The 72089-nt window shown below is 37.4% G+C and overlaps 1 protein-coding gene and 1 pseudogene across 1 annotated transcript; both read left to right on the top strand.

Annotated features, from left to right (window-relative positions):
- The first annotated feature begins 16955 nt into the window (after positions 1-16955).
- Positions 16956-17576, top strand: LOC114202023 (lymphocyte function-associated antigen 3 pseudogene; annotated as a pseudogene).
- A 9655-nt stretch (positions 17577-27231) lies between these two features.
- Positions 27232-32809, top strand: LOC114202033 (zinc finger X-linked protein ZXDB). The gene has a single exon (XM_028095006.2). It carries the CDS (start codon positions 27302-27304, stop codon positions 29729-29731), a length of 2430 nt encoding a protein of 809 aa, XP_027950807.1. The 5' UTR covers positions 27232-27301; the 3' UTR covers positions 29732-32809.
- The last annotated feature ends 39280 nt before the right edge of the window (positions 32810-72089 follow it).

The following is a 72089-nucleotide window of genomic DNA, read 5'->3' on the forward strand; positions in this document are numbered from 1 at the left end:
TTGCTTTTTATCCAGTGTAACACCTTATGTCTTTTGATTGGAGCATTTAGTCCATTTACATTCATAGTAACTATTGATAAATGTGTATTTATTGCCATTTTATTACTTGTTTTTTCACTGTTTGTGGATATTTTCTCTGATCCTTTCTAATCTTTTTCACTTTTGGATTTTCCTTTCCTCTCAAATCATCCCCTTTAATATTTTTTTCAAGGCTGATTTAGTTGTCTCTAAATTCCTTAGTTTTTGTTCTTCTGTGAACTGTTTATCTCACTTTCTATTCTGAATTATAACCTTGCTGGATAAAGTATTCTTGGCTGCAGATTTTTTTTCCCATTCAGCACATTGAATATATCATGCCACTTCCTTCTGACTTGTTGTTTCTCTGGAGAAATCTCCAGCTAGCCTATGGGTTTCTTGTTATAAATTTTGGATTTCTTTTTTCTTGCCACTTTTAAGATTTTTTTTCTTTATCACTATATTTTGCAAAATTAATTACAATGTATCTTGGTGTTGACATGCTTTTGTCAATTTTTGTGGGAATTCTCTGTGCCTCCTGGATTTAATGTCTGTTTCCTTCCCTAGCTATTATTTCATCAAAATGTTTGCCCTGTTTTCTGTCTTCTTCTTCTAGGACTCCTATAATACAAATATTAATATGTTTAATGGAGTCACTGAGTTCCCCTAATCTATTGTGTTGCATAATTCTTGTTTCTCTCTTTTGTTCAGCTTCATTACTTACCATTACTTTGTCTTCTACATCACTCATTCCTGTGCTTCTTCAAGCCAGCTGTTGATTGCACCAAGCCTTTTTTCAATTTCATTTATTCAACCCCTCATCTCTGATTGATTCTTTTTTATCTCTTTTACCTTTGTGGTGAGGACCTTGGTTATATCTTCTGTTCTCAAGTCCAGTGAGTATCCTTATGACTTTTGCTTTAAATTCTCCAGCAGGCATGTTACATTATCTGTTTTGCTTATATCTCTGGCTGTGGCCTTATCTTGTTCTTTCATTTGAGATAAATTCCTCTGTCTTCACATTTGTCTAAGTCTCTACCTTCTTTGTTTAGAAAAGCCAGTTATGTGTCCTACTCCTTCTTTCATCTGGCCTCTTCTCTCCCTTTAGTTGTGGTGTTTGTTCTTCCAGTCTTCAGGACAATTTCTGGGGTATTTGGGATGATTTGATAGTAATCTATTTGTGTTTGTGGGACGATGTGTGCCTAGTGTCTTCCAAGTTCACTGTCATCTTCCTCCACCTGAAACTATACCCATATTTAATACTTTTGTCCTTTAACATTTATATTAGAGAATAAGTAGTTAACAAATTACCATATAACTGTATTTGAATATGCTTAATTTACCCGAATGTTGTATATTTGCATATATTTTTGCATAACTTATTAGTGTATTTTTGTTTCAATTGGGAGAAATCCTTTCAGCATTTCATGTAAGGCAGGTTTAATGGTGATGAGTTTCCTCAGCTTTTGCTTGTTAGAGAAAGTCTTTATCTCCTCTTCATTTCTGAAGTACAAGATGGCTGAGTAAATGATTCTTGTTTAGCCATTTCTTTCTTTGAACACTTTGATTGTATTATTCTATTCCCTTTTGGCCTGTAAGGTCTCCGTGGAGAAATCTACTGATAATCTTATGGCTCTTTCCTTGTGTGAGAAAATTATTTTTCTGTGGCTTCTTTTTAAATTCTCTTTGCATTTGGAGGTTTATTTGAGGAAATTATAGCTGAAAACTTCCCTAGTCTGTGGAAGAAAACAGACATCCAGATCCAGGAGGTGCAGAGAACTCCCTTCAAAATCAAGAAAAAGCAGGCCAACACCAAGTTTTATTGTAGTTAAATTTGCAAAATGTGATAGAGACATAAAGAAAAAAATCACAAAAGCAGTAAGACAAAAGAAGTCCCTAACTTACCAGAGAGGACAAATAAGGGTATTTAGCAGATTTCTCTGCAGAAACTTTGCAGGCCAGAAAAAAGTGACAGAATGGGAATAATCTGCAGCCAAGAATAATCTATCCACAAAGTCTATCATTCAGAATAAAAGGAGAAATAAAGACTTCCCAAGACAAACAAAACCTAAAGGAGTTCATGACCAATAGACCAGCCCTGTAAGAAATATTAAAAGGGAAGATTTGAGTGGAAAACAAAATCCAAAAGTGACGAACACTAGAAAGGGACAGAGAAAATCTCCAGAAACAATGACAAACAAGTAATAAAGTGGCATTAAATTCATATCTATCAATAATTTCTCTGAATATAAATGGACAAAATGCCCCAATCAAAAGACATACAGTATCAGAATTAAAACAAAAACAAAAACAAGATCCATGTATATGTTGCCTACAAGAGACTCATTGTAGACCTAAGGATGACTACGGATTGACAGTAAGGGGATGGTGAACCAACCATTTATCATCCTAATGGACATCAAAAGAAAGGCAGTAGTAGCAATATGTATATCAGACAAACTAGATTTTAAAACAAGCCTGTAACAAGAGATGAAGAAGACTACTATAAGGGTATATCTTACAAGTAGATCTAACAACTTAAATATTTATGCCCCCAACATGGGAGCACCAAAAATATAAAACAATTAAGAACAAAGATAAAGAAACTCATTAACAATAATATAATAATAGTAGGGATCTTTCACACACCACTAACATCAGTGGACAGATGACCTAAGCAGAAAATCAAAAGGAAACAATGGTTTTGAATAACACACTGGACCAGATGGACTTAACAGATATATTTAGAACATTTCATCCTAAAGCAGCAGAATACACATTCTTTTCAAGTGCATGTGGGATGTTTTCCAGACTGATCACATACTAGGTCATAAATCAGTACTCCACAAGTAAAAGACTGAGATCATACCATACATATTTTATGATCACAATGCTATGAAACTTGAAGTCAACCACAAGAAAAAAATTTGGAAATACTACAGTAAACATGGAGGCAAAAGAACATTGTACTAAAGTATGAATGGAAATCAAAGAAGATACCAAAAAATACATGGAAATAAATGAAAATGAAAACATAATGGTCCAAAACCTCTGAGATGTAGCAAAAGAGGTCATAAGAGGGAGTTATATAGCAATACAGGCCTACCGCAAGAAGGAAGAAAAATCTCAAATACCAAACATAACCTCACACCGAAAGGAGCTAGAAAAAGAACAACAAATGAAGCCTAACCAGTAGAAGAAAGGAAATAATAAACATTAAAGCAGAAATAAATGATATAGACACTAAAAATAATAGAACAGATCAATGAAACCAGTTTGTTCTTTTAAAAAATTAATAAAATTGATAAACCCCTTGCCAGACTTATCAAAATGCAAACAGAAAGTACCCAAATAAATAAAATCACAAATGAAAGAGGAGCAATCCAAACCAACATCACAGAAATACAATTATAAAAGAATATTATGAAAAATTACATGCCAACAAGTTGGACAATCTGGAAGAAATGGATAAATTCCTAGAAATATATAAACTACCAAAACTGAAACAGGAAGAAAAAGAATATTTGAACAAACTGATAACCAGCAAGAAATAGAATCAGTAATCAAAAATCTCCCAAAAAACAAAAGTCCAGGGCCAGATGGCTTCCCAGGGGAATTCTCTCAGCCATTTAAAGGTCACTTTGCAACAGTGGTGAGAGTAGGAATCCCTGTCATGTCCCTGAACTTAAGAACAAAGTTCCCAGGGTAACACAAATCAAAACCACAATGAGATGGTATCTTACACTAGTTAGAATGTCTAAAATTAACAAGACAGGAAACAACAAGTGTTGGTGAGCATTTGGACAAAGGGCATATGGAGAACCCTTTTACACTGTTGGTGGGAATGAAAGCTAGCACAGCCACTCTGAAAAATAGTATGGAGTTTCCTCAAGAACTTAAAAATACAGCTACCTTATGACCCAGCAATTGCACTACTGGGTATTTACCCCAAAGATACAGATGTAGTAAAAGGAAGGGGCACCTGCACCCCAATGGTCATAGCAGCAATGTCCACGATATCCAAACTATGGAAGGAGCCAAGATGCCCTTCAACAGACAAATGGATAAAGAAGATGTGGTTTATATATACAATGGAATATTACTCAGCTACAGAAAGGATGAATTTACCATTTACACTGATATGGATGGAACTGGAGGGTAACTGGGAAACAAACTGAAAGTTGCAGAAGGGGAGGTAGGTGGGGGGATAGGATGACTGGGTGATGGGCATTAAGGAGGGCACATGATGTGGTGAGCACTGTGTGTTATACACAACTGACGAATCATTGAACACCGCATCTGAAACTAATGATGTGCTATAGCACATATAACATATGTGTTGGCTAATTGAATTTAAATTAAAAAAGAAAGAGTGGAGATGTCCTTCAACAGATGAATGGATAAAGAAGATGTGGTTCATATATACAATGGAATATTACTCAGCCATCAGAAAAGATGAATATCTACCACTTACATCAACATGGATGGAACTGGAGGGTATTATGTTAAGTGAAATAAGTCAATCAGAGAAAGCCAATTATCATATGGTTTTACTCATATGTGGAACATGAGGAACAGTGCAGAGGACCACAGGGAAGGGAAGGAAAACTGAATGGTAAGAAATCAGAGAAGGAGACAAACCATATGAGACTCTTGACTCCAGGAAACAAACTGAGGGTTGCAGAGGGGAGGTGGGTGGGGGAATGGGGTAACTGGGTGATGGGCATTAAGGAGGGCACGTGATGTGATGAGCACTGGGGGTTATATGCAACTAATGAATCATTGAACATTATATCAAAAACTAATGATGTACTTACTATACGTTGGCTAATTGAATTTAAATTTAAAAAACAGAAGAGCTAAATTAGGAAATTTTAAAAATATATCATTGACTAAACATTGATGGAAGAAAAATACATCTGAATGTATTTTGATATGAATAAGAAAAATCAGGGACTTGAAAGAAAGAAAGGCTGTAAATACTTTCCAGGTGAGAGGAAATTTTTCTAGCTAGGAAGTTTCTTCTTGATGCTAAACAATACTTACTTGGGGGGGGGGTGGCGATGATACAGGCAAAATGAAGTTGTCTTCCTTCTCTTCTTGTGTGGTTGTTGTCAGGATTTTGTTGTTGTTGTTGTTGTTCTGCTGTATTGCTATACCTTCCTAACTGCATTTTAGAAGTCTCCTGAGGCTGTTTTTGTTAGTGGAGAGCTACCCAATTGTTGATTTTTGTTGGGAGATGGGTAGACTTGGTTCTACATCACTATTTCCCTCTTATCTATGTTTTGTTCCAATCATTTTATAGTTCCAGCACTAACAGGTCTTTGATCCATTTTAAGTTGATTTTTGTACATTATTGTAAGGAAAATGTTTAACTTCATTCTTTGTACGTATTCAATTTTCCAAGCATAATTTGTTGAAAAGACTTTGTTCCCATTAAACGATTTTGATACTCTTATAAAATTTATTTGACTGCATATGTGAAGTTTTTTTTTTTCTGTTCTTTCTATTCCACTCTATTGGCCTGTCCTTACGCCAGTACCACAGGTTTTGATTATTGTGGCTTTGTAGTAAGTTTTTATATCTGGAAGCATGAATCCTCAAACTTTCTTTTCTTTTTGAAGTGTGTTTTGGCTATTTGGGATAGCTTGAAGATCCATGAATTTTAGAATGGATTTTTCTATTTACACACACATGCACACATGCACACACATACACACACATCATTGGAATTTGTTAGGGATATCATTGAATCTTAAGATGGGTTGGGGTTGAATTGACATCTTAACAATATTAAATCTTCCAATCCATGAACACAGGTTGTCTTTCCATTGATTTATGTCTTCTTTGTTTTCCTTCAGCAATGTTTTGTAGTTTTCAGTATTCAACTCTTCACCCAATTGGTTAAGTGTAATACCACCTCTTCTTTATCCATTCATCTGTTGATGGACATCTAGGCTCTTTCCATAGTTTGGATATTGTGGACATTGCTGCTATTAACTCTGGGGTACACGTGCCCCTTTGGATCACTACATTTGTATCTTTGGGGTAAATACCCAGTAGTACAAATGCTGGGGCATACAGTAGCTCTATTTTCAACTTTTTGAGGAACCTCCATACTGTTTTCCAGAGTGGCTGCAAAAGCTTCCATTCCCACCAACAGTGTAGGAGGGTTCCCTTTTCTCTGCATTCTCGCCAACATCTGTCATTTCCTGACTTGTTAATTTTAGCCGTTCTGACTGGTGTGAAGTGGTATCTCATTGAGGTTTTGATTTGGATTTCCCTGATGCCAAGCGATGTTGAGCACTTTTTCATGTGTCTATTGGCCATTTGGATTTCTTCTTTGCAGAAATATCTGTTCATGTCTTTTGCCCATTTCTTGATTGGATTATTTGTTTTTGGATGTTGAGTTTGATAAGTTCTGTATAGATTTTGGATACTAGCCTTTATCTGATATGTCATTTGCAAATATCTTTGCCCATTCTGTTGGGTGTCTTTTGGTTTTGTTGACTATTTCCTTTGCTGTGCAAAAGCTTTTTATCTTGATGAAGTCCCAATAGTTCATTTTTACCCTTGTTTTCCTTGCCTTTGGCAATGTTTCTAGGAAGAAGTTGCTGTGGCTGAGGTCGAAGAGGTTGCTCCCTGTGTTCTCCTTTAGGATTTTGATGGATTCCTGTCTCAATTGAGGTCTTTCATCCATTTTGAGACTATTTTTGTGTGTGGTGTAAGGAAATGGTCCAGTTTCATTCTTCTGCATGTGGCTGTCCAATTTTCCCAACACCATTTCTTGAAGAGACTGTCTTTTTTCCATTGGACATTCTTTCCTGCTTTGTCAAGGATTAGGTGACCATAGAGTTTGAGGGTCCATTTCTGGGCTCTCTATTTTGTTCCATTGATCTAAGTGTCTGTTTTTGTGCCAGTATCTCACTGTCTTGATGATTACAGCTTTGTAATAGAGCTTGAAGTCCAGAATTGTGATGCCACCAGCTTTGCTTTTCTTTCTCAAAATTTCTCTGGCTATTTGGGGTCTTTTCTGGTTCCATACAAATTTTAGGATTATTTGTTCCATTTCTTTGAAAAAAAGTTGGTGATATTTTGATAGGGATTGCATTAAATGTGTAGATTGCCTTAGATAGCATAGACATTTTCGCAGTATTTGTTCTTCCAATCCATGAGCATGGAAAGTTTTCCATTTCTTTGTGTCTTCCTCAATTTCTTTCATGAGTATTCCTAGTTTTCTGAGTACAGATTATTTGCCTCTTTGGTTAGATTTATTCCTAGGTATCTTACGGTTTTGTGTGCAATTGTATCACTAGTTTTTGATATAATGTGTAATGATTCATTAGTTGAATATAACACCCAATGCTTAACGTATCACGTGCCCTCCTTGATGCTGACCACCCAATTACCCCATCCCCCCACCCACATCCCTTTCCCCAACCCTCAGTTTGTTTCCTGGAGTCAAGAGTCTCATGGTTTGTTTCCCTCTCTGATATCTTTCCATTCAGTTTTCCCTCCCTTCCCCTATTGTCCCCTGCACTATTCCTTATGTTCCACATATGAGTGAAACCATAAGAGAATTATCTTTCTATGATTGACTTATTTAACTTAGCATAATACCCTCCAGTCCCATCCATGTTGATGTAAATGGTAGATATTCATCTTTTCTGATGGATGCGTAATATTCCATTGTATATATGAACCACATCTTCTTTATCCATTCATCTGTTGAAGGACTTCTTGGCTCCTTCCACAGTTTGCCTATTGTGGACATTGCTGCTATGAACATTGGAGTGAAGGTGCCCCTTCTTTTCACTACACCTCTATCTTTGGTGTAAATACCCAGTAATGCAGTTTCTGGGTCATAAGGTAGCTCTATTTTTAATATCCTGAGGAATCTCCACACTGTTTTCCAGGGTGGCTGTACTAGCTTGCATTCCCACCAACAGTGTAAGTGGGTTCCCCTGTCTCCACATCCTCACCAACTTTTGTTGTTCATATCTTGTTAATTTGGGCCATTCTAACTGGTGTAAGGTTGTATCTCATTATGGTTTTGATTTGTATTTCCCTGATGGGAAGTGATGTTGAGCATTTTTTCATGTGTCTATTGGCCATTTGTATGTCTTCTTTGGAGAAGTGTCTGTTCATGTCTTCTGCCCATTTCTTTTCTGGGTTATTTGTTTTTTGGGTGTTGTGTTTGATAAGTTCTTTATAGATTTGGATACCAACCCTTTATTTTATATGTCATTTGCAAATATCTTCTCCCATTCTGTGGGTTGGCCTTTTAGTTTTGTTGACTGTATCCTTTGCTGTGTAGAAGCTTTCTATCTTGATGAAGTCCCAAAAGTTCATTTTTGCTTTTGTTTCCTTTGCCTTTACAACGTGTCTTGCTAAAAGTTGCTTTGTCCAAGGTCGAAGAGATTGCTGCCTGTGTTCTCCTCTAAGATTTTGATGGTTTCCTTTCTCACATTTAGATCTTCCGTCCATTTTGAGTTTATCTTTGTGTATGGTGTAAGAGAATTGTCCAGTTTCATTCTTCTGCATGTGGCTTTCCAATTTCCCCAGCACCATTTATTGAAGAGACTGCCCTTTTTCTATTGGATATTCTTTCTTGCTTTGTTGAAGATTAGTTGACCATAGAGTTGAGGGTCTATTTCTGGTCTCTCTATTCTGTTCCATTGACCTATGTGTCTGTTTTTGTGCCACTACCATACTGTCTTGATGATCACAGCTTTATAATGTAGCTTGAATCAGGTATAGAATTCTCTTATAACTGTATTTGTTGGTGTTGGTTGTGATCTCTTTCATTCATGATTTTATCTACTTGGGTCCTTTCTCTTTTCTTTTTGATAAGTCTGGCTAGGGATTTATCAATTTTATTGTTTCAAAGATCCAGCTCTTAGTTTCATTCATCTGTTCTACTGGGCTTGTTTGTTTCTATATTGTTTCTTTCTTCTCAAATCTTTATTAATCCCCTTCTTCTACTGGCCTTAGGCCTTACTCTTCCATTTCTAGCTTTTTTAGGTGTTAGGTTGTATATTTGAGACTTTTCTTGCTTCTTGTGGTAGGACTGTATTGTAATTATGCTTCCTTCTTACATCTGCCTTTGCTGCATTCCAAAGATTTTGGACTTTTTTGGTTTCATTTTCATTTGATTCAGTATATTTGTTTCTATTTCTTCTTTAATTCCTGGTTAAACCATTCATTCTTTAATAGGATGGTCTTTAACCTCCATGTATTTTTATTCTTTCCAAATTTTTTCTCGTGTTTGACTTCAAGTTTCATAGCATTGTTATCTGAAATTATGCATAGTATGATCCTAATCTTTTTGTACTGCTTGAGCCCTGATTAGTGACACAGGATGTGGTCTATTCTGGGGAATCTTCCAAATGTACTGAAGAAGAATTTGTATTCTGCTGCTTTAGGATGAAATGTTCTGAATATATCTATTAAGTCCATCTGGCCCATTGTGTCACCCAAAGACATTGTTTCCTTGTTGATTTTCTGCTTAGATGATGGGTCCTTAATGTAAGCGGCATGTTAAAGTCCCCTACTATTACGATATTATGATCAATGTGTTCTTTTAATATCATTATTAATCGATTTATACATTTGGGTGATCCCACACTAGGTGCCTAAATATTTACAATTGGTAGATCTTTTTAATGGAGAGACCCCTTAATTATGATATAATGCCCTTCATCTCTTGTTACAATCTTTTATTTATTTTTATTTTTTTAATTTTTATTGTATTATATTATGTTAGTCACCATACAATACATCATTAGTTTTTGATGTAGTGTTCCATGATTCATTGTTTTCATATAACATCCAGTGCTCCATGCCATATGTGCCCTTCTTAATACCCATCACCGAGCTAACCCGTCCCCACAACCCCCTCCCCCTCAAACCCTCAGTGTGTTTCTCAGAGTCCATAGTCTCTCATGGTTCATCTCTCCCTCTGATTTTCCCCCTTCATTTTCCCCTTCTTTCTTCTAATGTCCTCCATGCTATTTCTTTATGTTCCATAAATAAGTGAAACCATATGATAATTTACTTTCTCTGCTTGACTTATTTCACTTAGCATAATCTCCTCCAGTCCCATCCATGTTGATGTAAAAGTTGGGTATTCATCCTTTCTGATGGCTAAGTAATATTCCATGGTGTATATGGACCACATCTTCTTTATCCATTCATCTGTTGAATATTATCATCAATGGGGATAAGCTGAGAGCCTTTCCCTTAAGATCAGGAACACTTCAAGAATGCCCACTCACACCACTATTGTTCAACATAGTACTAGAAGTCCTAGCAACAGCAATCAGACAACAGAAATAAATAAATGGTATTCAAATTGGCAAAGAAGTCAAACTCTCTCTTTTCGCAGATGACATGATACTTTATGTGGAAAACCCAAAAGACTCCACCCCCAGATTTCTAGAACTCATACAGCAATTCAGTAATGTGGCAGGATACAAAATCAATGCACAGAAATCAGTTGCTTTCTTATACACTAACAATGTAACTGTAGAAAGAGAAATTAGAGAAACGATTCCATTTACAATAGCACCAAAAGCCATAAGATACCTTGGAATAAACTTAACCAAAGAGGTAAAGGATCTATACTCTAGGAACTACAGAACAGTCATGAAAGAAATTGAAGAAGACACAAAAAGATGGAAAAACATTCCATGCTCATGGATCAGAAGAATAAATATTGTGAAAATGACTATGCTACCCAGAGCAATCTATACCTTCAATGCCATCCCGAACAGTCTTTGTTTTAAAATGTAGTTTGTCTGATATACGTATGTGTACTCTGGCTTTCTTTTGACATCTATTAGCATAAGAGGTGGTTCTGCATCCTTTCACTTTTTATCTGCATGTATCTTTAGGTCTAAAATGAATCTTTTATAGGCAGTATGTAGATGCATCTTGGGGTTTTTTGCTATTCTGATACCCTATGTCCTTTGATTGGAGCATTTAGTTCATTTACATTTAGAGTGATTATTGGAAGATATGAATTTAGTGCCATTGTGTTACTTGTAGTTTTGGTGTTTCTGGTGATGTTCTCTGGTCCTTTCTAGTCTTTGTTGCTTTTGTTCATTTTTTCTCCACTCAAAGTGTCCTCCTTAAAATATCTTGCAGGGGTGGCTTAGTGTTTCACAAACACCTTTAGTTTTTGTTTGTCTGGAAAACTCTTTATCTCTCCTTATTTTCTGAATGGTATCCTTGCTAGATAAAGAATTCGTGGCTGCATATTTTTTTTTTCATTTAATACATTGAATAAATCATGCTACTGTCTTCTGGCCTGCCAAGTTCCTGTGGAGAGCTCTGCTGCAAACTTGATTTGTCTTCCCTTTGTAGGGTAAGGACTTCCCCCCCGCCCTTGCTGCTTTGGGATTCTTTCCTTGTCTTTGTATTTAGTGAGTTTGATTTTTATATGCTTTGTCAATGGTTGGCCTTTGTTAAATTTAATGGGAGTTCTCTGTATTTCTTGGATTTTGATGTCTGTGTCCTTCCCCAGATTAAGGTTGTTTTCAGCTATAATTTGTTTGAATAAACCTTCGGCATCTTTTTCTCTCTCTTCATCTTCTGGGGCTCCTATGTTATGAATGTTATTCCATTTTAATAAGTGCTTAAGTTCCTTAAGTCGTCTTTCATGATCTATTACCTTTCTTTCACTCTTTAGCTTCATTATTTTCCATAATTTTATCTTCTGTATCACTGATTCACTCCTCTGCTTCGTCCATCCTCATTTTTATGGCAACCACATTGGATTGAATCTCAGTTATAGCCTTTTTAATTTTGGCCAGATATATTTTAGTTCTTTTATCTCTGTAGTAAGCGGTTCTCCCATTACCCAGTTACCCCATCCCCCCCACCTCTCTTCTGTAACCCTCAATCTGTTTCCTGGAGTCCAGAGTCTCCCATGGTTTTTCTCCCTCTTTGATTTCTTCCCAGTTTTCCCTTCCTTCCCCTGTGGTCCTCTGCACTATTCTTTCCATACCACTTATGAGTGAAAGCATATGATAATTGTCTTTCCCTGCTTGACTTATTTCACTTAGCATAATCTCCTCCAGTTCCATCCATGTTGAAGCAAATGGTGGGTATTCATCCTTTCTGATGGGTGAGTAATATTCAATTGTATATGTACCACATCTTCTTTTTTAAAAAGATTTTATTTATTTTACAGACAGAGAGACAGCGAGAGAAGGAACACAAGCAGGGGGATTAGGAGAGGGAGAAGCAGGCTTCCCACGGAGCAGGGAGCCTGGTGTGGGGCTCGATCCCAGGACACCAGGATCGTGACCTGAGCCAAAGGCAGACGCTTAACGACTGAGCCACCCAGGTGTCCCTGTACCACATCTTCTTTATCCATTTGTCTGTTGTAGGGCATCGTGTTTCCTTCCACAGTTTGGCTATTGTGGACATTGTTACTATGAACATTGGGGTGCATGTGCCCCTTCTCTTTACTCTATCTATATCTTTGCCTTATACGTTATGTTTACCAGAGAGATTATATAACAAACTCCTATTTTTTTAAAAAAAGAAAAGAAAAACAGGGGCGCCTGAGTGGCTCAGTCGTTAAGTGTCTGCCTTTGGCTCAGGTCATGATCCCGGGGTCCTGGGATTGAGCCCTGCATTGGGCTCCCTGCTCCATGGGAAGCCTGCTTCTCCCTCTCCCACTCCCCCTGCTTGTGTTCGCTCTTTCGCTGTTTCTTTCTTTGTCAAATAAATAAATATAATCTTTAAAAAAAAGAAAGAAAAACATTCTATTTTTAATTAAGCCCAACTTAACTTCAGTTGCAAAACAAACCTCTACTACTTTATAGCTCAATCCTCCCACACTTATATTATTAATATTTTATGACATTAGCATAGATTTATACTTTTTTTATGCATTTGTCTTTTAAATCTTGCAGATGATAAAAATTGGATATATATCAATTTCTTCCTCTTTCAGTATTGAGAGTTTATAGGTTTCTAGGAAGGCATTCATTTCATCAGGGTTGCTCAATTTATTGGCATATAGTTGTTGATAATAATTTCTAATAATTGTTTCTATTTCCTTGGTGTTAGTCGTGATCTTTCCCCTTTCATTCATAATTTTATTAATTTGGGTCCTTTCTCCTTTCTTTTGGATAAGTCTGGCCAGTGGTTTTTCCATCTTATCAATTCATTCAGAGAACTAGCTTCTAGTTTTCTTGATCTGATCTACTGGGTTTCTGGTTTCTAATTCATTGATCTCTGCTCTAATTTTAATTATTTCTCTTCTAATGCATGGCTTAGGAATCATTTGTTGCTTTTTCTCTAGTTCTTTAAGGTGGAAAGTTAGTTGGTGAATTCGGGATTTTTCTATTTTTTTGAGTGAGGTTTGGATGACTATGTATTTCCCCCTTATGACCACCTTTGCAGGATCCCATAGGTTTTGGACTGATGTGTTTCAGTTCTCATTGGTTTCCATGAATTGTTTAAGTTCTTTGATTTCCTGGTTGACCCAAACGTTCTTGAGCAGAGTGGTCTTTAACTTCAAGTGTTTGAATTTCTGCCAAATTTTTTCTTTTGCTTGAGTTCCAGTTGTAAAGCATTATGGTCTGAGAATATGCAGGAATAATCTCAATCTTTTGGTATCAGCTGAGACCTGATTTGTGACCCAGTATGTGGTCTATTCTAGAGAAAGTTCCATGTGCACTTGAAAAGAATTAGTATTCTGTTGTTTTAGGGTGGAATGTTCTTTATATATCTATGAGGTCCATCTGGTCCAGTGTGTTATTCAAAGCTCTTGTTTCTTTGTTGATTTTCTGCTTAGATGATCTGTCTATTGCTGTGAGTGGAGTACTGAGGTCTCCTACAATTAATGTATTGTTATCAATATGACTCTTTGTTTTGGTAAACAACTGGCTTATGTAGATGGTTGCTCCCATGTTGGGGGTGTAGATATTTACAATTGTTAGATCTTCTTTTTGGATAGACCCTTTAAGAATGATATAGTGTCCTTCTGTGTAGCCATCAGGGAAATCCAAATCAAAACCACATTGAGGTACCACCTACACCAGTTAGAATGGCAAAAATTGACAGGCAAGAAACAACGAATGTTGGAGAGGTTGTGAAGAAAGTGGAACCCTCTTACACTGTTGATAGGAATGCAAGTTGTTATAGCCACTTTGGAAAACAGTGCGGAGGTACCTCAAAAAATTAAAAATAGAGCTACCCTATGACACAGCAATTGCACTCCTGGGTATTTACCCCAAAGACACAGATGTAGTGAAAAGAAGAGCCATATGCACCCCAATGTTCATAGCAGCAATGTCCACAATAGCTAAACTGTGGAAAGAGCTGAGATGTTCTTCATCAGATGAATGGATAAAGAATATGTGGTCCATATATACAATAAAATATTACTCAGCCATCAGAAAGGATGAATACCCAACTTTTACATCAACATGGATGGGACTGGAGGAGATTATGCTAAGTGAAATAAGTCAAGCTGAGAAAGTCAATTATCATATTGTGTTACTTCTTTGTGGAACATAAGGAATAACATGGAGGATATTAGGAGAAGGAAGGGAAAAATGAAGGGGGAGGAATCAGTGGGAGAGATGAACCATGAGAGACTATGGACCCTGAGAAACACACTGAGGGTTTTGGAGGGGAGGGTGGTGGGGGGATGGGTTAGCCTGGTGATGGGTATTAAGGAGGGCACATGCTGCATGGAGCACTGGGTGTTATACGAAAACAATGAATCGTGGATCACTACATCAAAAACTAATGATGTATCGCATGGTAACTAACATAACATAATAAAATAAAATAAAATTTAAAAAATTGGATATATAAACCAAAATTACAAATTACTGTGTTTTTTTCAACTTTTACCAGAGATCTTTTTATCTTCACATAGTCATGAGCTATTCTCTAGAATCCCTTGATTTCAATCTAAAGGACTCCATTTAGCATTATTATGGAGCAGTTCTAGTGGTAGTAAAATCCCTTAGGTTTTGGTTATTTGGGAGTATCTATTTCTCCCACATTTTTTAAAAAAAGCTTTTATTTATTTATTTTAGAGAGAGAGAGAGAAAGAGAGAGCATGTGGAGGGACAGAGGGAGGAAGAGACAATCTCATGCAGACTCTGCACAAATTGCAGAGCCCAATGCAGGCCTTGATCACATGACCTTGAAATCACAACCCCAGCCAAAACCAAGAGTTTGATGCTCAGCCAACTGAGACACCCTGGCACCCCTCTCCCACACTTTTGAAGGACGGTTTTACTGAATACAGTTGACTTTTTTTTTTTTACAGTATTTTAATATATCATTCTACTGCCTTCTGGCCACCAAGTTTTATGCTGAAAAAGACACTGGCATTTTGGGGGGCTCCTGGTTGATTCAGTCAGTTAGGCATCTGACTCTCGATTATGGCTCAGGTCATGATCTAAGGGTCGTGAGATGGAGCCCTGGATCAGGCTCCACACTCAGCTTGGAGTCTGCTTGAGATTCTCTCTCTCCATCTCCCTCTGCCTTTCCCCCTATGATCTCTCTCTTTCTTAAATAAATAAATAAATTTTAAATACACTGACATTTTTATTAAAAATACCTCGTACATGATGAATTGCTTATGTATAGCTGTTTATGGGAATCTCTGCCTTTGGCTTTCAACAGTTTTTCAACATTTATTAATATTTCAACATTTATTATTATTACGAATACAATTTATCTTACTTGGAATTCAATGGTCTTCTTGGTATGTAGATGTCTTTCACACAAATTTTGGAATCTTTCAGCTACCACCCAGAAGGGGAAGAGGGAAAGGCAACTCTTGGGAGAGAGGGAATAGAAGAGGGGTTTACATATTTAAGTCATATGGCTCAACAGCTAGAGTTGGAGTCTCTGGGTCAGACAGGTCTGAAGGCAAGCGCTTTTTCATAGCCCCAGGATTTGTCTTAATTATGGATAACATATGTTGGATATATCCATCACCTTGGGATGGGGGCAATTAATTCCCTGAATGAGCTGGTATTTTTGATTTTTGTGTTATGTTGCAGTCAACATCAGTAGTGGGGACAGTTTGGTTTAAAGGACCACAAATTATAGGCCCTATGCTCTGCTTTCAATGAACAAATGGCATCTTTCTTACACCATTTCACTTAGTATTTTGCGTATTTAATCTAAGAAATTAAAATTTCATAAAACATGGCAGCCCAGTTTTGGAGAATTTATTTTTTAGTGTAAATTGGTTTGTTTAAAGCAAACATTTATGCCTCTTAAATTTTCCTTAAGTTTTTAAATAAAATTGTTCTAGACTCTCTGAAAACTCCACTTCATTGTAGGTGTTTTAAATTTATTGTTGTTTAAGGATGGAACATGTGATGAGCACTGGGTGTTACACACAACTAATGAATCGTTGAACACTACATCAAAAACTAATGATGTATTATATGTTGGTTAACTGAACATAATAAAAAATAAAATAAAAATAAATAAAAAATAAATTTATTGTTATTATTGTAAAGACTAAATAAAGTCTTCATGACCATTATTTGTCAAAAAGTCCACCAGCATGTAGGAAAACTTTTTTTGAAGCATTTCTGAAATATAGAGATGACATCATGGGAGAGCTACTAGAAGTAATAGAAATGATGTTAAATGAAGCAATTGGCTTATAAAAATTAGTGGAAGTACATGTGAAAAATAATACAAGTTTATCTATGTTTATTGTGGATTCATATGTATTTGTTAGAACAACTTTGGTGTTCTGGTTCATATTTGAATCTGTGTAATATAACTATCTTAAGTATATTAATAAATACCTTCAAAACTACACATATTGAGAGACCAAGATAGGGAATTATTGAATGATGGTAAAACAATTTTTATCCAGTATAATAATTTGTCATTTGCCTTTCAAATTTGACTTACAGGGACCCTTTAAGAAGATTATGTGGGAAAAAAAAATAAAGGTGAACGTCATAGAATGGGAAGAAAATTCTAAGGCCAAAACTTTCCCATCTTTTGTAGATAAGGTTCATTTAGATGACATCAGGCAACCTTACCTTTTTCAATCTAACATCATCAGATGAAGACGAGTATGAAATAGAATCTCCAAGCACTAAAGATAATATCAAGTTCATTCTGTAGGTGAATGAGCCTCTTCCATATCCAACACTAAATTGCACATTGACTGTTGAAGACCTTACAGTCCATTGCAAGATCCTGGAATCTAACAACAGAAATATAGAACTTATAAAGTACTCGTGGAATTTTCCTCAGTACTTCGTAAAAATAGCTCTGATTCATCTGAAGCATATATTAAGAAGGAAAATGATCTCTCACGGGAAATACAACCATTAGCAATCCATTATCCAAACAGACATCATCACTTGTTTTAGCAACCTGTGTCCCAGATGGTAATTCAGGGCAGTTTTATGATTACATCAGCAGTAATACTAGCAGGAATAGTAATTTTATTTTTGCTGCTTAGAAAAGGTTCTCTGAAATGTGGCAGAGAAACAGAACCAACTCCAGTTGACTGGTACTACAAGATGAAATCAAATGTATAGTAACTAAGTAGTTTAAATAATGAAATGAATGCCCTCTGGTTTACCATTCAAGTATTACATCATCTTTGAGGAAATTTTGGAATTCTAACCTAAAGTAGTCCTTCATCAGAAGGTATTTTTTGGAAGAAATATTAACTAACAACCAGCATTAATATCTGTTTTATCACTGTATATGACTAGCTGCTGTATATGACCAGTCTCTCAATTTTATTATAAATTTTATATTAGAGAGATGTAAACTTTTAAATATATAAATAAATGTAAATATAGGCATTTTTAAAAAGGTTCTAAAAAGTTCAACAAATAGTTGTGTGTGACTGGTTACTTTAAAAAATATTTATTTATTTATTTTAGAGAGAGTGTGTGTGCAGGAGGAGGGGCAGAAAAGAGAGAGAAAGAGAGAGAGAGAGAGAGAAACAGACTCCCCACCGAGCATGGAGACCAACGCCGGGCTCCATCTCACAACCCTGAGATCATGACCTAAGCTGAAATCAAGAGTTAGACAACCAACTGAGCCACCCAGGCACTCCATGACTGGTTACTTTCGTGTAAAAACAAAATGAAAACAAAAATAAGAAAGCTCTTTTGTGGGCTCTTGGGCCCCAAAATAGCATATAAGCCAGTTAAAAGGAAATAATGTTTGAAGGAGTATATGTGTTTATCAGGAGCATGAAAGAGACAAACACTCTAACAAATACTGGTTTTCCTGATGAATCAAAAAATCATCCATGTCACACAAGAGCAATATACCCAGGTTGGCTGGTAACTCTCTGAGAACAGGTTATCTAAACATGCATTGGTTGTGTCTATCCACTACAGTTAGGATTTGGAGATGTTGTTAGCATTTACTTTGGACAATACCTTTTTTGGCAACTGTGTGTCAAGAACTATGAAAGGTGTAAGTTTTTACCCTACTTGTAAGCTAACAATTTGATCTGGCAGTTTTATAGATGCTAGAAGAAGATACAAGACACCTGAGTCAGATATAAAAAGGATGGTTTATTACTCATGCCACAGCAGGCAGCATGAACTTCTTTGCAGTGGTTACCCTCAGTCCCCAAGTCCCATGCTAGTGATAAGAAGCACTGCAGATGTATGATATGCAGACGATAGGTTTGCATTACAATGTAGGAAACTCCATTATTTTAAATGGGCTTTTTAAATGGACTTTTAGCTCTATTCTTTATGTTCCACATATGAGTGAAACCATATGATAATTGTCTTCCTCTACCTGACTCATTTCACTTAGCATAATCCCCTCCAGTTCCATCCATGTTGATGCAAATGGTGAGTATTCATCCTTTCTGATGATTGAGCAATATTCCACCGGGTGATGGGTATTAAGGAGGGCATGTTTTGGGATGAGCACTGGGTGTTATATGCAGCTAATGAATCGTTGAGCACTACAACAAAAACTTATGATGTACTGTATGCTGGCTAACTGAACATAATATAAATAAATAAATAAACAAATAAACAAACATTTAGCAAACATCCTTAGAGTGCTATCTTTATGTTCCTGAATAGCACATAAATATACCCTCTGTCCCAGAGGGAAATACTATTATTTCTACTTTCTTCCAAGGCTGTTTTTTATACAATTAGCATTGAAAAATAGTTTGGAAAAAAAGCCGTTAATGTCTCTAATCAGAATTCAAGTAGAAATATGAGACCCATAAAGAATTGTCTCTGAACAATGAGAAGCTATTTCTAAGATTTATATGGAAATGCATAGGATTTATAACATCCAAAAGTATTTTGAAAAAGAATAACCATGCTGAAGGCCTTATACTGCTAGTTTCTAAGACTTATTATAAAGCAATAACATTGAAAAAAGTATAGCATTGGCATAAAGGTAGGCATATAGATCAATTTAGCAGAAGAGGGAATCCAGAAATAAATCCATAAGGATATAGTCAACTGATTGTCAACAAAGGTGCAAAGCTAATTCAGTGGAGGAAATACAGTGTTATCAGGGATAACCAATGGACAGCCATAAGTTAAAATAAATGGTTATCAATCCTTACTTTACACAATATACAGAATTAAGTATTAATTGATATTAGACTTAAATGTAAGAGCTAAGATTACAATATTTTTAGAAGAAAAAAATAGGACAAAATTTAAGTGAATGTGGATTTGGTAAAAGTATCTTAAATAGGTTGCTAAAAATATGAAGTATAATAGACAAAATCAATAAATTGGACTTCATCCAAATTAAAATACTTTGTTCTACTAAGGACACTATTAGAAAAATAAAAATTAAAACACAGAGCAGGTGAAAATATCTGTGGAACATGTAACCATCACAGGGCTTGTAATTTGAATATATAAAGAACCCTTAAAAATCAATATGTGGTGGGTGCCTGGGTGGCTCAGTTGGTTGGGCGACTGCCTTTGGCTCAGGTCATGATCCTGGGGTCCCGGGATCGAGTCCCGCATCGGGCTCCCTGCTCGGCGGGGAGTCTGCTTCTCCCTCTGACCCTATCCCCTCTCATGGGCTCTATCTCTCTCTCAATCTCTCTCTCAAATAAATAAATAAAATCTTTAAAAAAATCAATATGTGGTAAGCAAACAACACAATTATAATGGGCAAATATTAGAACAGACTCAAATAAGATAAATGGATGGCAATTAAGCACATGAAAAGATGCTCAACATTATACTTAGGAAAATGCTAGTTAAAACTAAAATGATATGCCACAAACACCTATTAGATTGGCTCAAATTAAAAAGACTGACAATACTAGGGCTCCATGACTACATGATGTGAATACATGGGGTTATGGATATTTGGAAACAGTTGTGCAATTTCTTAAAATGATAAACATATACTTACCATATCACTGCTCTTAAGCTTTTATCTAAAAGAAATGAAAACATATGTCCATACAAAGTCTTGCACATGACTATTCATAGCAGCTTTATTTGTAACAGTCAAAAACTGGAAACATCTAGTAGACAGTAAAAGCATTAATTTTTCTGACATGAACCATAGCAACATTTTTCTAGATATGTCTCCTGAGGCAAGAGAAACAAAACAAAAATAAACTATTGGGACTACATCAAAATAAAAGGCACAGCAAAGGAAACAACAAAATGAAAGACAACCTAATGAATGGGAGAAGATATGTGCAAATGATATATCTGATAAAGGGTTAGTATCAAAAATATACAAAGAATTTATATAACTGAACACCAAAAAAATCAAATAATCCAATTAAAAATGAGCAGAAGACATAAACAGACATTTCTCTAAAGAAGATACCCAGATGGCAAATAGATGCATGAAAAGATGCTCAACATCAGTGTGGAAAATGGTATGAAGGATTGTCTCAAAGTTAAAAATATAACTACCTGATGATCCAGCAATCACACTACTGGGCATTTACCCCAAGAACACAAAAACACTAATTCAAAGGGATACATGCATCCCTATGTTTACAGCAACATTATTTAAAATAGCCAAATTATGAAAGCAGCCCAAAGTGTCCTTCAAATGATGAATGGATAAATAAGATGTGATATATATATATATATATATATATAATGGAATATTATTCAGCCATAAAAAAGAATGAAATCTTGCCATTTGTAACAGCATGGATGGAGCTAGAGCGTATAATGCTAAGTGAAATAAGTCAGACAAAGACAAATACCTATGATTTCATTCATATGTAGAATTTAAGAAACAAAACAAAGGAGCAAAGGGGAAAAACAGAGAGAGAAAGACTTATCAAGAAAGAGACTTTAATTATAGAGGACAAACTGATGGTTACCACTGAGAAGGCTCTATGGGGATGGGTTAAATAAGTGATGGGGATTAAAGAGTGCACTTGTCCTAATGAGCACCAGGTAATATATGGAACTGTTGAATCACTATACTTTATATCTGAAACTTATCTAACCCTGTATATTAAATAACTAAAAACTTTTTTAAAAGTTTCAGATTTACATTTGTATCTCACCATTGCCAGAGTGGCAGTTAAGAGAGCTGGACCAGGCAGCAGTTCCAACCAGCATTTACAGGACAAACTCCCTGTTCATACACAGGTCCTCATGAACAAGGTCTCAGGGTGCCTGGAATAAGAAGTGAATTCAGTCATATGTGTGAAAAGAAAGCTGTGGGCTGATTTGTCTTGTGTGATTTCTGAGCCCAAGAGGTGAATATGCTTAACACACTGGTAGTATTAGGAAGAGAGTACAAGAGTACAGGAATGAGCAACATTTAAAGTATTTTTTTCCTGATTTAGTGTTATCTAATTCTATTAAATATAGGCACACAGAAAGAAAAAGCTTTTTTAAAAAATTAAAATGTCTCTCCTCAATATAAGTTACAAGTCAATCACTACAGAATGGATTGCTTACCACTTAAGAATGGTAAAAATATGTGCCATTTTCTCCCATCTATTTTGTCCACTTTAGAGCCTAAAACCAGTTGAGATAAGTACAATGAAACCACACATTATGAACAATGGTAAATATATACACTTTGTAAGTCTAACACAGGAATCTTCTGTCCTGCTTCTCCATGGACAGGGCTCTGTTGGGCATGATTTTAAAGATTTTATTTACTTGACAAAGAGAGAGAGTGAGAGCAAGCACAAGCATGGGGAGCAGCAAGCAGAGGGAGAGGGAGAAACAGACTCCCGGCTGAGCAAGGGCTCGATGTGGAACTTGATTCCAGGACTCTGGGATCATGACCTGAGCTAAAGGCAGACCCTTAACGACTGAGCCACCCAGGCGCCCCTGGGTATGATTTTAAATGAAATCCAAGCACCTTCTCTCCTTGTTTAGTTTAAGTGCAGCTACCAGAAATGCAGAGCAGCATTTAAGGTATAAAGTACTCTATTCTCAAGGCAATCTCACTATACGCCAAGGTTCTCCTTACAGGTGAAGCAGACAAGCCCGGGGTAGGACTAGAATGCAGGATTCACAGGCTCTCTGCCCTAGCCCCATGACAACCCCTTGTGCCAAAGCCTGGGTTTTGCAGCAAAGCTCACTTCAGGCCAGGGAAGCCTGGGTCCACCAAGAATCCTAAGCAATCTATTAGACCTCCTGAAATGGAGAGTCCTGCTGCTTTAATCATTAATTTACCAGAGAAATAACAGAATGATACTATTCCTTGGGTGAGCTAACAATAACCGTGGCAGGTAAGTTGCCTGCTATTCACACACACTAAGAATAGAAGTGAATCCCTTAAACTGATAAAGGACATGAAGCCAAATATTTTTTTTTAATTTTTAAAAGATTTTATTTATTTGAGATAGAGAGAATGAGACAGAGAGAGTGAGTATGAGCAGGGGGAGGGGCAGAGGGTGAAGGAGAAGCAGACTCCCCACTGAGCAGGGAGCCAGATGTAGGGCTTGATCTCAGGACCCTGAGATCATGACCTGAGCCAAAGGCAGACACTTAACAGACTGAGCCAGCCAGGCGCCCCTGAAGCCAATTATTAAAGTATTGCCTCTCTACTTTAAATTCACCCATCAAAACATGCTTTCTGATAATAGACACAATTTTTAAGTCTCTCTCCTTCAAAGTGACACAATGTTATATTTTCTCAGGAGAAGACACTGGAGGGACATTGAAGAAAGTGGCTCTCTTGTTATTTCTGGTTCTCAGAGGTGTGTGTGTGAGGATATCCTCACTGCTCTGCCCCAAGCATGAGCCAAGAACAACTCCTCATTGAATGTACAATCCTGGTATGGCCTGCTGATTGGCTTTCTATGACTTTCTTCACAGAGACATCTTGTGCTCCAAACCACCTGCCCACTGATTCTCTCTGCTTGCTTTCTTTACTGCTCCGCACCAGCCCCCTGCCCAACAGGTTTATCATCTGTAGTTCTGCCAGTGCTGTAGCCCTCCCAACACCAAAGCCCTTCTAATCCTGCGTGCAGGACATTTTTGGCTCCAGGCCTCCAACTCCACCAGCATCCTTATTCCTACTACATGCCCACACACTAACCACTAGTTGTCGCTTGTCTACACTGATGTGTTCCAAAGTGTTACTTCCTGCTCACCCTGCAACTGTAGCCCAGCTCTGGTTCTGCAAACCAGCTTTGTGCCCACAAACCAGCAAATTTCTCTGCCATCCAATAGGTTCTCCTATACTTTCTCCAGTGAGGTGTGAACTCCAGGCTTTGAGAGGGCCACCCCCACTCCAAATTTTTCTATCTTTGAGTACTCTCTCTCAGCCCCAGAATAACATACACGGTTTTCTCATATACTATATATTATACAATTGTCATAGTTTAACTTGATGTTAAACTTCCCCTGTCCACTGTACACTTTCTATCTCTTGACTGGACCAGTGTGCAATAGAACACAACGTCTACATGAAATGCCACTTTTAGAATTACTGAAACCTTTCTCTTTCAGAGCTGCATCAAATAAGGATGTCCACTATCACCTAGAGAGAGCAGGAAGGGGAGGGGGGGAAGGATAAAAAAATCATTTGAAAGGAAAAAAAAATAAAACTGGCATTATTTGCAGATGTTACGATTCTGTACATTAGATCGTTATAGGTATTTACAGACAAGTTACTAGAATCAACAAAAGAGTTTAGATGTTTATAGCATAAATAAATCAACATACAAACACTAACCATATTCTACTTACCAGGAAAAAAAATTAGAAAATGAAAAGTTCAAAGATGGTATTTGCAAAATATGAAGTATCAGGATAAAAATGTCCTCTTGTGGAAAACATACAAAATGTTATTGGAATATTAAATAAGTTATCTTATTAAAAAGAGAGAACAAAAAACAAACACTCAATATTGAAAAGACGTCAAATCTAAAAGTTTAACACAATCTTAATTAAAATCTCAAACAAGCTTTTGGTTGAAATTCTAATGAACTGATCATCTAAATGGAGTCAAAACAGGCTAAAAATAACAAAACACCTTCAAAGAACAAAGTAGAATGGACTGGCCTTATCCAAATAACAGGATTGACTTCATATCTGTAGCAATTAATACTGATATGTGGTATGTCAAATAAATAAAAAGAGCCATGGTATTTACTAGAGTGTATAGAAACTAGCCCATATATACATAGACACTTGATTTATGACACGTGTTGCTGTAAATAAGTTGGAAAAGAGCAGACTTATCAAGTGTGGTTTACTGAGAAAATCAGATATCCAAAGGGGGGGCAGGAAACCAGAACCCTACTCAACACCATACACAAACATCACTTACAGGTGGACTAAGACCCGTGAAAGGCAAAACCATAAATATTTTAGAAGACAATATAGGAAAGAGAAAATATTTTCATGACCTTAATGCAGGGACAGATTTCATAAAACAGGAAATCACTAACCATAGGAAAAGAATGGTAAATTTGACTGCATTATAATTAAGATCTGTTCACAAAGCACAGCATAAAGCACGTGAAAATACAAGCAACAGAGCAAGGGACTTTTTGGCCACACGTATAATGACCAATGCACTGGTATTTAAAACATATGAAGAACTCATTAAATCAGTAAGTACAACACTGAAAATAGAATAGAAAAATGGGCAAAAGATTTGAATTTGAACAGTCCTTTCACAGAAGAGAAAATCCAAAAGGCTCATAAATATGAGAATATGCAAAAGCTTAATAGTAAGAGTAAAAAAAAGTAAATTCTGACAATTCTTGGTGTAGGTGAAGAAGTGTAGCAGCAGGAACTCTCTGTGCTACTGGTGAGACTGTAAATTGGCACAACTACTACAGAAATCAATTTGGCATCATCTAGAAAAGTTGAGGGTATTCATACCCCAGTGATTCTATTTTTGGAGGTGGACCCAAGAGACTTTTACACATGTATTCCATGGGAAATGTCCAAGAATGTTCACTGCAGCATTGTTAATACTAATAGTCCCAAACTAGAAACAACCATAGTGTCCATCCACTGTAGAATTGGATGTTCAATCAATTCATGATTGCTTCACTAAAATTATACACTGGCATGCTAGTGAACAATGGAGACAAAGAATCTATAGCTACTCTAAAAAACATGGATGAATCTCTCAAATAAGTGATACAGGTGAGAGAAGCAAGCCATCAGAGGAAGCATGCGGTATGATTTATTTATATTAATTCATATAAATGGTATTATTTAGGGATGTGTACACAAGTGGTAAAGCTATAAAGAAAAACTCTGAAATACTCACAATGTCAGGATAATGACTATATCTCTAAGAAAGGGTGTGGGTTGTGATTGGGAGGAACACAGTGTCTGTATTCTGGAAAGCTGGCAATGGTCTATTTCTTGACCTGGGTCCTAGTTACATGGGTGTTTGTTTTTACAAATTATCTAAACCTGGCAGATATGTTTTATGCACTCCTCTATACCTCAGATTTTTAAATATGGCTTCCTGCAAAAAAATGTAATGGAAGGAAAATATGTGAAGTAAAAATTTTGATAAGGTTTAGAGTATTAGGGATGAAAAACTTTTTCTTTCTATCAAGTGTTCTGCAAGTATACATTATCACTAAAAAGGGGGGAGTGGGGATTATTTAAACTATATGCGCCCCATAATCTAGTCATTACCCTAAACCTTTTCCTTGCTAGATATTTCACCCTCTATTTATATCATTTCCCAAATCACAGATGACAGACAAGTCGGAAGATCATCATCATCATCATTAACACAATCATTAGGCATCACAGGCCAAATCCATTACAGTGAGATTGGGTCACCACACTGAAATGCAAGCCGGCACACCAGGGCTATTGAACACGGTCATATGTGTATTTTTCTCAGCAGAGTCCATAACAGTGACTTAGGGCTTAATCTTATCACACTTAACTGGTACTCCTGTCCAGAGACCTCCATGTGCTGGAGAATCTAGAATTAGCTAAGGAATGCTGTGGGACTGGACATGAAATTTACCATGGTGTAATGGCAAAGAGCTGGTTTAGGTTGTGCACCCTCTTAGAAGAACCCAGGGGTGGGGTGGGTTTTCCAGGATTCAATATAAATTGTTTCATCTTCCAGGCTTTGCACTTCTAGGCTGAACAGTGGTAATCTGTTTTGGCCCCACCTCTTACTCATTCTAATTTCTGTATCGGCAGGCAATAAATAAATAAATAAATAAATAAATAAATAAATAAATAAATAAAAAACAAATTTTCCTGAGGACCTTGCTCAAGACAGTTCTGGATATGGAACTTGCCCAGGAAAAGAAAATCATTTTCAGCATAATTTGCTAGCATTATGGTAGTTTAATGTTGACACATAGTGTATTGTCCCAGGAATTTTCTCTCACTGGATTGATAAATCCAGCCAGGCAGCCATCCAGTAAACAATTTTTTACAAAAATCACCATGCTTACCACTGGGAGGGGGTGAGGGTGTTTATTTTGGTATATACAGTGATGTACAGATTTAAGTTGCATTTAGCAGATTGCTAGGTATTCCAGCACCATTTACCAAGTGAACTTTCATTTCCCCATTATCTGGGAAGACGTCCTTGATTTCCTACAAATATTGAATGTAGAACTTATTTGTGCATACCAGGCTCTGCCTTTGGGCTTTCTATTCTGTCCCAGAGACCCAGTACCAGAATATTTAAATCACTGTGTCGTTAAACACGTTTTAATATCTGATAGGGCCAGTTTCTGCGCATTGCACATTTTTTTTTTTTCCCTTTCAGGAACGTGTTCAGGCCCGCGGCAGGGGGCGGGGTCGCGCCTCCTCCGTGGCTCTGGTTCCAGTGGAGCCTCACCGACGCGGAGATGGAAAGCCCGAGGCTGCTCCCGCCTCGAGGGACACGACAGAGCGGCGGTGCTGGCAGCCCCGCGGGCGCCAGCCGGTTCCACGGCGGCCCTGACCCGCGGGCTGGCCAGGTCCCCGCGCGCCGCCTCCTGCTGCTCCGGGGCCCCCAAGATGGCGGGCCCGGGAGGCGGCACGAGGAGGCCCGAGCGGCCTCACGGGGCCTGGGCCCGAGCCCGTTGGCGCCGAGGTCGGATCACGCTGGCGGCGGCGGCGGCGGCGACAGCGATGACTTCTTCCTGGTGTTGCTGGACCCGGCGGGTGGCGATGTGGAGACCACGGGCGCCGGCCAGGCCGCAGGGCCTGTATGGAGGGAGGAGGCCGAGTCGGTCCCACAGCTCCAGCAGGGTGAGAATGGCGCGAATCCCGCGGGCCGCCAGGCGCTAGGCCCCCGCTGCCTGTCCGCAGTCCCCGCCCCATCCCCGGCTGAAAACCCGATCCCCGCCCCAGGCCTGGGACCCGCCGCGGCCTTCACGGGCACCGTCACCATCCACAACCAAAACCTGCTGTTGCGCTTCGAGAACGGTGTCCTCACCCTGGCCACGCCCCCGCCGCCAGCCTGGGAGCCTGGGGTCGCGCCTGCCCCTCAGCCTGGGGGTCTGATGGCTCCGCAAGCGGGGGTCCCGCACGCCGCGCAGCCCAGCGACTGCCCGGAGCTGCCGCCCGACCTCCTGCTGGCGGAGCCGGCAGAACCGGCGCCCGCCCCCGCGCCTGAGGAGGAGGCAGAGGGCCGAGCCGCAGCCGAGAGTCCCCGCAGGCCGCTGGGCCCAGGCCCGGGCGTGGTGCTGTACCTGTGTCCCGAGGCGCAGTGCGGACAAACCTTCGCCAAGAAGCACCAGCTGAAGGTGCACCTGCTGACTCACAGCAGCAGCCAGGGCCAGCGGCCCTTCAAGTGCCCCCTGGGCGGCTGTGGCTGGACTTTCACCACCTCTTACAAGCTCAAGAGGCACCTGCAGTCGCACGACAAACTGCGGCCCTTTGGCTGCCCTGCGGAGGGCTGTGGCAAGAGCTTCACCACGGTGTATAACCTCAAGGCGCACATGAAGGGCCATGAGCAGGAGAACTCGTTCAAATGCGAGGTGTGCGAGGAGAGCTTCCCCACTCAGGCCAAACTCAGCGCCCACCAGCGCAGCCATTTCGAGCCTGAGAGGCCGTACCAGTGCGCGTTTTCTGGCTGCAAGAAGACGTTTATCACAGTGAGTGCCCTGTTTTCCCATAACCGTGCCCATTTCAGGGAACAGGAACTCTTTTCCTGCTCTTTTCCTGGCTGCAGCAAACAGTACGACAAGGCTTGTCGCCTGAAAATTCACCTGCGGAGCCACACCGGTGAGAGACCTTTCCTTTGTGACTTTGACGGCTGTGGCTGGAACTTCACCAGCATGTCCAAACTCTTAAGGCACAAAAGGAAGCACGAGGATGACCGGAGGTTCATGTGCCCTGTGGAAGGCTGTGGGAAATCTTTCACAAGGGCTGAGCATCTGAAAGGCCACAGCATAACCCACCTGGGCACAAAGCCTTTTGTGTGCCCTGTGGAAGGCTGCTGTGCCAGGTTCTCTGCTCGCAGTAGTCTCTACATTCACTCCAAGAAACACTTGCAGGACGTGGACACGTGGAAAAGCCGTTGCCCAGTCTCTACTTGTAATAAACTCTTCACATCCAAGCACAGCATGAAGACCCACATGACCAAAAGGCACAACCTCGGCCAGGATCTCTTAGCTCAGCTAGAAGCTGCGAATTCTCTTACGCCCAGCAGTGAACTTACCAGCCAGGGACAGAGTGATCTCAGTGATGCAGAGCTAGTGTCTCTCTTCTCTGATGTGCCTGGCAGTAGTTCTGCTGCAGTGTTGGACACAGCATTGGTGAACTCTGGAATCTTGACTATTGATGTGGCTTCTGTGAGTTCAACTCTGGCAGGGAGCCTCCCTGCTAATAATAATAATTCCTTAGGGCAGGCTGTGGACCCTCGGGCCTTGATGGCCACCAGTGACCTTCCTCAAAGTCTGGATACCTCTCTCTTTTTTGGAACGACAGCCTCTGGTTTTCAGCAGAGTCCCTTAGATATGGATGATGTCCCAAGTCTAAGTGTGGGGCCATTGGCATCTCTGGGCTCTTTGACTATGAAAAACTCAAGTCAAGAGCCCCAAGCTTTGACCCCCAGCAGTAAGCTAACAGTGGACACGGATGCTCTGACTCCTTCAAGCACCCTTTGTGAAAACAGTGTCTCAGAACTACTGCCGCCAACCAAAGCAGAATGGAATGTACATCCTGACTCTGACTTCTTTGGACAGGAGGAAGAAACCCAGTTTGGATTCTCCTCCAATCCAGCAGGAAACCATGGTTCTCAGAAAGAAACAGATCTTATCACAGTGACTGGCAGCTCATTTTTGGTATGAACTAACTATTAATTCCTTGCCACGTGGCTTATTCTTATGAATTACACTCAATTTTTAGGCTAGTCTGGACTAAATGTTTAATTTATAATCTTGACTCTGGAACTGTCAAGTTGTGTGACCCTGAGCAAGTCACTTAACCTATCTGAGCCTTAATTTCTTTATTTATAAAATGAGGTGGTTTCAGTAGATTATTTCTAAGGTCTTTTAACTCTGTATTTAATGATTTTGTGCTCTTTCTTGAAAATTTTAGGAAATCTTACCATGATTAACTATTGCATGTGCTTCTAATGTAATGAAAATGCATTGAGAGTTAATGATCAGAGAATGTGGAACTGGTGTTTAACTCTAAAATTTTAATGGAAATTTTACAGAATGTCAAAATATTTCTGAAATCTAGTGTTAGAGCTTAAAAAAAGAAAGCTAAAAATATGGGTTAGTTCTGCTTACCTCCTTATCTTTCTAGCTGCTGCTGCTGCTGCTGCTTCTGCTGCTGCTGCTGCTGCTGCTGCTTCTTCTTCTTCTTCTTCTTCTTCTTCTTCTTCTTCTTCTTTTCATGGAAGGCTGTGTTGTGGAACGTGCCAGAGCTTTGATATGACTCAGACCCAGAAATATTGATTTGGTGGTGAATAAGTGGCCTTATATAAGTCATTTAGCATCAGTAAGCCTCAGTTTACTTGGTGCATTGTAAACTTATTTTTCTATCCTAGGAGTTAGTTTTGGGCATAGAATGTTATGTGTTTTGGCATGTTTTAGTGAATTTTTATCACCTCTCCTGCTCCTCTCATTCCTTCCTCAAAGAGGAGAAATCAGTATAATTAAATATGACATTTGTGCAGGCAAAAAGGTTTATGAACGTTAAGAAGCAGGAAGGGAATATCTTTCTTCCACAAATTAAGAAGGATTTTTCTCCATACAATTCGTCTGTAACATTGCCCCCAGGTCCATCAGTCCGAATTATATTATCTTTGCTCTGCATTCAAAGCCAGCCCATAGAGTGAATATATAGAGCCTGTGATTCCAAGAAAATCTGAGAACGGATCAGAGTGACATTTTCACCCTCTGTGTCCCAGAGAGCTCATTGCTTGCCTTCTCCCTGAGTTGGAATGAGAGGTTTCATTTGCATTTTGAGTAAATATTGTTTGTCTTACATGAATATAGCATTTTATAGTTTATGTAGCACTTTCACAGCTTATATTTGAGCCTCACAGTATTGTGAGATAGTTGTGGCAAAGTTTTAACTATAACTTATATTAAAAACTAAAATTTACCTAACTCACATTATAAATGAATTTTATATTTATTATATATATACATATATATATCAATTTCCATTTTATTCTTCTGAGTTTCATGATTGCTTTTGTTTATAACCACTTTTTCTGTTCCACTGTAATTGATGTTTTTTCCCTTCTGCCTGCTCTGCTCTTTCTCCAACCAGTTCTCTAACTTGTGTGTATCAATGTCATGATCTCTTCTTTTTAAATTTTAATTAGGTCATTTTCATGGTCACCATCTCTCAGCCATTCCCATCATGGCCCATTTTTTAGTCACAGTATTTACTGCAAGTCTGAGTATGCAGTACAAAATTATTTTCTGGATTTAGATGTCAGTGTGTTTCCATATAAATAAAATGATAATGGGGATATTTTTATGTAAGGTTTTCATAAGACATGTTCTTTTACTTTTCTAATTTTTTTCACCATGTTGTTCTGCTAGCAAACACTCTTAGTTGCTCTGAAACATTCTAACCCATTACTGCTTGCATGTAGATGTTTGTGGATGACAGAGCACTTTGGTAGTGCACTTTATAATTTGCCACTTTGAAATGCAACTGTACTATCTGGTTTTTAAATTGGTTGTGCTCATTCAGTGAAAAAGCAAGAGGTATATACATAAATTTGTAACTCAAAAGAGTGGTCAGAGTATGATTGTTTCTAACCATTTAACAGTTCTCTCTCAGCACTTTGGAAAAATTTTAAGCCCATTTTGGAAATGTGTTGTCATTAGTTAAGTCCTCTTAAATAGATTTTTTTTTCTTTTCCTACAGATAGGAATATGAGGCCTGAGGTAAACATGCAGGTTATAGGCATCTGTTAATATATATAACCATAAATTATTTCACTTTGTTTCTTTAATCCCTCAATCTTCTGCCCTACCATTAGAGCTATTATATTCTGTGGAATTTTCCTTTTTTTTAAAGATTTTATTTATTTGAGAGAGAACAAGTAGTGGGGAGGGGCAGAGGGAGAGAGAGAGAAAAAAACAAGAGAGAGAGAGAGGGAGAGGAGCAGACTTCCTGCTGAGCAGGAAGCCCAACACCAGGCTCCATCCCAGGACCTGGAGATCATGACCTGAGCTGAAGGCAGATGCTTAACCCACTGAGCCACCAGGAGCCCCTATGTGGAATTTTCAATGGACAAATTTTACTTCTTGAAGCTAAAATATCTTGTAATTTTTTGTGGTCTCACAGTTTCTTTCAATCAATTTGTTCAAAAAATTTCTTTTTCAATACCATTTTCCCAGTATGATGGTGGAAATGGCGTGACATTATAGTCAGAAGTGACTACAAACATAATGGCTACATTTCTGTTAGTGTTGGCGTAAATATGCCATTTTAAAAAAAATAATGGGACATGACTCAATGTTTTCTCATTTGCCTCACAATGCCTCTTAAATCCTTGGTTTATGAAGATTTTGCCAATTGAAAACAGTAACAAAATGCTTTGCAGAAAGGTTTGCATCCAGGGAACTCTGTTGAACATATTCATCATGAGTTAAAATATGTTAATCTTTTTTTTACCATTATTTCATTATAGTATTGCATAATTCAAAGTCTTTAATAGAAGTGAAACTTGATAGAATATGAGGATCACTTTTCTTTGTGGATTAAAAGAAGACTTGGTATAACAGGGTATTCATGACTATTCTTTGATTCCAGATAAAACATTGATTAACTCCCTTTTTGGGAATACTCATAATCCCTTAGTAATTATTGATACCAAACAGATACACTTGATGATAATCTAGATGTAATTCACTCAAAATATGTGCTAATTAAAATATAAGGCTGAACTGAAATTTGTGTATATATTGCTTTTGAACAAAAGATTTTCTTGGCAATTAAAAAAAAATGTGTTGGGGACTTAGAGAACAGATTATCTAAACTCTTTGTCAGAACACAACGACATCTAAGAGCAAAACACATACTACAAATGAATTTTTATATTTGTCAGATCTGGGCCTTTGGTAACAGTTAAGCTACGAACCTCACAGTATATTTCAAGTTAATTTACTGACTACATAAAAAATACAAGGTAGAGTACTAGGAATATAGATAAGAGTAGTAAAATGTAAGCCATATCTCAATTTTGGAAAGGACATAGGAATTCACATATTAAATATTTCACAACTAAACAATACCAGGACACATGATTTCAGACACCAAGTTAATGGCTTGGAGGAAAAGGAGGGGCAGTATCTATGCTTTAATGGATGGTTAGATTTAGTTATGTTGAAAAGAGAGTAGATGAATTCTAGCCAGGGAGAAAAGCACAAGAAAGATTTGAAATGGAATAGGCCACACAACACTGGGAAAGACAATCTAGTTCAGGGCTCATGTTTGGTAAGTTCTGGGTGTTAGGGTTAGACTGCCAGTATGGAGCCTAACTCTAAAGAGCTATGAAAATCAGTCATAGTGGATAGGACTTTATTATGGGCATGGTTAAGACCCAGTGAAGATATTTAAGAAAGGAAATCAAGTGATAAATAAATAGAAAGTTTAATATAGTAGAAATATATAATGTAGATTTGATGGGGGGGAGATAAAATCATTTAGGAGTCTATTGTAAAATAATTTCAGGGTGCTGTGATGAGGACCTGAAGAGAAATCATGGCAGGAAGTGAGATTAATTACAGATATTCCCAAACTGAGGAAAAAAATATAACTTGGTGACTCATTGAATATATGAGACACCCATCAGAAAAAGAAAGCAAGATGGGGTGCTTGGGTGTCTCAGTTGGTTAACTGACTGACTCTTGATTTTGTTCAGGTCAGATCTCAGTGTCATGAGATCGAGCCTCACGTCAGATTCCATGTGCTCAGCAGGGAGTCTGCTGGAGATTTTCTCTCTCCCTCTCCATCTACCCTCCTCCCTGCTTGCACTCTCTCACTCTCTAAAATAAATAAATCTTAGAAAGCAAGATCAGAAATGACTAGGGATTTCTTGGAGACTGTAAAAAATTACATTTCATTATCATGAACAAGAAGGGTATTGAAATCTTTTCAGGAGTATCTATGGAAAGATGATTAAGGCATGTTTAATTCATTAGGAAGTGATAAATTATAGTTACCTACTCTACTGTAAACTATACATATTGTGGATTATACCATAATCTCTTCCCTCCTTTGGATATTCCAGATGCTTTATGGTTTTTAGTAATATAATAAATCATTTCTCTATAATTTGGGAGATGCTGTTTAGTCATCCATATCAATATTTCCTCAATATAAACCTTGTTAGATTAAGTTTTACCTGCATTTTTCTCAGACTGGAAGAGACAGGACTAGGATTGTCTAAAACTAACTTCCATGTGATCTTTGGGGCTCTTTCCTAATAACCCCCTATGTCATTGACTCATACGGTATGAGAACTCAGTCACAGGATAACATCCTCTATTATCCCAAAATATTTTGTCCTTTTTATTGTTACCCTTACCACTATTGGTGATAACTCAGAAGGAATGGAGTCCAAAGAAAAAGTGATATTAAGTAAGTTATATTTTAAAATATTTCCATCATAAAATAGTTTCCTATCACATTGTTCACATTTTGTTGGATTTCTTTCTTCCGTGTTTTTTGTTTTCAACAGAAGCAAATATTAATAAAGGTGAATAAGGAGAGAATGAATAAGACATTTAAAAACTAGTTGAAATAATCCTAACCATGGAGGGTAGTCAGTGATTCTTAAGACCACTAGTAAGATGTGAATCCCTTGGGAATATCTCTTGTTACTACCTTATTAAGCAGCTGACAATTACTGAGTCCTTACTCTGTGTGAAACACTATAAATTATAACACAAAAGTATATTTAATCAGTTCACTTAAACAAGTACTTTTGAGCACATATTTGACAAGTTCTGTCTTTGTGCTCATACACATTAAGATATAGACAAAGAAATCATTAGGTAATCAAAATAATATACAATCAAGTTCTAAATGTTTACATTTTGGAATAATACAGATTGAAATAGAATAGCAGTTGCCATTCTCAGAATGTGGATTATAGCAATAAGGAAAAACTCAAAGCACATATCATCAAAAAGTGTTTCAAAAAATTTGAAGAATCTAAAATTTAATCTGGGATGCAGCAATTAGGGTAAACTATCCTAAATTAAAATTTGCACAGAACTTTGAATGGTAGTTTAAATAATCACAGCAAAATCCTTTGGGAAATAAATTTTAAATTTTGCTTTAAGTTATTCTAGATTAGAATTCTGGATATAGTCAGTGTTCATCAATGTACACATACACATATCTGAAAGTGATATCTTGAAATTGTATATTTTCAAATGAATTAGCATGCAAATAAATGGCATTAAGCTAAATAAAATTTCCTCATATTAGACGCAAAAGAAAACTTAATTTTCTGAAAAAAAACACAGACTTTAATTAGAAAGTAATTATTTCATGCAAGTACACTAGTTGAAAAGAAGGGTATTTAAATTTAATATGATATTTAGGACTGAGAACTGGAATTCTGCATGGAGAATCCTGAGAATTCACCAATCATGTGGTAAGTGCCAGGGTAATCATCAAGCAAGCATTTAAGATTCTGAATTAAATATAGGTAGCTTAATACATTTGGAAAGGGGAACAAAGTGCACCATGGCAAAATAAAACTCTAGTGACAAGCAACAGTTTTCAAGATGCAAAATAACTACAAATGATAGCAAAAACAAAGACATTTCAACTCTTCAAGCATTCTAATTTTGGGATAAAACCAAGAAATTATTAATCTTTATCAGGACCTATTTCCCTTTCCTGTTTATGCTGCAGTCAGTGTGAGACTACATTACACTGGATGTGGAAGAAAGTAGCTGGTCACATGTCTGTTTATGAGGAAATCAGCCAAAATAGAGAGCTGAAATGGAAATTCCACAGGCAATGACTCAGTTAATAGAGCAGCAGTTTATTCTAGGCTAGTTCCAATTTTAGATTATGTGCTACTGGATGGAGTGAGTACTTTTTCCTCTCAATTCATGTTGGCATTCTAGTTAATACTATATTTAGCACTTGGTGTTTCTAAGAAATTTAATATTTTTCCCTGTAAAATTACCTTATGTTCCTGTGCTTCTTAGAGCTAATTATTTTATTTTTAATTATCAATAGTATCAATAAAAATTGTATCAGATGCCATGACATAAGAGAAAAAGATGTCATAGATTTTTTTATTGTCTCACTTTTCAAAGTGTTGATTAAGTAAAACTTATTTTTCTCTTTTTGTTATTAGAGGACTCACTTTCCCACTTGGGTATGTCACTGTTGTTTATGTAATCTTGCTGATTAATCTTACGTATTTTAGAGCATGTTATAGTCCATTTTTAGAAGACTGTCTACAACACTGAGTTTTTAGATGAGACCCTAAAAATTTGGTTGACTTATATTTTATTCAATTTTTATAGTAGGCATTGTATAGTCCTTTTCACTGCTTAAATCTACTGAGTATTGTAAAAACTCACTGCTCACAGGATTTTTTTGCAAAGTGACCCTGATTGTCCTTCAAGACTTCAGATCTCTTTGGGGACAAAAAGTCCTCAAAGATAAAGTGGTACCTGGATTTACAAAAAATCATTGAGGATTCTTCCAAAAAATGGAAATAAGAAAATAAAATTGAAACAACAGAGAAAGAAGTTAATTTTGTTTTATAGCCAAGTGTTTGGTTTTTCCTAAGTGTCTTTGGTTGACAACATCTGGATAAAAGCACAATGGCAATTTTGAAACACGCCTAGTATTTTCCAATTACAGTTAGTAATATAAAAATTTCAAATAGATGTTATTACAACATTGGTCATCTATCTAATACCATCTGGCTTTCAGAAGTTTCATGAAGATAGTAAAAAGTAAAAAGTTTTCCAAATTTAGGCCTATGAAATGCCAAAATGTGCTCAAAATAGATGTCATTGATTATTTAAAATGGCAGATAATTTGGTAGTTGGTGTTTTTAACTATTTCTACTTCAAATATCCTTTAAAGTAGATTCTTAGTTTTTAGGGTGTTCAGTTTTGTAAATTTTTCTTATATATTTTGAATACTAACCCTTTATCAGATACATCATTTGCAAATATCTTCTCCCATGCCGTAGGTTGCATTTTAGTTTTGTTATTTCCTTTGCTGTGCAGAAGCTTTTAATTTTGATGAAGTCCCACTAGTTTATATTTACTTTTACTTCCCTTGCCTTAGGGAAACCTAGAAAGAAGTTGCTATTGACTATGTTAAAGAAGTTATTGCCTGTGTTCTCTTTTAAGATTTTTATGGTTTAAGGTCTCACATTTAGATTTTAATCCATTTTTAGTTTATCTTTGTGATGGTGTAAGAAAGTGGCCCAGTTTCATTCTTTTGTATGTTGCTGTCCAGGTTTCCCAACACCAAATATTTGAGGAAACTTTTTCCCACTGGATATTCTTCGCTGATTTGTTGAAGATTAATTGACCATGCCGTTGTGGGTTCATTTCTGGATTTTCTATTCTATTCCATTGATATATATGTCTGTTTTTGTGCCAGTACCATACTATTTTGAGTACTGTGGCTTTGTAGTATAACTTGAAGTCCAGAATTGTGATGCCTCCAGCTTTTCTTTTTCTTTTTCAAGGTTGCTTTGGCTACTTGAGGTCTTTTGTGGTTTCATACAAATTTGGGATGGTTTGTTATAGGTCTGTGAAAAATGCTGTTGGTATTTTGATAGGGATTACATTAAATGTGTAGATTGCCTTGGATAGTATAGACATTTTAACAAAGTTTGTTCTTCCAATCCATGAGCATGGAATGTCTTTCCATTTCTATCCTTCATCTTCAGTTTCTTTCATCAGTGTTTTATAATTTTTCCCTCACTGGAAAATAATTTTCAGAGTACAGGTCTTCCACCTCTTTGGTTAGGTTTATTCTTAGGTATCTTATTGTTTTTGGTGTGATTGTAAATGGGATTGATTCCTTAATTTCTCTTTCTGCTGCTTCATTATTGGTATATAGAAGTGCAACAGATTTCTGTATGTTGATTTTGCATCCTGCAACCTTACTGAATTTGTTTATCAGTTCTACCAGTTTTTTTTGTTTTTTTGGGGGGGGGTTGTTGTTGTTAGAATCTTTCAGGTTTTCTATATAGAGTGTCATGTCATTTGCAAATAGGAAAAGTTTTACTTCTTCCTTGCCAACTTGGATGCCTTTTATTTCTTTTTGTTGTCTGATTGCTGAGGCTAGGCCTTACAGTACTATGTTAAATAAAAGTAGTGAGGGTGGACATCCTTATCTTGTTCCTGACTATAGGGGAAACACTCAGTTTTTCCCCACTGAGGATGATATTAGCCATGGGTTTTCCATGGCTCTTATTATGTTGAGGTATGTGCCCTCTAATCCCACTGTGATGAGGGTTTTTAACATGAATGGATGTTAAACTTTGTCAAATACTTTTTCTGCATCTATTGAAATGATCATATGGTTCTTATCCTTTCCTTTATTAATGTATGTATCATGTTGATTGATTTGTGAATATTGAATTTGCAGACCAGGAATAAATCCCACTTCATTGTGATGAATGATTTTTTTAATATGTTGTTGGATTCAGTTTGCTAGCATGTTATTGATAATTTTTGCATCTATGTTCATCTGGGATATTGGCCTGTTCTTTTTTAGTGTTGTGTTTATCTAGTTTTGGTTTCAGGGTAATGCTGGCCTCATAGAATGAATTTGTAAGTTTCCCTTCCTTTTCAGTTTTTTGGAATAGTTTGAGAAGAATAGGTATTAACTCTTCTTTAAATGTTTGGTATAATTCACCTGTGAAGCCATCTGGCCCTGGACTTTTGTTTGTTGCAAGGTTTTTTGTTTTGTTTTGTTTTTATTACAGCTACAATTTTGTTGCCAGTTATAGGTCTGTTCAAGTTTTCTACTTCTTTCTGTTTCAGTTTTGGTAGTTTATATGTTTCTAGGAATTTATCAATTTCTTCCAGGTGGTCCAGTTTGTTATCATAATATTCTCTTATAATTGTTTGTATTTCTGTGGTGTTGGTTATTTCTCATCTCTCATTTGTGATTTTATCTGAATCCTTTCTCTTTTCTTTTTGATAAATCTGGGTAGATGCTTATCAATTTTATTAATTTTTTCAAAAAACTAGCTCCTAGTTCCATTGATCTGTTCTGTTAGTTTTTTTTCTTGTCTATGTCATTTATTTCTGCTTTAATCTTTATTTTTTACTTCCTTCTGCTGGTTTTAGCTTTTGTTTGTTGTTCTTTTTCCAATTCCCTTAGGTGTAAATGTAGGTTGTTCATTTGAGATTTTTCTTGTATCTTAAGTTAGGCCTGTATTACTATATACTTCCCTCTTAGGACCACCTTTGCTGCATCCCAAAGGTTTTGGGCCATTGTATTTTCATTTTCATTTGTTTCTTTGTACTTTTTTTTATTACTTCTTTGACTTTCTGGTTGACCCATTCATTGTTGAGTAGCATGTTCTTTAACCTCCATATATTTGTGCTCTTTCCAATCTTTTTATTGTGGTTGACTTCTAGTTTCATAGCTTTATGGTTAGAAGAGATGTGTGGTATGATTTTCTTGAATTTGTTGAGGCTTGTTTTGTAGGCTACTATGTGACCTATTCTGGAGAATGTTCCATGTGCACTTGAAAAGAATGTGTATTCTGCTGCTTTAGGATGGCATGTTCTGAATATATCTGCTAAATCCATCTGGTCCAGTGTGCCATTCAAAGCTATTGTTTCCTTCTTGATTTTCTGTTTAAATGATCTGTCCATTGATGTAAGTGGGGTGTTAAAGTCCCCTGTTATCATTGTATAATTATCAATTAGATACTTTATGTTTGTTATAACTGTTTTATGTATTTTGGTGCTCCTATGTAGGGTGCGTAAATATTTACAATTGTTATATCTTCTTGTTGGAATATCCCCTTTATTATTATATAGTGTTCTTTTTTGTCTCTTCTCACAATCTTTGTTTTAAGATCTACTTTCTTTGACCCAAGAAGATGGTGGTGGAATAGAATCCTAGGCTCACCTGGTCCCAATAATACAACTAGATTACTATCAGTCATCCTAAATACCCCAGAAATCAATCTGAAGCCTAACAGAACAACCACAGGGAGAGAAGAGGCCATATCAAAGAAGGTAGAAAGTTTGGAGACATGGTTTAGTTGAGAAAAGGATTGTGGATGCTGCAAAAAGGAGGGAGCTGTGGTCACAATGAAGCGTGAGAGAATGAGGAGGGAGCACACAGGGGAATGTACAAGGAGAACATTTCCCCATAGCCATTGGCTGGGAAAATGAGAGGGGCTGAATTTTGTGAGTTCTTGCACCCAGTGAGGCTTAAATCCCGGAAACAGTCCTATAGAATGCAGAAAGATATTTGCAAATGACAAATCCAAGAAAGGACTAGTATCTACAATATATAAAGAATTTAGAAAACTCAACACCCAAAACAACAAATAACCCAATTAAGAAATGGGCAGAAGACATCAACAGATATTTCTCCAAAGAAGACATACAGATGGCCAACAGACACAAGAAAAGATGCTCAACGCCCCTTATCATCAGGGAAATGCAAATCAAAACTGCAAGAACATATTACCTCACACCTGCCAAAATGGCTAAAATCAACAGCACAAGAAACAACCAATGTTGGTGAGGAAGTGGAGAAAGGGAAACCCTCTTGCAATGTTGGTGGGAATGCAAACTGGTGTAGCCACTGTGGTAAATAGTATGGAGGTTCCTCAAAAAGTTAACAATAGAACTACCCTATAATCCAGTAACTGCACTGCTTGGAATTTTCCTCAAAGAATACAAAAATACTAATTCTAAGGGATATATGCACCCCAATATTTATAGCAACATTATCTCCAATAGCCAAATTATGGGAACAGCCCAAGTGTCCATGGAATGAAGAATGGATAAAGATGTGGTATATATATATATGATGGAATATTACTCAGCCATATAAAAAATGAAATTTTGCCATTTGCAAGTACATGATGAAGCTAGAAATTGTTATGCTAAGTGAAATAAGTCAGTCAGAGAAAGATAAATACCATATGATTTCACTGATATGTGGCAATTAAGAAACAAAACAAATGAGCAAAGGGACAAAAAGAGAGAGACAAACAAAGAAACATACTCTTAACCTTAGAAAGCAAATTGATGGTGACCAGATGGGAGGTGGGTGGGGAGATAGGTTCAATAGGTGATCAGGATTAAAGAGTGCACTTGTGATGATCACAGAATGTTGTATGGAAGTGTTGAATCTCTATATTGTACACCTGAAACTAATATTACATTGTATGTTAACTAACTGGAATTCAAATAAAAACTTAAAAAATAAAGTCTACTTTGTTTGATATAAGTTTGCTACTCAGCTTTCTTTTAACATCCATTTACATGACAGGTGTTTCTCCATCCCCTCACTTTCAATCTGCAGGTGTCTTTAGGTCTGAAACGAGTTGTAGGCAGCATAGAGATGAGTCTTTTTTTTTTTAATCCATTCTGTCACCCTATTTTCTTTTTTAAAAAAAGATTTTACTTATTTATTTGACTGAGAGAGTACATAGGCAGGGAGAGTGGCAGGCAGAGGCAGAGAGAGAAGCAGGCTCCCCGCAGAGCAGGGGAGCCCGATGCGGGACTGGATCCCAAGATCCCAGGATCATGACCCGAGCTGAAGGCAGTTGCCTAACCAACTGGAGCCACCCAGGCGCCCTCATCCTATATTCTTTGACTGGAGCATTTAATCCATTTACATTCAAAGTAATTATTGAAAAATATGTATTTATTTTATCATTTTAGTTTTTTGTGCTCGTTTCTGAAGATTTTTTCTGATCCTTTCTTATTTTTCTTTCACTGCTGATTTTCTTCAGTGATGTATTTGGATTTCTTTCTCTCTTTTCTTTGCACATTTATTAGTGGGTTGTGATATATTGTTACCATTAGGTTTGTATATAACCTCTTCTGCATATAGCAGTCTACACTAAGTTGCTGATCTTTTAAGTTTGCTGGTTCATGTGATTTATGTAAATCTTCGGCAAAAAAAAAAGACTGATAATGTTGTTTTATAAAAATATCCATGTCTTCTGGGTTATCAAGTTTAAGTATAATACAGTAATGCAATTTTATTCTACTTGAGCGTGTTCTTCTTGAGCTTATGTAGATTTACTGATTAGATAAGCCGGCATCATATCTATTAGATGTTTAATATTATTTATGTAACTGTGCATTTATACAAAATTGTCTCATTATTCTGAAAACTTTATTCAACAGTAATTATGCTTTATAATATGTTAACTTATTTTTAAACATAAGCCTCACCTGTATATATATTTATATACCACATCTTTTTTACCCACTTATCTATTGATGAATACTAGGATTTCTTCCAAATTTGGGCTATTGTAAATAATACTGCAATAAACATAAGAGTACATATATCTTTTTGAATTTGTGTTTTTATTGTCTTTGGGTAAATACCCAGTACTGGATATGCGGTAGTTCTATTTTTAATTTTTTGAAGAACTTCCAATCTGTTTTCCACAATTATTGCACTAATTTGCATTCCCACCAACAGTGCACAAAGCTTCTTTTCTCAACACATCCTCATCAACATTTAGTTCTTGCATTTCTTATTTTAGCCATTCTGACAGGTGTCAAATGATATCTCATTGTGGTTTTGATTTGCATTTCCTCATTAGTGATGGTGAGTATCTTTTCATGTGTCTGATGGGCATTTGTATGTCCATCTTCGAAAACTGTCTATTCAGGTTCCCTGCCCATTTTAATTGGATTATTTGATTGCTTGAGGTGTGTGTGTGTGTGTGTGTGTGTGTGCGCGCGTGTGTGTGTTGAATTGTATAAGTTCTCTAGTATTTAGGACATTAACCCCTTACTAGATATATCATTTGCAAATAACTTCTCCCATTCAGTAGGTTGCCCTTTTGTTTTGTTGATGGATTTCTTTGCTATGCAAAAGCTTTTTATTTTGGTGTCCCAGTAGTTTAATTTTCCTTTTGTTTCCCTTTGCCTGAGGAAACATATCTAGAAAAATATTTTTACAGCTGATGGCTAAGAGCTTACTTCATGTTTTCTTCTAAGAATTTAATGGTTTCAGGTTTCACATTTAAGTCTGTAATCCATTTTGAGTTTATTTTTGTGTATTGTGTTAAAAGGTGGTCTAGTTTCATCATTTGAAATGTAGCTATTCAGTTTTCTAAGCACCATTTATTGAAGGTGGTGTCTTAGCTCCATTGTATATTCTTGCAATTTTTGTCATAGATTAATTGGCCCTATAAGTGTGAGTTTACTTCTGGGCTCTCTATTCTGTTTCATTGATCTTTGTGTCTATTTTTGTGCCAGTACCATACTGATTTTTTTATGTTTTTATTTAAATTCCAGTTAGTTAACATACAGTGCAATATTAGTTGCTGGTATGTGTTAGAGTGATTCAACACTCCATACAACACCTGGTGCTCATCACAACAAGTGCACTCCGTAATCCCCATCATCTACTTAACCCATCCCCCACCCACCTCTCTTCTGGTAACCATCAGTTTGTTCTCTATAGTTAAGAGTCTGTTTCTTGGTTTTCCTCTCCGTTTTGATTACTACAGCTTTGTAGTATGTCTTGAAATCTGGGCTTGTGATACTCAGCCACAAAAAAAAAAAAAGAATGAGATCTTATCATTTACAACAACATGGATGAGCCTAGAGGGTATAATGTTAAGTGAAATAAGTCAGTCAGAGAAAGACAAATACCATATGATTTCATTCATGTGGAATTTAAGAAACAAACAAATGAACATATAAAAAGGACAAACAAAAGACAGAGACTTTTAAATATAGAGAATAAACTGTTTTTTTGCCGGAGAGGAGGTGGGTGGAGGGATGGGTGAAATAGAATGGATTAAGAGTACTTTTATCTAAAATTTAAAAAAGGGTACATTTATCTTGATGACCTGAGTAATACATAGTATTGTTGATTCATTAGTTGAAACTAATATAACAGTGTATGTCAATTATACCTCAATAAAATATAAAAATAATCTTCACCTATTCTTCCTTTATTTCTTACACATTTTTTTCTGATCTTTACTATATTTGGTATAGTAAAGAGGTACAATTGACCAATTAGAAAAATATATATATAAGCTTAAGGACAGTTTCCAAGATATTTCTGGTAACTTAAACCTTAGTCTTATGCTAATTTAAGTATGTAGGTTATACAAGATGTGATTTAAAAGGATTTATTTATTTATTTTAGAGAGAGAGCGCAAGCAGGGGTGGGGCAAAGGGAGAGGGAGGGAAAGAATCTCAAACAGACTGCCCCTGAGTGTGGATCCTGATACAGGGCTGGATCCCAGGACCCCGAGATCATGACCTGAGTCAAAACCAAGAGTATGATGCTTAACTGACTGAGCCACCGAGGCGCCCAAAAGATGTGCTTTTATTAAAGAAAAGGAGAGTAATTTTGTCCTAAAGTAAAATGACTTATTGTTCCACAACAAGAAGGAGGAAAATGAGGAACAGAAACTGAATGGTATGGAAAGTAGAAGTTTCATAAAAAAGTAATTTTAGTACTCATGGTTCAAACTGTATATAATTTGATGGGGTTTGTTTATAAGATTAAAAGCAAAAAAATAGTAACTTTTATTATCAAATAGTATACTATTCCAAAGCCAAAATTTGGTTTTCTGTCTGTTAAAATTATACATTTTTCTTGGATTATTGTTTGCTTGTTTGATTGTTTGAAGCCAGGAACTTAATCCTTTATTTGGAAAGCCCTTTGGTAATGCAGTCTTCAAATTCTTTTTTTTTAAATTATTATTATGTTCAGTTAGCCAACATATAGATTATTAGTTTATTTTTAATAAGATGTTATAAAAGTTTTTCTTTTACCTTCTGAGTGATCTGCTTAGAGGGCAACAATTCTGTGTCCTATCAGAATAATTTTCTGTGCTTTATGTTAACTTTATCAGGTCCTTGATTCTTTAAGAGAACCAAGTCTTTGCACTTTTAAAAGCTAAGGATTTTGTGTTCTTTTGTGTTTTTATTGTTATGTTAATCACCATACATCATTAGTTTTTGATGTAGTGTTCCATGATTCATTGTGCATAACACCCAGTGCTGCATGCAGAACATGCCCTCTTTAATACCCATCACCAGGCTAACCCATCCCCCCAACCCCCTCCCTTCTAGAAACCTCAGTTTGTTTTTGTCTTTTGTGTTTTTTTACAATTATGTTACCTGACATACTTACTTATAAAATATTTTGTCACTTTGTTTAATTAGGTAGCCAAATATTTTTTCTCATAGTGACCTATGATCTTATTTAAATCTCTGTTCCCACCTCCTAACAAATTTTGATATATTGTCTTCCCAAAATCAAATCCTGAATGATGTTTTTTTTAGAGAGAGAGAGTGTGCATGTGATTGGGGGGAGCAGCAGAGAGAGTGGGAGAGAGAGAATCTTAAGCAGGCTCCATGCCCAGCTCAGTCTTATAACACTGAGATCATGACCTGAGTCATGAGAGATCTGATCAAGAGTCAGATGCACAATCAACTGAGCCACACAGGTGCCCCCTAAATGATGTATTTTAATCTCAATTTGTCATTGGAGTTTCTTAGACAACCTTTAGAAAATTATAAAGTATTTGCTTTTTCATCTTGTAAAAATAAAAGTACTAAAAATAATTAAATTTATTTTATATCATGTAAGTTGCATGAGGAACTTTGCCAAATAAATGCTTAACCTTTCCCAGATTAAATTTGTATGGGTAGAATGTTAACATGAATATTTTTAAAAATATGTAAACTTCCTAAAAAGTTTTCAATGTTCATGACATGTTTCTGTTCATACCAGTCATGGTGATGTTTTTGACTTATGTTAGACAACAATGTTATGAGTCATAATGTCAATTACTTTTTAAAATTGTTACTTGGTCACAACGTATTTCTTTAATTTAAATCCAATATATTCTGGGGCAGTGGTTTTCAACTGAAGATTCACAACATGTACCTATGGAGTCTTAATATATAGATGTTTGAGAGCCTTTCTTCATTCGCAATCAGATTATATATACACTCCCTAAATCTCATAGTTATAATATGTTCTTACATGTTTTCTCACTGGCTTGAAATTTTGTCTTATAAAAGTGCCATGGCCACAATTGTTGCTAAAGGTTTATCAGAACATGTGTTCTCCACATGAAAAATTCCCTTGGCTCTTTTGAGTAACCAAGGGACTCATCTCAAAGGGAAACTCATCCAAGAAATTCAGTAAGTCATTTATTTTAATTTTTATTTTTTAAATTTAAATTCAATTGAGTAACATATTAAGCACATCATTAGTTTCAGATGTAGAGTTCAATAATTCATCAGTTGTGTATAATGCCCAGTGTTCATCACATCACATGCTCTCCTTAATGTCCATCACCAAAATATTCCATCCCCCCACCCACCTCCCCTCCAGCAACCCTCAGTTTATTCCCAATGGTTGAGTCTTTCACGGTTTTTCTCCCTCTCTGATGACTGCCCATTCAATTTTCCCTCCCCTCCCCTGTGATCTTTTGCACCGTTGCTTATATTCTACATATGAGTGAAACCATATGATAATTGTCTTTCTCTGAATGACTTATTTTGTTCAACATAATACCCTCCAGTTCCATCCACAGGGATGTAAATGTTAAGTATTCATCCTTTCTGATGGCTGAGTAAAATTCCACACACACACATACATATATATAGATCACATATTTTATATACATATAAAATATATATTTAAATTTTAAATATATATATATCTGTCACATATTTTATATACCACATCTTCTTATCCATTCATCTGTTGATGGACATCTGGGCTCTTCCCATAGTTTGGCTATTGTGGACATTGATGCAATAAACATTGGGGTGCAGGTGCCCCTTCAAACCAAAACATCTGTACCTTTTGGGTAAATACCCAGCAGTGCAATTTCTGGGTCCTAGGGTAGCTCTATTTTTAAATTTTGAGGAAACTCCATACTGTTTTCCAGAGTGGCTGTACCAGTTTGCATTCCCACCAACAGTGTAGAAGAGTTCCCCTTTCTCCACTTCCTCACCAACATTTGTTGTTCCCTGCCTTGTTAATTTTACCCATTCTGACTGGTGTGAAGTGTTATCTCATTGTGGTTTTGGTTTGTGTTTCCCTGAAGCCAAGTGATGTGGCACGTTTTTTCACGTGTCTGTTGGCCATTTGTATGTCATCCTGGAGAAATGTCTGTTCATGTCTTCTGCACATTTCTTGATGGGATTCTTTGTTTTTTAGGTGTTGAGTTTGATAAGTTCTTTTTGGATCAGATACCAGCCTTTTATCTGATAGGTCATTTTCAAATATCTTCTGCCATTCCATAGGTTGCCTTTTAGTTTTTTTGATTATTTCCTTTGAAGTGCAGAAGGTCTTATCTTGAAGTCCCAGCAGTTCATTTCTGTTTTTATTTCTCCTGCCTTTTGAGAGGTGTCTAACAAGAAGTTACTGTGGCCGAGGTTGAAGAGGTTGCTGTCTGTGTTCTCTAGGATTTTGATTGATTCCTGCCTCACCTTTAGGTTTTTCATCCATTTTGCATTTATATTTCTGTATGGTGTGAGAAAATGGCCCACTCTCATTCTTCTACATGTGGTTGTCCAATCTTTCCAAAACCATATGTTGAAGAGACTGCCCTTTATCCATTGAATATACTTTGTTTCTTTGTCTAAGATTAGTTGACTATAGAGTTGAGGGTCCATTCCTGGGTTTTCTATTCTGTTCCATTGATCTGTGTGTCGGTTTTTGTGCCAGTACCATACTGTCTTGATGATGACAGCTTTGTAATACAGCTTCAAGTCAGGCACTGTTGTCAGATTTGGTTTTCTTTTTCAGCATTCTCCTGGCGATTTGGGGTCTTTTCTGGTTCCATACAAATTTTAGGATTGTTCCAGCTCTGTGAAAAATGTCGATGGTATTTTGATAAGGATTGCACTGAATATGTAGATTGCTCTGGACAGCATAGACATTTTCACAATGTTTATTCTTCCAATCCATCAGCATGGAATGTTTTTCCATCTCTTGTGTCTTCCTCAATTTCTTACATAAGTATTCTGTAGTTTCTAGAGTACAGATCCTTTAACTCTTTGGTTAGGTTTATTCCTAGGTATCTTACGGTTTTTGGTGCAGTTGTGAATGGGATTAATTCCTTGATTTCTCTTTCTTCAGTCATATTGTTAATGTATAGAATTGCAACTGACTTCTGTGTGTTGATTTTGTATCCTGCCATGTTGCTGAATTGCTGTATGAGTTCGAGTAGTTTTGGGGTGGAGTCTTTTGAGTTTTCCACATAAAGTATCATGTCATCTGCAAAGAGTGATAATTTGACTTCTTTTTTACTAATTTGAATTCCTTTTAATTATTTTTGTTGTCTGATTGCTAAGGCTAGGACTTCTAGTACTATGCTGAACAATAGTGGTGAGACTGGGCATCCCTGTCATGTTCCTGACCTTAGGGGAAAAGCTCTCAGTTTCTCCCCTTTGAGAATGATGTTCACTGTAGGCTTTATGTAGATGGCTTTTATGATATTGAGGTGTGTTTCCTTTATCCCTACACTTTGAAGAGTTTTAATCAAAGAGGATGCTGGATTTTGTCAAATGCTTTTTTCTGCATCAATTGAGAGGATCATATGGTTTTTGTCTTTTCTTTCTTTCTTTCTTTCTTTCTTTCTTTCTTTCTTTCTTTCTTTCTTTCTTTTTTTAGGCTTTATTTATTTATTTTGAGAGAGTGAGAATGAGAGAGAGAGAGTACATGGGAGCGGGGAGGGTTAGAGGGAGAAGCAGCCCCTCGCTGAGCAGGGAGCCTGATGCGGAACTCGATCCTGGGACTCCAGGATCATGACCTGAGCTGAAGGCAGTTGCTTAACCAACTGAGCCACCCAGGCGCCCCTGTCTTTTCTTTTTTTAATGCGATCTATCACATTAATTGATTTGCAAATATTGAATCACCCATGCAGCAGAGGAATAAATCCCACCTGGTCATGGTGAATAATCCATTTAATGTACTGTTGGATCCTATTGGCTAGGATCTCCTTGAGTATTTTAGCATCCATGTCCATCAGGGATACTGGTGTGTAATTCTCCTTTTTGGTGGGGTCTTAGTCTGGTTTTGGGATCAAGGTAATGCTGACTTCATAGAGAGTTTGGAAGTTTTCCTTTCATTTCTATTTTTTTGAAACAGCTTCAGTAGAATAGGTATTAGTCCTTCATTAAATATTTGGTAGAATTCCCCTGGGAGCTATCCGGCCCTGGACTCTAGTTTGCTGGGAGATTTTTGATTACTGCTTCAATCTCCTTACTGTTTATTGATCTGTTCAGGTTTTCTATTTCTTCCTGTTCCAGTTTTGGTATTTTATGTTTCCAGGAATGCATCCATTTCTTCCAGATTGTCTATTTTGCTGGCATACACTTGTTCCTAATATATTCTTAGTTTGTATTTCCTTGGTGTTGGTCATGATCTCTCTTCTTTCATTAATGATTTTATTAATTTGGGTCCTTTCTCTTTTCTTTTTGATAAGGATGGATAGGGGTATATCAATTTTATTAATTCTTTTAAGGAACCAGCTTCTAATTTCATTGATCTGTACTTTTGTTCTTTTGGTTTCTGTTTCCTTAATTTCTGTTCTAATCTTTATTATTTCTCTTCTCCTATTTTGTTTGGGTTTCATTTGCTGTTCTTTCTCCATCGCCTTTTGGTGTAAGGTTAGCTTTTGCATTTGAGACTTCTTGTTTCTTGAGAAAGACTTATATTGCTATGTGACTCCACTCTTAGGGCAACCTTTGCTACATCCCAACAATTTTGTACTGTTGTGTTTTCATTTCGATTTGTTTCCATGATTTTTTAAAGTTTTTCTTTTTTTTATGGTTGACCCATTCATTCTTTAGTTGGACACTCTTTAACCTCCAAATATTTTAGTTCCTTCTAAATGTCCTCTTGTGATTGAGTTAAAGTTTCAATTCATTGCAGTCTCAAAATATGCAAGGAATAATCCCTATATTTTGGTACCAGTCGAGACCTGGTTTGTGCCCCAGCCTGTGATCTATTATGGAGAATGTTCCATGTGCACTCAAGAAGAATGTGTTTTCTATTGCTTTAGGATGGAATGTTCTGTATATATCTGTGAAGTCCATCCGGTCTGTTTTGTCTGTCAAAGCCCTTGTTTCCTGGTTGATTTTTTGCTTAAATGATCTGTCCATTGCCATGAGTGGGGTGTGAAAGTCCCCTACTATTATTGTATTATTATCAGTGTGTTTCTTTTATTTGCTTATTAATTGGTTTATATAATTGGCTGCTCCCAAGTTAGGAGCATAAATTTTTATAATTGTTAGCTCTTCTTGTGGGACAGACCCTTTAACTATGATATAGTGTCCCTCTTCATCCCTTACTACTGTCTTTGGTTTAAAATCTAATTTGTCTGATATAAGGATTGCTAACCAAACTTTGTTTTGATGTCCATTAGCCTGATAAATTGTTCTCAACCCCTTCACTTTCAATGTGGATGTTTCTTTGGATCTAAAATGAGCCTTTTGTAGACAGCATATCGATGGGTCTTGCTTTTTTATCTAATCTGTTACCCTGTGTCTTTTGGTTGTAGCATTTAGCCCAGTTACATTCAGAGTAACTATTTAAAGATATGAATTTAGTGCCATTGTATTATGTATAAAGTCCCTGTTTCTATATATTGTGTCTGTTTTTTTCTGGTCTATGTTATTTTTGGGCTCTCTCTTTGCTTACAGTATTCCCTTTAATATTTCTTGCAGGACTGGTTTAGTGATCACAAATTCTTTTAGTTTCCTTTTGTCCTGGAAGCTCTTTATCTCTCCTTCCATTCTGAATGACACCCTTGCTGGATAAAAAGTATTCTTGCAGTATGTTTTTCTCATTTAGTACCCTGAATATATCATGCCAGCCCTTTCTGCCCTGCCAGGTCTCTGTGGATAGGTCTCCTGCCAGTCTAATGTTCCTACCCCTGTAGTTTAAGGACCTCTTGTCTCGAGCTGCTGTCAGGATTTTCTCTTCATCTATGAAATTTGACAGCTTCTTTATTATGTGTTATGGTGTTGTTCTATATTCATTGATTTTGAAGGGTGTTCTCTACCTCTTGTACTTGAATGCCCATTTCCTTCCCCAGATTAGGGAAGTTCTTAGCTATGATTTGCTCAAATATACCTCTGTCCCTCTCTCTCTTTCTTCTTCTGACCCCAGTAATTCTACTAGTGTTTTGCTTTTTGGAATCCCTGATTTCTTGAAGCCTCCCCTCATTGTCCATTAGTTGTTTTTCTCTCTTTTCCTCAGCTTTCTTCTTTTCCATCATTTTGTCTTCTATGTCAGTGACTCTCCCTTCTGCCTCATTTACCATAGCTATTCGAGCATCCATTTTAGACTGCATCTCAGTTAAAGCATTTTTAATCTCTGCCTGATTAGATTTCATTTCTGCACTAAGATATTCTCTAGTGTCTTTTATGCTTTATTCAAGCCCAGCTAGTAACTTTGTCATCATTATCTTGAATTCCAGCTCCAACATTTTACTTATGTACATATTAATTAGATCTATGGAAGAGAGTATTACCTCTGGTTCTTTCTTTTGTTCTGAATTTCTCCTTCTAGTCGTTTTGTCCAGTGAAGAATAGATGAATGAGAGAACAAAACCAAAAATATCAACAATGACTCCAGCAAAATACACACGAGACTAATCTCAAGAGATCAGAAACCAAAAAAGAAAAGAAAAAGAAAAGGGAAAAAAAGAGGACATAATCTCACTGGTGGACAAAATAGGGTGATCCACTTTTTCCTGGGTATATTTTGGTCTGTTTGTTAGAAGACATTAAATCCCAAAATTGTAAAGAAAAAAACTTCTATGTATTAAAAAATAAAATTGAATACAGTGAAAGGAAGCAGAAAATGAAGAGTATGTTTAGAAAATGTAAATATAAAAATGAAAATTAAAAAAAGACAAAAATAAAGGGTTGATAAAATAAGAAACTAGTTGAAAAGGAAAAAGAAAAAGAAAATTTTAAACTGAAAGACTAAAGACTCCTGAGAATCAACCTCAAATTCTATATACTATTTTCACCTAGCACAGGTGTTTTTCAGTTCTGAGTGATCCATAAACTTGGTATTCGATTGATTTTCTTGCTGGTCTTCTGGACCACTGATTCTCAGGCTCTTTGCCTGGACGGAGTAGTTGCATCACCCCTTGCCAGGGTTCCTGACTCAGTGTAAGCTGCTGCAGATTGCTCTTTGTGGTTTTTGTTCCCTGAAGGATTTTTGTGCCACTTGCAAGAAGTGGTCACTTTTCTGTTTGTAGAATCGCAACAAATATTTTCTTAGATATCAGGTTGAATTCACAGGTGCTCAGAATGTTTTGATAGACAACTTCCTGAATTCTTGGGACTAGATGAAACACAGGTCCTCTATTCTTCCGCCATCTTCCCTGGAATCCAGTTCTTTCTTTATACCCAAATTATGTTGTCCTTTTTATACAAAGTAACCTTAAACAACAGAGAAAACTATTAAAACTAAGATTTGCTAAACCAAAACAAAAATAATACCTCAATCTCTCATGGCCCAGGAATTTAGCATTAGTCCTCTTCTATTGTAACATACTAACCATCTCATATGATATAATGACTAAGAATGGCATATTTTTTTCCTGGACTCTTGAAGATTATGACCTAGCCAATTAATTAATTTTAAAATACTTTAAGGGACTCATTAATTATACCCACACTTATCAACAAACTGAAGCTGCTTTTCCTCAAGGCATAATTCTCAGGAAATTACATCACCAGAGAACTAATCTTGAACCCCATTGAAAGTGCCTCACATCATCCCACCAACCACTGACATTGCTACCAAACCTCAAAGGATTCAATGGTGGATTCATGTCTCTCAACTAAAAAAAGTAAAAAAGCTACTCTGAATGAAAGTCCCCCTAAATTTAACATATTAAACTGTGGTTCTTGGAAAAGCCCTCAGAAGAAGAAGTCACCATGAGGTAGACAGTTTTCTGAAGAACTTCAGGTAAGCAGATGGCATGGTGAGATAGTTTCTCCCCAAGACATTGGAGCACTACTTCCATCCTCACCATTTATATTATCTTCCTTTGCTGTATACTTCTCCTCAGTTTTCCCCAGCATCAACTCTGCTATCCACAGAACTTACCCTATTGCAACTGTAGGCATCTGTGATAAGACTTATTTCATATTAGATATTTTTCACTCCAAGCTGTTCTCCATTTAATGATTTATTTCTCCCTGCAAGAATCTCAAAATCTATGTCATTCCTTCATTCAACTCATAAAACAATCTCACAGCCCTACTTTTGATTGCCGGTTATATACTCCTTTTCTTTTGCTTTTTAATTTTTTATTACAGTATAATTAATACACAGTATTATATTAGTTTCAGTTGTAAAATATAGTGATTTGACAATTCCATACATCACCCAGTGCACTCACAAGTTCTTTCCTTAATCCCTATCAACTATTTAACACATGCACCTTCCCATACTGTTTCCCAGAGTGAATGCAACAGTTTGCATTCCCACCAACATTGCAAGAGGGTTCCCCTTTCTTCCCATCCTCAACAACAACTATTGTTTCCTCTGTTGTTAATTTTAGCCATTCTGACTGGTGTAACATGATATCTCATTGTAGTTTCAATTTTCACATCCCTGATGATAGGTGATGTTGAGCATTTTTTCATGTGTGTGTTGGCCATCTGTATGTCTTCTTTGGAGAAATGTCTGTTCATCTCTTCTGCCCATTATGAATTGGATTATTTATCAGTAGTTGAATTTTATAAGTTCTTTATACTTTAGATAGTAACCTCTATCAGATATATCATTTACAATATCTTCTCACATTCTAGAAGTTGCCTTTTAGTTTTGTTGATTGTCTCCACTGTGTGCAAGCCTTTTAAAAAATTTATTTATTTATTTATTTTGAGAGAGAGAGTGAGCTGGGCAGGGGCAGAAGGAGAGGGAGAGAGAGAATCCTCAAGCAGACTCCCTGCTGAGCACGGAGCTTGATGTGGGGTTTGATCCCAGGACCCTGACACCATGACCTGAGCCAAAATCAAGAGTCAACTGCTTAACTGACTGAGCCATGCAGTCGCCCCTGTGTGGAAACTTTTTATCTTGATGAGGTCCCAATGGTTCATTTTTGCTTTTGTTTCCCTTGCCTCAGGAGATGAGTCTAATAAGAAGTTGGTATGGCCAATATCAAAAAGGTTACTGCCTGTGTTCTCCTCTAGGATTTTTATGGCTTCAGGTCTCAAGTTAGGTCCTTGATTCATTTGAGTTCGTTTTTGTGTTTGGTGTAAGAAAGCAGTCCAGTTTCTCTCTTTTGCAAGTTGCTGTCCAGTTTCCCCAATACCATTTGTTGAAGATACTTTTTCTCATTGGATATTCTTTCCTTCTTCATTGAAGATTAATTCACCATACAGTTGTGGATCCATTTCTGGGTTGTCTATTCTGTTCCGTTGATCGATGTGTGTTTTTGTGCCAGTACCATACTGTCTTGATCACTAAAACTTTGTCATATAACTTGAATTCCACAAATGTGATGCCTCCAACTTTGCTTTTCTTATTCACGGTGGCTTTGGCTATTCAGGGTCTTTTGTGGTTCCATACAAATTTTAGGATTGTTCTATTTCTGTGAAAAATGCTGTTGGTATTTAGATGCAGATTGAATTAATGTGTAGATTGCTTTGGGTCGTATAGACATTTTAACAACATTTGCTCTTCCAATCCATGAGCATGGAATGTTTTTCCATTTCTTGTGTCATCTTCCATTTCTTTCATCAGTATTTTACTGTTTTTAGAGTATAGACCTTTTACTTTTTTGGTTATGTTTATTCCTGGGTATCTTAAGGTTTCTGATGCAATTGTAAATGGGAAAGATTTCTTGATTTCTCTTTCTGCTGCTTCATTATTAGTGTATAGAAATGCAACAGATTTCTGTACATTGATTTTGTAGTCTACCAATTTACTGAATTCATGTATCAGTTCTAGCAATTTTTTGGTGGAGTCTCTCAGGTTTTTTCTACATAGAGAATCATGTTATCTGCAAATAGTGAAAGTTTGAAGTCTTCCTTGTTAATTTGGATGCCTTTTATTTATTTTTGTTGTCTGATTGCTGATGCTTGGACTTCCAGTACTATGTTAAACAACAGTGGTGAAAGTGAATATCCCTTTCTTGTTCCTGACCCTAGAGGAAAATCTTTCTCTTTTCCCCCATTGAGGATGATATTAGCTGTGTATTTTTTGTATATGGCCTTTATTATGTTGAGGTATATTCCCTCTATCCCTATGTTGTTGAAAGTTTTTGTCATGAATGGATGCTGTACTTTGTCAAAAGCTTTTTCTGTATCTACTGAGATTATTGATTGATTTGTGAATATTGAACCACCCTTGTAGACCAGGAATATTTCCCACTTGATTGTGGAGCATGATTCTCTTAATATACTGTTGGATTCAATTTGTAGTGTTTTGTTGAGAATTTTTGCACCCATGTTCATCAGGGATATTGTCCTGTAGTTTTCTTTTTTAGTGAAGTCTTTGTCTTGTTTTGGAATTAGGGTAATGTTGGCTTCAAAGGAATTTGGAAGTTGTCCTTCCATTTCTATTTTTGAAATGGTTTGAGAAGAATAGGTATTAACTCTTCTTTAATTGTTTGGGAGAATTCACCTGTGAAGCCATCTGGCCCTGAAGTTTTGTTTCTTGGGAAAGTTTTTATTACTGATACAGTTTCTTTGCTGGTTATCAGTCTGTTCAAGTTTTCTATTTTTTCCTGTCAGTTTTGGTAGTTTATATGTTTCTAGGAATTTTTCCATTTCTTTCAGGTTTTCCAATTTGATGTCATATAATTTTTCATAATATTCTCATATAATTGTATTTCTGAGGTTTTGGGTGTTATTTCTCCTCTCTTGTTTGTGATTTTATTTATTTAGGTCATTTCTCTTTTCATTTATAAGTCTGAGTAGGGTTTTAACAATTTTGTTATTTTTCGTAAGGAACAAGTTCCTAGTTTTATTCATTTATTTCTGCTCTAATCCTTTTTATTTCCCTTCTTCTGCTGGTGCTAGGCTTCATTTTTTGTTCCATTTCTAGCTCCTTTAGATGTAAGGTTAAGTTGTTCGAGATTTTTCTTGCTTCTTGAGGTAGGCCTGTATTGCACAATACTTCCCTCTTATGATTGCTTTTCCTGCATCCAAAGGCTTTGGACCATCGTGTTTCCATTTTCATTTATTTACACGTATTTTTTAAAATTTCTTCTTAAATATCCTGCTTGACACATCATTCTTTTAGTAGCATGTTCTTTAACCTCCATATATTTGTGGTCCTTCCAAATTTCTTGGAAGGTTGTGGTTGACTTCAAATTTCACATAATTATGGTCTGAAAATATGCATGGTATGATCGTGGTCTTTTTGTATTTGCTGAGGGCTGATTTGTGACCCAGTGTGTGATCCATTCTGGAGAATATTAGATGTGCACTCTAAAAGAATATGTATTCTGGAGGAAAAGATGGCAGAGTAGTAGAGGACCCTATTTCAACCAGCCCCAGGATTTAAGTTGGATATCTACCAGACCACTCAGAACACCCACGAAATCAGCCCGAGATGTAAGATAGATCTGGATCTCTACAAACAGAATATTGCAGGCAGTTGCTTTTGAGGTATGAAGAGGGAAGTCGTGATTCTGTGGGCACATATCTGAAGATAAACAGAAGGGGGAAATAGCCATGGGGATCCAACACCACTGGTGAGTGATAGCCTCCTGTGCTGGAGACCGGGCACAGACTCAAAACACCGGCAGCAATGGGGAAAAGACTTTAGGGCAGCCCCCAGGACTGAAACACAGAGCAGCGGGGCCGTGTGTGTGAACTGGGGACAGCTGGTGGTTTTAGAAGCACAAAGGGCGAGACATGCCCTGACTTAGAGACAAGGACTGGGAACGCTGCTGAGGGGCTAACAACCCAGGACACTTCAGCATATAGCAGCACAGACAGAAACAGAGATAGTTTGGCCTGGAGAGCTCACTAAAGAACAGACTTTCATCTCTCTGTTCTGAGGCGGAGGGATGGAAATGATCTCTTCTGCTCTGGCTCTCAGAAGGGATGCAGAAAACCACCAAGGAAAGAAGTCAGAGAACAAAAGCCCCAGAAAACTGGCTTCCACTAAGCCCACCCCCCGCACAGGGGGCAGGAGAACTCTGCCCAAACAGGGTTGCCTGAGTAACAGCATGGAAGGCTCCCCCAAAAGACAGACAGAGAGAACAAGAGGCTGGCAACCCTAAGGTCCCTATAAAACAGGTGCATCTTGCTTCAGTTGTGTTCAATAATTTGGACCGTGTATATTCCCTCAACCACCCCTCAACAGAATGACAAGAAAGAGGAACCCCCAAAATAAGAAAGATTCAGAGACCGTGACTTCTGCCACAGGATTACAAATGGATAGAGATACAACCAAGATGTCAGAAATGGAATTCAGGGTAGCAGTTGTGAGGACAATAGCTAGAATGGAGAAATCGATTAATGGCCACAAAGAGTCCCTAAGGGCAGAAATAAAAGCTGAACTGGCAGAACTTAAAAATGCTATCACTGAAATTCAATCTAATCTAGATAATCTAACAGCTAGGGTAACTGAGGCAGAAGAACGATCAGTGACCTGGAAGACAATTTAATAGATAAAAAGGAAAGAGAGGAGGCCAGGGAAAAACAACTCAAAATCCAAGAAAATAGAAAAAGAGAAATAAGTGACACCATGAAATGTTCCAATGTCAGAATTACTGGGATCCCTGAGAGGTTGGGGAGAGAGAGAGAGGACTAGAAGATATATTTGAGGAGAGCATAGCTGAGAACTTCCCTAATCTGGGGAATGATACAAACATTCATGTCCTAGAGGCAGAGAGGACCCCTCCCAAGATCAAGGAAAGCAGACCAATGCCCCAACATGTAATAGTAAAATTCAAAAGTCTTAGAACCAAGGAAACGATCTTAGTGGCAGTTAGGGGGAAGAGATTCCTTACATTCTGAGGGAGGACCATCCAAATAATGTCAGACCTACCCACAGAGACCTGGCAAGCCAGAAAGGACAGCCAAGAAATATTCAGGGTACTAAATAAGAAGAACAAGCAGCCAATAATACTTTATCCATCAAAGCTGCCATTTAGAATGGATGAAGCGATGCAGAGCTTCCAAGACCAGCAGAAACAGAAAGAATATGCGACCACTAAGCCAGCACTGCAAGAAATATTAAGGGGGGTTCTATAAAAAGAGAAAGACACCAAGAGTGATATAGAACAGAAACTTACAGAGACAATCTATAAAAACAAGATCTTCACAGGCAACATGATGACAATAAATTCATATCTTTCAATAATCACTTTCAATGTGAATGGTCTAAATGCTCCCATAAAAGGGTACAGAGTTACAGATTGGATAAAAAGACAGGACCCATCCATATGCTGTCTAGAAGACACTCAATTTGAACCTAAACATACATCCAGAATGAAGATGAAGGGATGGAGATCCATCTTCCATGCCAACGGAACTCAAAAGAAAGCTGGGGTAGCAATTCTCCTATCAGACAAATTAGATTTTAAGCTAAAGACTGTAGTTAGACACAGAAGGACACTATATCATTCTTAAAGGGTCTATCCAACAATAAGATCGAACAATTGTAAATATCTACGCCCTCAACATAGGAGCAGCTATCTACATAAGCGAATGGCTCACCAAAATAGTCATATTGATAACAATACATTAATTAAAGGAGACCTCAACACTCCACTTCCAGCAATAGACAGATCATCTAAGCAGAAAATCAACAAAGAAATAAGAGCTTTGAATAACACACTGGACCAGACAGACCTCATAGATATATACAGAACACTGCACCCTAAAACAACAGAATACTCATTCTTCTCAAGCGCACATGGAACTTTCTCCAGAAAAGTTGACATACTGGGTCACAAATCAGGTCTCAACCGATACCAAAAGATTGAGATTATTCCCTGCATATTCTCAGACCATACTGCTCTAAAATTGGAACCCAATCACAAGAAAAAATTTGGAAGAAATTCAAACACTTGGAAGCTAAAGACCTCTCTGCTCAATAATGTTTGGGTTCACCAGGAAATCAAAGAAGAACTTAAACAATTCAGGGAAACCAATGAGAACAAAAACACATTGGTCCAAAACCTATGGGATACTGCAAAGGTGGTCCTAAGGGGGAAATACATAGCCATCCAAGCCTCACTAAAAAAAAAAAAAAAAAAAAAAAGAAAGAAAAAAGAAAAATCCCAAATTCACCAACTAACATTTCACCTTAAAGAACTAGAGAAAAAGCAGCAAGTGATGCCTAAGCCACGCATTAGAAGAGAAATAATTAAGATTAGAGCAGAGATCAATGAATTAGAAACCAGAAACTTTGGATCAGATCAAGAAAAGTAGAAGCTGGTTCTTTGAAAGAATTAATAAGATCGGAAAACCACTGGCCAGATCTATCCAAAAGAAAAGAGAAAGGACCCAAATTAATAAAATTATGAATGAAAGGGGAGAGATCATGACTAACACCAAGGAAATAGAAACCAAGGAAATTAGAAATTATTATCAACAACTATATGCCAATAAATTAAGCAACCTGAAAGAAATGGATGCCTTCCTGGAGACCTATACACTGCCAAGACTGAAACAGGAAGAAATTGACAACCTAGGGGCCAAGAACCAGTAACAAGGCCAGTAAACACACTCTACTGCATGGCAAATTTTCTGCTAAGAAATCAGGTCCTTGTCTTATTTGGATTCCCCTGTAGTTCACATACAAGGCCTTTTTTCCCTTGCCACTCTCAAAATTTTTGTATTTGTCTTTTGCCAGTTTTATTATAATGGATCTTGATAAACTAATCTTTGGATTAATGTTGTTTGGGACCACTGAAATCAATGTATTTGGCTGTTGAAATCTTTTCATACATTTGGGATACTTTCAGCTGTTATTTCTTATTTTATTTCATAAATCTTTTTTTTAGGACTGGAAAAAATCTGTTTTTATAGCAGCTTTTTTTTTAATTTTTTTATTGTTATGTTAATCACCATATATTACATCATTAGTTTTTGGTACAGTGTTCCATGATTCATTGTTTGTTCATAACACCCAGTGCTCCATGCAGAACGTGCCCTCCTCAATACCCATCACCAGGCTAGCCCATCCCCCTACCCCCCTCCCCTCTAGAACCCTCAGTTTGTTTTTCAGAGTCCATCGTCTCTCATGGTTCGTCTCCCCCTCTGACATACTCCCCTTTTCTTCCTCTCCTGTTATCTTCTTTTTCTTTTTTCTTAAAATATGTTGCATTATTTGTTTCAGAAGTACAGATCTGTGATTCAACAGTCTTGCACAATTCACAGCGCTCACCGTAGCACATACCCTCCCCAATGTCTATCACCCAGCCACGGCATCCCTCCCACCCTCAACCACTCCAGTAACAGTTTGTTTCCTGAGATTAAGAATTCCTCATATCAGTGAGGTCATGTGATACATGTCTTTCTCTGATTGACTTATTTCACTCAGCATAACACCCTCCAGTTCCATCCACGTCGTTGCAAATGGCAAGATCTCATTCCTTTTGATGGCTGCATAATATTCCATTGTGTATATATACCACCTCTTCTTTATCCATTCATCTGTCGATGGGCATCCTGGCTCTTTCCACAGTTTGGCTATTGCGGACATTGCTGCTATAAACATTGGGGTACACGTACCCCTTCGGGTCCCTACATTTGTATCTTTGTGGTAAATACCCAGTAGTGCAATTGCTGGATCGAACGGTAGCTCTAATTTCAACTGTTTCAGGAACCTCCATACTGTTTTCCAGAGTGGTTGCACCAGCTTGCATTCCCACCAACAGTGTAGGAGGGTTCCCCTTTCTCCACATCCCCGCCAACATCTGTCGTTCCCTGACTTGTTAATTTTAGCCATTCTGACTGGTGTGAGGTGGTATCTCATTGAGGTTTTGATTTGGATTTCCCTGATGCCGAGCGATGTTGAGCACTTTTTCATGTGCCTGTTGGCCATTTGGATGTCTTCTTTGGAGAAATGTCTGTTCATGTATTCTGCCCATTTCTTGATTGGATTATTTGTTCTTTGGGTGTTGAGTTTGATAAGTTCTTTATAGATTTTGGATACTAGCCCTTTATCTGATATGTCATTTGCAAATATTTTCTCCCAATCTGTCGGTTGTCTTTTGGTTTTGTGGACTGTTTCTTTTGCTGTGCAAAAGCTTTTTATCTTGATGTAATCCCAATAGTTCATTTTTGCCCTTGCTTCCCTTGCCTTTGGCAATATTTCTAGGAAGAAGTTGCTGCAGCTGAGGTCGAAGAGGTTGCTACCTTTGTTCTCCTTTAGGATTTGGATGGACTCCTGTCTCACGTTTAGGTCTTTCAACCATTTGGAGTCTATTTTTGTGTGTGGTGTAAGGAAATGGTCCAGTTTCATTCTTCTGCATGTGGCTGTCCAATTTTCCCAACACCATTTGTTGAAGAGACTATCTTTATTCCATTGGACATTCTTTCCTGCTTTGTCAAAGATTAGTTGACCATAGAGTTGAGGGTCCATTTCTGGGCTCTCTATTCTGTTCCATTAATCTATGTGTCTGTTTTTGTGCCAGTACCATACTGTCTTGATGATGAGAGCTTTGTAATAGAGCTGGAGGTCCAGAATTGTGATGCCGCCAGCTTTGCTTTTCTTTTTCACCATTCCTCTGGCTAATCGGGGTCTCTTCTGATTCCATACAAATTTTAGGATTATTTGTTCCATTTCTTTGAAAAAAGTGGATGATATTTTGATGGGGATTGCATTCAATGTGTACATTGCTCTAGGTAGCATTGACATCTTCACAATCTTTGTTCTTCCAATCCATGAGCATGGAACGTTTTTCCATTTCTTTGTGTCTTCTTCAATTTCTTTCATGAGTATTTTATATTTTTCTGAGTACAGATCCTTTGCCTCTTTAGTTAAATTTATTCCTAGGTATCTTATGGTTTTGGGTGCAATTTTAAATGAGATCGACTCCTTGATTTCTCTCTCTTCTGTCTTGTTGTTGGTGTATAGGAATGCCACTGATTTCTGTGCATTGATTTTATATCCTGCTACTTGACTGAATTCCTGTATGAGTTCTAGCAGTTTTGGGGTGGAGTCTTTTGGGTTTTCCACATACAGTATCATATCATCTGCAAAGAGTGAGAGTTTGACTTCTTCTTTGCCGATTTGGGTGCCTTTGATTTCTTTTTGTTGTCTGATTGCTGTGGCTAGGACTTCTAATACTATGTTGAATAGCAGTGGTGAGAGTGGACATCCTTGCCACGTTCCTGCCCTTAGGGGGAAAGCTCTCAGGTTTTCCCCATTGAGAATGATATTCGCTGTAGGTTTTTCATAGATGACTTTTATGATATTGAGGTATGTACCCTCTATCCCTATAATCCGAAAAGTTTTGATCAAGAAAGGATGCTGTACTTTGTCAAATGCTTTTTCTGCACCTATTGAGAGGATCATATGACTCTCGTTTTTTCTTTGGTTAATGTATTGTATCACGTTGATTGATTTGCAGATGTTGAACCAACCTTGCAGCACAGGGATAAATCCCACTTGGTCATGGTGAATAACCCTTTTAATGTACTGTTGGATCCTATTGGCTAGTATTTTGGTGGGAATTTTTGCATCTATGTTCATCAAGGATATTGGTCTGTAATTCTCCTTTTTGATGGGGTCTTTGTCTGGTTTTGGGATCAAGGTAATGGTGCCCTCATAATATGAGTTTGGAAATTTTCCTTCCATTTCTATTTTTTGGAACAGTTTCAGGAGAATAGGTATTAATACTTCTTTAAATGTTTGATAGAATTCCCCTGGGAAGCCATCTGGCCCTGGGCTTTTGTTTGCTGGGAGATTTTTGATGACTGCTTCAATTTCCTTAGTGGTTATAGGTCTGTTCAGGTTTTCTATTTCTTCCTGGTTCAATTTTGGTAGTTGATACATCTCTAGGAATGCCCCCATTTCTTCCAGGTTATCTAATTTGCTGGCATAGAGTTGCTCATCATATGTTCTTATAATTGCTTGTATTTCTTTGGTGTTGGTTGTGATCTCTCCTCTTTCATTCATGATTTTGTTGATTTGGGTCATTTCTCTTTTCTTTTTGATAAGTCTGGCCAGTGGTTTATCAATCTTGTTAATTCTTTCAAAGAACCAGCTCCTAGTTTTGTTGCTCTGTTCTACTGTTCTTTTGGTTTCTATTTCATTGATTTCTGCTCTGATCTTTATTATTTCTCTTCTCCTGCTGGGTTTAGGCTTTATTTGCTCTTTCTTCTCTAGCTCCCTTAAGTGTAGGGTTAGGTTGTATATTTGAGACCTTTCTTGTTTCTTGAGAAAGGCCTGTATTGCCATATACTTTCCTCTCAGGACTGCCTTTGCTGTATCCCAAAGATTTTGAACAGTTGTGTTTTCATTTTCATTGGTTTCCATGAATTTTTTTAATTCTTCTTTAATTTCTTGGTTGACCCATTCATTCTTTAGTAGGATGCTCTTTAGCCTCCATGCATTTGAGTTCTTTCTGACTTTCCTCTTGTGATTGAGTTCTAGTTTCAAAGCATTGTGGTCTGAAAATATGCAGGGAATGATCCCAATCTTTTGGTACCAGTTGAGACCTGATTTGTGACCTAGGATGTGATCAATTCTGGAGAATGTTCCATGGGCACTAGAGAAGAATGTGTATTCTGTTGCTTTGGGATGGAATGTTCTGAATATATCTGTGAAGTCCATTTGGTCCAGTGTTTCATTTAAAGTCTTTATTTCCTTGTTGATCTTTTGCTTAGATGATCTGTCCATTTCAGTAAGGGGGGTGTTAAAGTCACCCAGTATTATTGTATTGTTGTCAATGTGTTTGTTTGCTTTTGTTATTAATTGCCTTATATATTTGGCTGCTCCCATATTAGGGTCATAGATGTTTACAATTGTTAGATGTTTTTGTTGGATAGACCCTTTAAGTAAGATATAGTGTCCTTCTTCATCTCTTATTACAGTCTTTCTTTTAAAATCTAATTTGTCTGATATAAGAGTTGCCACCCCTGCTTTCTTTTGGTGTCCATTAGCATGGTCAAACGTTTTCCACCCCCTCACTTTCAATCTGGGGGTGTCTTTGGGTCTAAAATGCGTGGCTTGCAGACAGCATATTGATGGGTCTTGTTTTTTAATCCAATCTGATACCCTGTGTCTTTTGATTGGGCCATTTAGCCCATTTACATTCAGGGTAACTATTGAAAGGTACAAATTTAGTGCCATTCTATTGTCTGTAAGGTGACTGTGACTGTATATTATCTGTGTTCCTTTCTGATCTATGCTGCTTTTAGGCTCTCTCTTGGCTTAGAGGACCCCTTTCAATATTTCTTGGAGGGCTGGTTTCGTGTTTGCAAATTCCTTTAGTTTTTGTTTGTCCTGGAAGCTTTTTACCTCTCCATCTATTTTCAATGACAGCCTAGCTGGATATAGTATTCTTGGCTGCATATTTTTCTCGTTTAGTGCTCTGAAGCTATCTTGCCAGTCCTTTCTGGCCTGCCAAGTCTCTGTGGATAGATCTGTTGCCAATCCAATGTTTCTACCATTGTAGGTTACATATCTCTTCTCCCGAGCTGCTTTCAGTATTTTCTCTTTGTCTCTGAGACTCGTAAGTTTTACTATTAGATGTCGGGGTGTTGACCTATTTTTATTGATTTTTAGAGGGGTTCTCTGTGCCTCCTGGATTTTGATGCCTGTTTCCTTCCCCACATTAGGGAAGTTCTCTTGTATAATTTGCTCCAGTATACCTTCTGCCCCTCTCTCTCTTTCTTCTTCTTCTGGGATCCCAATTATTCTAATGTTGTTTTGTCTTATCGTATCGCTTATCTCTCGAATTCTGCCCTCATGATCCTGTAGTTGTTTATCTCTCTTTTTCTCAGCCTCTTTATTTTCCATCATTTGGTCTTCTATATCACTGATTCTCTCTTCTGCCTCATTTATCCTAGCAGTTAGTGCCCCCATTTTTTATTGCACCTCATTAATAGCCTTTTTGATTTCAACTTGGTTAAATCTTAGTTCTTTTATTTCTCCAGAAAGGGTTTCTCTAATAACTTCCACGCTTTTTTCAAACCCAGCTAGTATCTTTAAAGTCATGATTCTGAACTCTAGGTCCGACATTGCACTAATGTCCGTATTGAGTAGGTCCCTGGCAGACGGTACTACCTCTTGTCCTTTTTGCTGAGGTGCTTTTTTCGTCTTGTCATTTCGTCCAGAGGAGAATAGATGAATGGGAGAACAAAATGCTAACAGGTTAACAACATCCCCAGCAAATATACTCTATACAAATCAGAAAAGACTTGAAAGCAGGGCAAAAGAAAAGGAAAGAAAGAAAAAAGAAAGAGAAAAAAAAGAAAAGATAAAGATAAGAAAGATAAGAAAAGATAAAGAAAAAAAGAAAAAGATAAAAACAAACAAAAACAGAACAAAACAAAGAAAACAGAATATGATCAAATATGTTCAGGCTAGTACATAGATCAGTGCCACACACTAGATTTTGGGTCTATTTTAGTCTGTTAGAAGAAAGTACCTCCTAAAATTTTAAAAGAAGAAAGACTTATATACATACAAAATAAGGGTTCATACAATGAAGGGATGGAAGATGACTATAAAGATGAAAATTATCAAAGGTTTTATAAACGGAATTGATAAAATAAGTAGTTGTTTGAAAGAAGAAGATTAAAAAAAAAGAAAAGAAAACAAAAGGGAGAGACTGTGATCAGGCAGGAGCCTAGAACAAAGACATACACTAGTGATTTAGGGTATATTTTGATCTGTTAGAAGAAACTGTATCTTAAAATTTTAAAGAGAGAAAAACATATATATATATACATATATATATATATGCCAAAAATAAGGGTTAACTTCTATGAAGGGATAAAATATGACTCTAAAAATGAAAAATAAAAAATGTTTTTTTCAAAAAGGGATTGATAAGATGTTCGTTGAAAAAGGGAAAAAGAAAAATTAAAAAAAAAACAGTTAAAAAATTAACTTTGAAAAACTAATGAATCATGGTAAAAAAGCCATGAATTCTATGTGCAGTATTCCCCTAGCGCTGGAGTTCTCCCATTCTCCTTGATCGGTAAACTTGGTCTTGGCTTGCTGGCTGTTCGTGCTGATCTTCTGGGGGAGGGGACTGTTGCTATGGTTCCCAAATATCTTTGTCGGAGGCAGAATTGCCCCGCCCTTGTCGGTCAGGGGTAAGCAAGCTGCTTGGGTTTACTCTCAGGAGCTTTTGTTTCCTCTGAGCTCTCGGTACAGCTTTGGAGGACCAGGGTGAAAATGGTGGCCACCCACTCTCTGCCCAGAGGTGTTGAGAACTGGGGGCCCCGCTCCTCAGTGCGCCCCCAGAGAAAAGCACTCAATCACTCCCATCTCCCCGGTCTCCAGCCGCACTCCGTGCTCACCCGGCCTTTGACCGAGCGTTTCTATCTCTGGCACCTGACCCCGTGTGGAGTCTCCAAATGCAGCAGATCCCTGCGATGCACTCCCACGCCGCTCCTCCTGGGGGAGGAAGGGGAGTCTCCCCGGATCTGCTGCTTGTTGGGTCCCTGCTGGAGGTGCAGGAGCCCAACTGGGCCGTGGATCACAGTTTATGGCCACCCCGAGCTGAGAGCCCACGCCTCGCCTCTGTCTCTGCAGCCGGCTTCCCCGATCCGATACCTGAGAGCTCTGCTGCACTCAGGCACTTCCGGTCTTTCTGTGACCCCAAGGGTCCTGAGTTCACACTGTCCCGCGAGGTTTCCACCTCCCGCTTAGCCACTGGAGTGACTTCCCTCAGCGGAACCAACTTCTAAAAGTTCCAATTTTGTGCTCCATGGCTCTAGCACTTGCCAGAAGTAGCCGACGGAGGCCCCCTCCCCCGCCATCTATCCTCCCGACTATCGCCTCGGATTCACTTCTCCGCACGTCCTACCTTCCAGTAAGTGGTCGTTTCTCTGTTCAGAGAGTTGTTGCTACTCTCTTCTTCGAACTCCTGTTGAGTTCGTAGGTGTTCAGAATGGTTTGATCCCTATTCAGCTGAATTCCTGAGACCAGACGAAATCCAGGTCTCCTACTCCTCCACCATCTTGCTCCACCCCCTCAGCTGTTATTTCTTTAACTAAGTTTTCTTACCCTTTTTCTCTTTCCCTTCTTCTGGGATTCCCATAATGAGAATGTCTACTCAATGGACGGTTTCCTATAAGTTCAATGGGCCTCCATCATTCCTTTTCACATTTTTCCTCTCTGGATAATTTTAAAAGACCTTTCTTATATATTTTTTTAGACTTTTTTTTAAAAGATTTTATTTATTTATTCATGAGAGACAGAGGGAGAGAGAGAGAGAGAGAGAAGCAGAGGGAGAAGCAGGCTCCCAAGGAGCAGGGAGCTTGATGTGGGACTCGATCCCAGGACCCTGGGATCATGACCTGAACCGAAAGCAGACGCTTAACCATCTGAGCCACCCAGGCGCCCAAGACCTTTCTTATATTCACTTATTCTTTTTAGTTTTTTGGAGTTCTGAGAGGACATACTTCTCTTTTTTAATTAATTACTTTATTAACATAATATATTATTTGTTTCAGGGGTACAGATCTGTGATTCATCAGTCTTACACAAGTCACAGTGGACACCATAGCACATACCTCCCCCATGACCATCACCCAGCCACCCCATCCCTCCCACCCACCTCCACGCCAACAACCCTCAGTTTGTTTCCTGAGATTGAGTCTTTTATCTTTTGCTTCCCCCTCTGGTATTGTCTTGTTTCATTTTGCCCTCCATTCCCCTATGATCCTGTCTTGTTTCTCAAATACCTCATATCAGTGAGGTCATATGAAAATTTTCGTTCTCAGATTGACTTATTTCGCTTAGCATAGCACACTCTAGTTCATCCACATCATTGCAAATGACAAGATTTCACTTTATTGATGGCGGCATAATATTCCATTGTATATATATTATACCACATCTTCTTTATCCATTCATCTGTTGATGGACATCTGGGCTCTCTCCATAGTTTGACTATTGTGGACATTGCTGCTATAAACATTGGGGTGCACGTGCCCCTTTGGATCACTACATTTGTATCCTTGAGGTAAATACCCAGTAATGCAATTGCTGGGTCATAGGGTAGCTCTATTTTCAACTTTTTGAGGAACCTCCATACTGTTTTCCAGAGTGGCTGCAAAAGCTTCCATTCCCACCAAAAGTGTAGGAGGGGTCCCCTTTCTCCACATCCTCGCCAACATCTGTTGTTTCCTGACGTGTTATTTTAGCCATTCTGACTGGTGTGAGATGGTATCTCATTGACGTTTTGATTTGTATTATCCTGATGCCGAGTGATGTTGAGCACTTTTTCATGTGTCTATTGGCCATTTGAATGTCTTTGCAGAAATATCTGTTCATGTCTTCTGCCCATTTCTTGATTGGATTATTTGTTTTTGGGTGTTGAGTTTGATAAGTTCTTTATAGATTTTTGATACTAGCCTTTATCTGATATTTCATTTGCAAATGTCTTCTCCCATTCTGTTGGGTGTCTTTTGGTTTTGTTGACTGTTTCCTTTGCTGTGAAAAAGCTTTTTATCTTGATGAAGTCCTAGTAATTCATTTTTGCCCTTGCTTCCCTTGCCTTTGCTGATGTTTCTAGGAAAAAGTTGCTGTGGCTGAGGTGGACGAGTTTGTTGCCTGTGTTCTCGTCTATGATTTTGATGGATTCCTGTCTCACATTGAGGACTTTCATCCATTTTGAGTCTATTTTTGTGTGTGGTATAAGGAAATGGTCCAGTTTCATTCTTCTGCATGTGGCTGTCCAATTTTCCCAACACCATTTGTTGAAGAGACTGTCTTTTTTCCATTGGATATTCTTTTGTGCTTTGTCGAAGATGAGTTGACCATAGAGTTGAGGGTCCATTTCTGGGCTCTCTATTCTGTTCCATTGATCTATGTGTCTGTTTTTATGCCAGTATCATACTGTCTTGATGATTACAGCTTTGTAATAGAGCTTAAGTCCGGAATTGTGATGCAACCAGCTTTGCTTTTCTTTTTTAGCATTCCTATGGCTATTTGGGGTTTTCTCTGGTTCCATACAAATTTTAAGAATATTTGTCCCATTTCTTTGAAAAAGTTGATGGTATTTTGATAGGGATTGCATTAAATGTGTAGACTGCTCTAGGGAGCATTGATATTTTCACAATATTTTTTCTTCCAATCCTTGAGCATGGAACGTTTTTCTATTTCTCTGTGTCTTCCTCAATTTCTTTCATGAATATTCTATAGTTTTCTGAGTATATATCCTTTGCCTCTTTGGTTAGATTTATTCCTAGGTATCTTATAGTTTTGGGTGCAATTGTAAAGGGGATTGACTCCTTAATTTCTCTTTCTTCTCTCTTGTTGTTGGTATATAGAAATGCAACTGATTTCTGTGCATTGATTTTGTATCCTGCCACTTTACTGAATTCCTGTATGATTTCTAGCAGTTTTGGCGTGGAGTCTTTTGGATTTTCTACATAAAGTATCATATCATCTGCTAAAAGTGAGAGTTTAATTTCTTTCTTTTTGTTGTCTGATTGCTGAGGTTCGAGCTTCTAGTACTATGCTCAATAGCAGTGGTGATAGCGGACATCCCTGCTATGTTCCTGACCCTAGGGTAAATGTTTCAGTTTTTCTCCATTGAGTATGATATTTGCTGTGGGTTTCTCATAGATGCGTTTTATGATATTCAGGTATGTATGCTCTATCCCTACACTGTTGAGAGTTTAATCAAGAATGGATGCTGTACATTGTCAAATGCTTTTTCTTCATTGATTGAGAGGATCATATCGTTCTTTTTCTTTCTTTTATAAATGTATTGTTTCATACTGATTGATTTGCAGATATTGAACCAAACTTGCAGCCCAGGAATAAATCCCACGTGGTCATGGTGAATAATCCTTTTCATGTACTGTTGGATCCTATTGGCTAGTATTTTCGTGAGAATTTTTGCATCCATGTTCATCAGGGATATTGGTCTGTAGTGCTCCTTTTTGATGGAATCTTCGTCTGGTTTTGGGATCAAGGTAATGCAGGCCTCATAAAAATAATTTGAAAGTTTTTCTTCCTTTTCTATTTTTTGGAACACTTTCAGAAGAAAAGGTATTAATTCTTCGTTAAATGTTTGGTAGAATTCCCCTGGGAAGCCATCTGACCGTGGGCTCTTGTTTCTTGGGTGATTTTTGATTGCTGCTTCAATTTTCTTACTGGTTATGGGTCTGTTCAGGTTTTTTATTTCTTCCTGGTTCAGTTTGGTAGTTTATATGTCTCTAGGAATGCATCCATTTCTTCCAGATTATCTAATTTGCAGGCATATAGTTGCTCGTGATATGTTTTTATAATTGTTTGCATTTCTTTGGTGTTGGTTGTAATCTTTCCTCTTTCATTCATGATTTTATTTATTTGGGTCATTTCTCTTTTGTTTTTGATGAGTCTCGCCAGGAGGTTATCAATCTTATTGCTACTTTCAAAGAACCAGATCCTAGTTTTTTTAATCTGTTCTACTGTTCTTTTGCTTTCTATTTCATTGATTTCTGCTCTGATCTTTATTATTTCTCTTCTCCTGCTGGGTTTCGACTTTATTTGCTGTTCTTTCTCCAGCTCCTTTAGGTGTAGGATTAGGTTGTGTATTTGAGACCTTTCTTGTTTCTTGAGAAAAGCTTGTATTGCTATATACTTTCCACTTACAACTGCCTTTGCTGCATCCCAAAGACATTGAACTTTAGTGTTTTCATTTTCATTTGTTTCCATGATTTTTTAAAATTTTTCTTTCATTTCCTGGTTGACCCATTTATTCTTTAATAGGATGCTCTTTGACCTCCAAATTTTTTAGTTCCTTGCAAATTTCCTCTTGTGATTGAGTTCAAATTTCAAAGCATTGTGGTCTGAAAATATGCAGGGAATGATCCCAAACTTTTGGTACTGGGTGGGACCTGATTTGTGAGCTAGGATGTGATCTATTGTGGAGAATGTTCCATGGGCACTAGAGAAGAATGTGTATTCTGTTGCTTTGGGATGGAATGTTCTGATTATATATGTGAAGTCCATTTAGTCAGTGTGTCATTTAAAGCCTTTATTTCCTTGTTGATCTTTTCCTTAGATGATTTGTCTGTCCATTTCAGTGAGGGGGGTGTTAAATTCCCCTACTATTATTGTATTGTCGATATGTTTCTTTGATTTTGTTATTAATTGGATTATATATTTGCCTGCTCCCATATTAGAGGCATAGATATTTAAAATTGTTAGATCTTCTGTTGGATAGACCCTTAAGTAGGATGTAGTGTCCTTCGTCATCTCTTATTATAGTCTTTGGTTTAAAATCTAATTTGTCTGATATAAGGATTGCCACCCCAGCTTTCTTTTGATGTGCATTATCATGGTAAAGAGTTTTCCACTCCCTCAGTTTCAATCTGGAGGTGTCTTTGGGTCTAAAATGAGTCTCTTGGAGGCAGCATATTGATGGGTCTTTTTTTTTTTTTAAATCCAATCTTATACCTGTATCTTTTGATTGGGGCATTTAGCCCATTTACATTCAGGGAAACTATTGAATGATGTGAATTTAGTGCTGTTTTATTGCCTGTAAGGTGACTGTTACTGTAGATTGTCTCTGTTCCTTTCTGGTCCATGTTATTTTAGGCTCTCTCTTTGCTTAGAGGATCCCGTTCAATATTTCTTGTAGGACTGTTTGGTGTTTGCAAATTCTTTTAGTTTTTGTTTGTCCTGGAAGCTCTTTATCTCTCCTTCTATTTTCAATGACAGCCTAGCTGGATATAATATTCTTGGCTGCATATTTTTCTTGTTTAGTGCTTTGAATATATCATGCCAGTCCTTTCTGGCCTGCCAGGTCTCTGTGGGTAGGTCTGCTGCCGATTTAACGTTTCTACCATGTAGGTTTCAGACCTCTTGTCCCGAGTTGCTTTCAAGATTTTCTCT

This window comes from Eumetopias jubatus, unplaced genomic scaffold (genome assembly GCF_037043125.1).
Source record: "Eumetopias jubatus isolate StellerSeaLion01/CBP00866 unplaced genomic scaffold, mEumJub1_p1.0 scaffold_11, whole genome shotgun sequence".
NCBI classification, from domain to species: Eukaryota; Metazoa; Chordata; class Mammalia; order Carnivora; family Otariidae; genus Eumetopias; species Eumetopias jubatus.

Bases quoted from the DNA above. Each gene is read 5' to 3' on its own strand.
- LOC114202033 (XM_028095006.2), top strand. From the start codon at position 27,302: ATGGAAAGCCCGAGGCTGCTCCCGCCTCGAGGGACACGACAGAGCGGC.